Source organism: Eptesicus fuscus, chromosome 3, assembly GCF_027574615.1.
Source record: "Eptesicus fuscus isolate TK198812 chromosome 3, DD_ASM_mEF_20220401, whole genome shotgun sequence".
Classification (NCBI taxonomy): domain Eukaryota; kingdom Metazoa; phylum Chordata; class Mammalia; order Chiroptera; family Vespertilionidae; genus Eptesicus; species Eptesicus fuscus.
The window spans coordinates 78,787,208-78,859,296 of record NC_072475.1 but is presented as its reverse complement, the minus strand read 5'-3'; the positions used below and the strand labels follow the sequence as shown (position 1 = coordinate 78,859,296).

General features: G+C 43.4%; 2 protein-coding genes across 2 annotated transcripts; both read right to left on the bottom strand.

The window, feature by feature from the left end:
* Positions 1–21,413: 21,413 nt before the first annotated feature.
* Positions 21,414–43,704, bottom strand: LOC129147495 (ferritin, heavy subunit-like). Its single transcript, XM_054709933.1, has 5 exons — positions 43,609–43,704; positions 42,567–42,710; positions 41,494–41,619; positions 39,998–40,139; positions 21,414–21,514 (listed from the first exon to the last, which is right to left on the bottom strand). Exons 1-5 carry the CDS (start codon positions 43,702–43,704, stop codon positions 21,414–21,416), a joined length of 609 nt encoding a protein of 202 aa, XP_054565908.1.
* Positions 43,705–65,065: 21,361 nt separating this feature from the next.
* Positions 65,066–68,682, bottom strand: LOC114228512 (ferritin, heavy subunit-like). Its single transcript, XM_028134813.2, has 4 exons — positions 68,587–68,682; positions 67,763–67,906; positions 66,438–66,563; positions 65,066–65,176 (listed from the first exon to the last, which is right to left on the bottom strand). The coding sequence occupies exons 1-4, from the start codon at positions 68,680–68,682 to the stop codon at positions 65,066–65,068; spliced, it is 477 nt and encodes a 158-aa protein (XP_027990614.1).
* Positions 68,683–72,089: the final 3,407 nt, after the last annotated feature.

Genomic DNA, 72,089 nt, shown 5'->3' with positions numbered 1-72,089 from the left:
TCTGCCATTCAGTTGATTTGGATGTTACCCTTTATTATATAGGTTTTATAATGTAACTACTTCTATGTGAAGGTACAACAGTGTGCATTGAAATAAAAATGAAGTCCTAACTGAAAATAAATAAATAAATAAATAAAATAAAACACCTGGGATATGGAGCATAAAGATAATCATTGTTAGGACAACAAAATGATTCTCTTTATGAGACCATTTGGAAAACATTTACACTAAAAAATTGCATCATCTAAGTATTTGGGATACTAGAAAGAAAGATAAAAGGACACTGAGACCCAGAGGAGCTGTGGAGGACAGAGGTGCAGAGACCCACGAGCGCGGAAAGGGCTTTTCCTTATTAGAGCATGGGATTGATCCTGTCATGTGATTTTTAGGGATATTAGCAGAGAGAGAAGGCATTTTGGCTGTCAGGCCGCCTTTTCAGTCACTGGATTTGTATTTTCTCACCTCCTGAAGTTTTTGCATATATTTGTTCCAAATGATTCATGGTTTGCAGGTAGTTTATATCTCATAAGTCTATTTCATAGCCATGGACATATTTCCTCTCCCCTTCAAGGTTACACTGGAACATCTTCTGGACTACGCCTTTGCCAACCCATATGAAATGATAGTCAGGAATGGATATGTATCTTCCTTCATTTTAACTTATAAGAAGTTGCTTATAACCCATTGGTTCTCTTTAGTCCACCATCAGATGGACCTTTCTCCCACAAAGTAGCTTATTCCAAATTGTTTTTCTGAGCCAGTAGTAAACTTTCATGTCAAGTGATCTTTCCCTGTTGTCCTAAATGTTGCATATTTCAGTTATAGGGAAAAGAGTAATGTTTTCTGTAAGATACAAGAAGTTTTCTCAGTATTCCCTATTCATGCTCCCTACCTCTAGGTACATGGACCTCCTTGCCCTAAGCACTATATAATCAGTTTTTAGAACTCTGGGTCCAAAGAACTCCCTTATGACTCTGGGCATCTCAGCCACAGATGTGAGGTAGATGTCAGCTAGTAACTAACCACTCCTACAGCTAGACTCCTGAGTGCCCATATGCATGCATCCCTTAGGGCAGTGGTCGGCAAACTCATTAGTCAACAGAGCCAAATATCAACAGTACAGCGATTGAAATTTCTTTTGAGAGCCAAATTTTTTAAACTTAAACTTCTTCTAACGCCACTTCTTCAAAATAGACTTGCCCAGGCCGTGGTATTTTGTGGAAGAGCCACACTAAAGGGGCCAAAGAACCGCATGTGGCTCTCGAGCTGCAGTTTGCCGACCACGGCCTTAGGGCAATACTAGCATGTCAACTGCAAATTGAGAGTGAAGCTTTCCTGCTTGCAGTGCCTTTCTAGGAGAAATTTCTTCTCAACTTAACAAAATAATAGTTCTAGCCCTTCCTCCCATATTGATGAGTAGAAAATCACCCACCTACTTTGCAGCATAGAAAAAATTGATTATAAAGTTCTTAAATAACCATTTCTATGCTCTGTTTTCCCTTAGATACTCTTGTAATACTTAATGTGAATAGTTTAATATTGTAAAATATATATATTTTAATCTTTATTGTTGATAGTATTACATATGTCCTCTTTGTTCCCCCATGGGCCCCTTCTAGTCTACCCCCACACCCCACCCCAGGCCTTTACCACCCTATTGTCTGTGTCCATGGTTATGCATATAGGCACACAAGTTCTTTGAACTCTTTCCACCCACAGACCTACCCTCTCCTTTCCTCTGAGATTCTCCAGAATTTTCCATGCTTTTATGTCTCTGGATCTACTTTGCTCAACAGTTTATTTTGTTCATTTGATTCCACACACGAGTGAGATAATGTTGTAAAGTATTACAATGTATGATGTGAAGAATATGTCATGTTTTTATACCCTCTTAACTTATAATATATTAGACTGATGGTTTATCTAAAATGTTTTGATTTGTATATCTTGACAAACTTTACTACCAGATGCTATGCAATAAATGTGCATTTTTGTACTTGCAGAAGCTGCTGCTTATTATTAAAGTTGATTGATTTTCAAGACACTGGTAATGGATAAGTTTGAAGTCCATACTGTCTACTATTAGATAAAATAGCATTATCCAGAGTTTAAAAAATAAAAGAAAGAAATCCATACTTATGGACTTGTATGTCATGGAAATCCACCAAATTCAAAACCAGAGTGTCAGTTAAAAAAATTAAGTGCAAGGATCTCCTGTATCTGTTTACTTTGTCATATTACAAAGTATCTTTTTATAGGATCAAAATGATTTTAAAAATAACATCCAAAATTACTTCAGTTAATAAAAAAAATGGTAGCAACACCAAATTGAATTGGATATTTAGTGTAAACTTAGCTTTAAAATCCAACTATTTTAATGATCTATGTAAACATTGCCTCTAAAAACCTACAAGTTTAAAATAAAAGTTCTAGAGAAACCAAGATGGCGGCATAGGTGAAACACCTAACCTGCAGCCGGGCACAACAATTTCAAAGGCACAACTAGAGGTCAGAACGGACATCGTCCAGAACCACAGGAGAGCTGGCGGACTGAAATGCCCACAGATGGGGGGAAGGAGAAGGCCACGGGGACAATCGGGGGAGCCGTAAAAGCCTGAGGTATGGAGAAACTGGCGGAGACACGAGCGCGCGCCTGCAGGGAGGATGGAGCCGGAGAGGAGGGGGCGGCTGACGGCCTGGCCGGCGTTCACTGGCAGGAAGGAGATAAAGGCTCCGGAGTGCGCTAAGCGCCGGCTCCGACTGCACTGAGTGCCAGTTCCGGGCGAAACCCTGGGAAGCCAGGCGCAGGCTGGGGGAATGAATCTGGGCTGTGGGGCGCAGGCACAGAGGAGCGGGGGAAGGCAGAGCTCCAGAGGCGCGCACGGGAAGGGGCGCAAAGGACGGACTGTTGCCTGCGCCACTGAACTGCCCTAGCGGGAAGGAGACATAAGCTCAGGACCGTGCTGAACCCCAGTTCCGACTGCACTGAACCCCAGTTCCGGGCGAATCCCTGGGAAGCCAGGCGCACGCTGGGGAAATGAATTTGGGCTGTGGTGGCGGAGGCACAGAGAAGCGGCGGCTCCAGATGCGCGCACTGGAAGGTGCGCGCACTGGAAGGTGCGCGCAGAGGACGAACTTTTGCCTGCGCCACTGGGTGGCCCTGCTGGGAAGGAGACAGGGACGCCAGACTGCGCTGAGACCCAGTTCCAACTGCACTGAAGCCCAGTTCCAGGCGAGAATCTGGGAGTCCAGATTCATTAGGGGAGGGACTGGACTGTTTGGCAGTGGGCGAAACTCCAGGGCGCGTTTCTCTCAGAGGTGTTTGCAAGGAATACAGAGGGACACAGACACAGGAGCCTCATAGGGCGGGGCTGACAGGAAGCCAAGGTTGTAGGCTCCACCCTGTAGCTCCGCCCCAGCCAAGCTGAGCAGAAGCTTTTTCCTGCTGAGTGCCTCAGGTAGTGGCTGACCCACACTGCATTGGAGACCCAGAAACGAGGGCATCTAGTGGTTGGTGGGAGATGACACCAGATTTCAATCACTGGCATAAGGGAGGCATTCTAGAGGCAGACTCAGTGAGCGCCAAGGCATTGCTGCATCAAGACCCGGCCCACAAACATGTCTCCTGCACAGCAACTCTTCCTATATAGACAAAGAGGGTCCTCACGGCCAATTGGCCTGGAGGACAATTCCTCCCAGTGACACCAACAACAATCAAGACTTAACTGTACAAAGGAGGACCAAGATGGAGACATAGGGCGGCAGCCTGATCGTTGCCTACCACAACAATATTGAGACTACGACGGGAGAGCAGAGCAGACACCAGCCAGAAAGACCGGGGGGCTGGCTGAGCAGATGCTCTACAACTAGAATAAAAGAGAGGGGTACGCAGGATGATGCTGATGCCGGTGACCCAAAGTCCACACTTTAAGAACTATGGCTCAGGCGACACAATGGTGGCCAGGAACGTGCTCGGCGCAGTTCCCCCGGCGGTCTCCGGCTGAGGGGACGGCTCCACTCGCTGCCGAGCACGGACAGACGAGCCCCTGGGAGACATGGGGTGGGAGACTCCATGCTTGCTGACCTCCGAGTCCTTCAAGAATCTCAATGCCCCGAAGTGGCCAGGTGCGCACGCTCAGCGACTGGCCACCGTTGCAGACCCAAGGGCCGACGCAGCGACACCGGACCAGCCCACCGCCGGGTACCGGGCACACCGGAGCCTTGCCGAGCCCGCCGCCCAACGAGTTCTGCGGCAGCCGCCCTGGAGCTCTGAGAAAATGACCGAAGGAATTGCTGAGAGGGAATTGACCAACAGGAATTGGGATCAAGAAGACGAAACCCCGCTGAGACCCGAGTCCAGGCGAGCCTGCGAGCCTCTGGGCTCAGATGTGGTCACACGCCTCTGGGTCTAGGTGAGGCCTCACGCCCCTGGGTTTGGGTGAGGCCACGCGCCCCTGGGGCCAGGTGAAGCTGGATTCCGGGTTCGGGTGAGGCCATGTGCCCCTGGGTCCGGGTGAATCTGAACCCTGGGTCCGGGTGAGGCCGTGGGCCCCTGGATCCGGGTAAGGCTGGGTCCCGAGTACGGGTGAGGCCGTGAGCCCCTGGATCCGGGTGAGACCACGCGACCAGGGGTCCGAGAGAGGTAACGCGCCCCTGGGTCCGGGTGGCTTCGTGCACCTAGGTCCAGGTGAGGCCACGTGCCCCTGGGTCTGAGAGAGGCCACGCACCCCTAGGTCCGGGCGAGACCATGTGTCCCTGGATCCGGGTGGGGCCTCGTGCACCTAGGTCCAGGTGGGGCCGCGTGCCCCTGGGTCTGGGGGAGGCCAGGCGTCCCTGGGTCCGGGTGAGACCGTGTGTCCCTGGATCCGGGTGAGGCCTCGTGCGCCTAGGCCCGGGTGAGGCCACGTGCCCCTGGGTCTGGGGGAGGCCAGGCGTCCCTGGGTCCGGGTGAGACCGTGTGTCCCTGGATCCGGGTGAGACCTCGTGCACCTAGGCATGGGTGAGGTCACGTGCCCCGGGGTCTGAGAGGCCAAGCGTCCCTGGGTCCAGGTGAGACCGTGTGTCCCTGGATCCGGGTGAGGCCGCGTGCACCTAGGCCCGGGTGAGCCCAAGTGGCCCTGGGTCTGGGAGAGGCCAAGCGTCCCTGGGTCCGGGTGAGACCATGTGTCCCAGGATCCGGGTGAGGCCTCGTGCACCTAGGCCCGGGTGAGCCCAAGTGGCCCTGGGTCTGGGAGAGGCCAGGCGTCCCTCGGTCCGGGTGCGACCATGTGTCCCTGGATCCGGGTGAGGCCTCGTGCACCTAGGCCCGGGTGAGCCCAAGTGGCCCTGGGTCTGGGAGAGGCCAAGCGTCCCTGGGTCCGGGTGAGACCATGTGTCCCTGGATCCGGGTGAGGCCGCGTGCACCTAGGCCCGGGTGAGCCCAAGTGGCCCTGGGTCTGGGAGAGGCCAAGCGTCCCTGGGTCCGGGTGCGACCATGTGTCCCTGGATCCGGGTGAGGCCTCGTGCACCTAGGCCCGGGTGAGCCCAAGTGGCCCTGGGTCTGGGAGAGGCCAAGCGTCCCTGGGTCCGGGTGCGACCATGTGTCCCTGGATCCGGATGAGGCCTCGTGCACCTAGGCCCGGGTGAGCCCAAGTGGCCCTGGGTCTGGGAGAGGCCAAGCGTCCCTCGGTCCGGGTGAGACCATGTGTCCCTGGATCCGGGTGAGGCCTCGTGCACCTAGGCCCGGGTGAGCCCAAGTGGCCCTGGGTCTGGGAGAGGCCAAGCATCCCTGGGTCCGGGTGAGACCATGTGTCCCTGGATCCGGGTGAGGCCGCGTGCACCTAGGCCCGGGTGAGCCCAAGTGGCCCTGGGTCTGGGAGAGGCCAAGCGTCCCTGGGTCCGGGTGCGACCATGTGTCCCTGGATCCGGGTGAGGCCTCGTGCACCTAGGCCCGGGTGAGCCCAAGTGGCCCTGGGTCTGGGAGAGGCCAAGCGTCCCTGGGTCCGGGTGAGACCATGTGTCCCTGGATCCGGGTGAGGCCGCGTGCACCTAGGCCCGGGTGAGCCCAAGTGGCCCTGGGTCTGGGAGAGGCCAAGCGTCCCTGGGTCCGGGTGCGACCATGTGTCCCTGGATCCGGATGAGGCCTCGTGCACCTAGGCCCGGGTGAGCCCAAGTGGCCCTGGGTCTGGGAGAGGCCAAGCGTCCCTGGGTCCGGGTGAGACCATGTGTCCCTGGATCCGGGTGAGGCCTCGTGCACCTAGGCCCGGGTGAGCCCAAGTGGCCCTGGGTCTGGGAGAGGCCAAGCATCCCTGGGTCCGGGTGAGACCATGTGTCCCTGGATCCGGGTGAGGCCGCATGCACCTAGGCCCGGGTGAGCCCAAGTGGCCCTGGGTCTGGGAGAGGCCAAGCGTCCCTGGGTCCGGGTGCGACCATGTGTCCCTGGATCCAGATGAGGCCTCGTGCACCTAGGCCCGGGTGAGCCCAAGTGGCCCTGGGTCTGGGAGAGGCCAAGCGTCCCTGGGTCCGGGTGAGACCATGTGTCCCTGGATCCGGGTGAGGCCTCGTACACCTAGGCCCGGGTGAGCCCAAGTGGCCCTGGGTCTGGGAGAGGCCAAGCGTCCCTGGGTCCGGGTGCGACCATGTGTCCCTGGATCCAGATGAGGCCTCGTGCACCTAGGCCCGGGTGAGCCCAAGTGGCCCTGGGTCTGGGAGAGGCCAAGCGTCCCTGGGTCCGGGTGAGACCATGTGTCCCTGGATCCGGGTGAGGCCTCGTACACCTAGGCCCGGGTGAGCCCAAGTGGCCCTGGGTCTGGGAGAGGCCAAGCGTCCCTGGGTCCGGGTGCGACCATGTGTCCCTGGATCCGGATGAGGCCTCGTGCACCTAGGCCCGGGTGAGGCCACGCGCCCCTGGGTCTGGGAGAGGCCAAGCGTCCCTGGGTACGGGTGAAGCCAGATCCTGGGTCCGGGTGAGGCCGTGCGCCCCTGGATCCATCCGGGTGAGGCTGGGTCCCAGGCCCGGGTGTGACCACGCGCCCCTTGGGTAAGGGTGAGGCCACGTGCCCCTTAGTCTGGGTGACGCCGTGCCCCTGGGTTCGGCCGAGACCAAACCAGAGGGAGTCGGACCTCCATTACCACCATTTGTCCACCATCCAGAGCTGAGGGGTCAGTGCTGACATGTACACATAAGGAACTACTGGACATTGAAATTGGGTCTCAAAAGAACTGTTGGTCCAGGGGGAAGCTCGCTACAGATTGATTCATTTGCCTGTCAGCATAACTATTATTGCTCGTCTCACATTGAGTTCTTATTAGTATATATCTAGTGACATATGATCTCGCTCATCTAGGGGAAATGATGAACAACATAGACTGAGGAACAAGAACAGAACCAGAAGCAAGGAGGCATCGATCGGACTATCAGGCCTCAGAGGGAGGATAGGGGAGGGTAGGGGGAGGGTGGGGGGAGGGGGAGAGTTCAACCAAAGGACCTGTATGCATGCATATAAGCCTATCCAACGGTTAAGTTCAACAGGGGATTGGGGCATGCGTGGGGAGAGGGGTGGGATGGGAATGGGGGGATGAGGACAAATATGTGACACCTTAATCAATAAAGAAATTTAAAAAAAAAAAATAAAAAAAAATAAAATAAAATAAAATAAAAGTTCTAGCACAAAAATAGAGTAAACAACTAAAAAAATTCACTTTTTGTTAATCTCATTATCACCTCCCCATCACCACCCTCGTTAGAATTTCTGTTAAATTGGCAGAAGTGTGCCAAGGCAAACATATATGTTTTCCAATACTTTGCTCATAATGAGCCTGAGTTTCTGTATCTAGCCAAAACTAACTGAATAAAGTCACTGTGATAATATATTTCTTAGGTTTGACTTTCACAATTTGAGAATTGGTAAAAAATAGTACAATTTAGTAAAGCTAGTGGGAAGTATGAGTGTGTGTGTGTGTTTGAAAAATGATACTTAAACCTACATCTTCTGAGTTTGTATAAGGCTAGTCAGATTCTCTCTGGCTGGTAGTGTCACATGGAATATAAAGCAGTATAGGAGAATGGTTCTCAAAACAATGAGAATACCTACCTTACACGTTATGTCTTACAATTTATTGTAAACTTTTTATGTGTCCCTGTTACCTTTCAGATGCTTGAAATCGCTTGGATGGGGCATGACTTTTACTTTCTACTGACAAATAAGGCTTGAATACAAGTATTCCTCTTGAGATCATTTGTACCTCCAGGAAGTGTGATTTAAACTCACACTACCAGGCTGTTAAGCTCTTTCTTAAGCATAACATTATAAGGTGAAGGTAGGGAGAGTGGTGGAAGCCATAGGAAGAAATGAGGGAGGCTCCTTGCATAGAGGCTAAGGATGGGGAGGAGGAATGGAAACCTGGAAGCTAGTACCCAACTACCTCAAGATGAGCCTATCTGACTGGATAAGCATTCAACAGGGCCTGTGCCTGCTTACCTTTTAGGACCTTTCTTGGTAGGCTCAGAATCAGAGCAATACTGAAGGGGGTTCTTTAAAATGGGCCAGAGATGCCCCGGCTGGGTAGCTCAGTTGGTTAGAGCATCAAACAGAAACAACAGGTTGCAGATTTGATCCTGGATCAGGGCACGTGCAAGAAGCAAAGAATGAATGCATTAATAAGTTGAACAACATTTCTCTCTCTCTCTCTCTCTCTCTCTCTCTCTCTCTCTCTCTCTCTCTCTCCCCTTCAAAAAAATTTTCCTATGTGCCAGAGAGGTTTCTTCTTAATGACATGCATGTTATCACCAGGCCCAGTCAAACCTCACCACAGGCACCTAGAGCAGGCAAACAACACTCCCTAGAGTGATAGTTCTTATCTTTCCTTCCCCCACCACCCAACTCAGCCTTCCAGCAAGCCACACTACAGCAAAAATACTCCTTCAAAGTAGTGTATTAACTTCTCAATCCAGGCCTTTACCTTTCATTAACCTGCTAAAGAGTCAGATGTGCTCACCCACCTACATTGATCCCCATGTGAGAGCTGCCAGACACAGTTGTAGGTGGATAAACTATGCCACCTTGAACCATTGGTCTGGGCATAGCCATGAAAGTTCCATCACTGCATCTAGCCACTAAGAACAAATTGTAGAAGCCACCACCAGAGGCTTCAATTATCTGCTACTAGAAATTAAAATCATCCTGGGGACGTAAGGGACAAATTAGCCCATGACAATCATTCTTACACTTTTATGTCCAGACAACATGGAACTGTGATATGGCTACAGAAACAAAACAAAACAAAACAAAAACAAAACAAAACAAAACAAAAATGTCATCAGATCTATGTTAGCTGCTTTTCTCTTTTTTAAAAGTGTATGTATGTATGTGTTTGGAGGTGGGGGAGTGGGGTGGGCAGAGTGTGAATGTTTGTCCTGCCTAGTTTAAAGGAGTTGTTGGAAGTACTAAACCTGAAAATAGTTGGCAGCATCCTACAACTATTAAATGATGAAAAAATATTTTAAAGCTCCTATTCCTTGATCACCCTGTGAGAATAAACAAGTCATCTTTTCTGTCAAAGAACAGTTTAGACAGCTGCCATTTTGGACTGCGTGACTTGACAGCCGCCACGTTGGCCGCATGGCTTGCAGCTCCCCTGGGGGCTGCCATCTTGAAACAGCAAAGGCCAACCCCTCCCTTTGAATTAGCCAATCGCGAAAGACTGTGTGCCTGAGCTCCAATCAAGAGCTGTGGTGACGTGCATAAGGGATTATAAACCCAAGCAGCCCTCCTGCTTGGTGTGCACGTGCTTCCAGACCACGTGTGTGCACCCTTCTATGTAGAAGTAAATATGTTTGCCTTGCTGCCTGGCTCCCGAGTATGTTTTGTGTTCTACTAGGACCCCTGACTTGAGGGGCTTGCCTTATTTCTAACAACCCAAACACACCAGGTCATGAATTTTGTTCGGGTCTAGTAAAACAGTTACTTTGCTTTTCCTATCTCTAAAATAATCAAGTGGGCACTATAGGAGCAAGGCCTGGAAAGACTTTAGTTATAGAATTATTAGCCATGTTAGGAAAGGCACCAGGTGTTAGACCCTGAAGAGTCAGACTGGGCCTGGGTTCAGCAAGCTCCCAGCACCTTTGTTAGCTAGGAGATTCCCAGGAGGCTCAGAGGCCCATCCCTGGATGTCGGTACTATCCAGGTTGATAGCGTGGGATCATGGACTTACACCAGGGCCTGCTGAGTGTGGACCCCTGCTGGTGCCTGGTGCAGGGCAGCTGTGGAGAGCTGTGACTTTGGTCTTGGCATGGCAGGGCCAGAGCATCTGCGGGGCCCCAGGACAAGGTCACTACTGAGCAGATTGATTTAGTATGACTGAAGAGATGCAAGATCTAGCAATTTTTTTTTCCTGATGTTTAAGAAGTTATTTCTCTGCAGTATTTTTAAGAAATATATTTTCTGCTGCTAGAACTTCATTGCTAGGAATTAAACAGACAGGAATTATGTACAAGGGCATAATTATTCTAGTATCTTTCATGATTAACGTAAATACAATGATAATGGTGCAATAATATCTGTGAGCTCCAGCAAACCTCAATGCAGTGACTCAGTAGTCATATCTCTAATTCTAAAGGCAGGATCCTGAAGGGTCTTCAGTGTCCGTGTGTTGCCATTCTAATAGAGGGCATTTGTTATATTCCTCTTAATCAGACTCAGTTCTGCCCCCACGCACCAAGGCACACAATAGTTTTTCTGTGATACTCTTTTCTAACCGCTTTATTATTATTATTATTTTTAAATCCTCACTTATGATATATTTTTATTAATAGAGAGGATGGGAGAGAGAGGGGGGAGAGAGAGGGAGAGAGAGAGAGAGAGAGAGAGAGAGAGAGAGAGAGAGAGAGAGAGAAATATGGAGGTAAGGAATAAACATGGTTCTGTTTCCTCCTTTATTCACACCTACTAGGGATCACAACTGCAACCTAGGTCTGTGCCTTACCTAGAATCCAACCTGCAACCTTCCCTGTAAACTAAGAACACTGGCTGCACTGGACAAAGCTCCAACCAACTGAGCCATCTGACCAGAGCTTTTCTTTCAGTTTTAAACATTTGCTTTTGATAGTCATCAGGGAAGTGCAAATCAAAATTATACTAGGATGCACTACACACCCACTAGAATAGCTAAAATTAAAATATTTATTTACACTTTGCAACTGTCCCATGACAACGTATTCTGCATATGTTAATAGTTGTGCTTTATTTCCCCTAAGGGCATCTATACAAGTGCTGTGGCAGTACTCTCCCTTCATCCTCTTTCGTCTATATTTTTCATTGTTGTATGAGTTGGTGATTTCTAGATAATTTATTTGCAAGCATTCCCTGTAGATGAGAAGGGTAACAATCCAGAATAGCTATCCAAGCTAAGTGATTTTGATTTTTACTAAGGCAGTATTTCCCTTTTGTAGTCATGAAATCTACTGACTTCCTCCAATTTAGTTTGTCTTTATGATCGCATATGAAGCCTTGCCTTTTTGCATTTATGTACCAAATGGTTCATTAGGGCCTTGTGCCAGCCCAGTCCTATTCCTGAATCCTCTTTAGCAGACAGAGGATATGTTTTTTGCCATAAATAGATATTTCTCCATTTAGGAAGTAAACATTTTAGTGTGTGTGCTTTATGATATCTATTAGTACCGGGTTATCTTTCCTTCATGCTCTTCCTGTGTGTGCCCAGGATGATAAGTGTTTTTGGCATCTGAAGTCAGCAGTTTTAGCTAAGGAAGCCCTGGAAGTGCTGCAGGTGGCTCTGAGAAGAACAGGATGTGCAAAGAGTCCTAGAAGTGCTGGATATCAGACATCAACAGGTAAAATGATGGGGCCCTTATCAGTAAGAACTGCTGTGATCAAAGAGGACAGGGACAAATGGAAAGTTGCAGAATAGGTTTAGAATGTGTTCTGTTGAGAAGTCACACTGCAATAGTAGACTCAAGAAAAAAGCACTTCTAGAAAAGAGAGAAGTTAGAAAGTGATAATTAGGAGTGTATCCCTTGGTGAAGGTGGTTTCCCCATAAGACTTAGAAAAGATACCATAGAAGTTTGAAATTGATGATAGGAGCATTCATAAACCAAGTTAAGATCCAAACTTTAGGTGAGATATGGTACCAGATGTGGCATTTGTTCTAGCAATAGAAGAGGCACCTCTTGCAGTGAAATACTGGGAAACCTGCCCCTTCCCTTCAAAAAGATCCTCCTTCTGGAACAATTGAAATCTTTTTCTGTGGCATATGTGGTCAGTTTGACTCAAGTAAACTCATAAAAAATAAAATACAAATTCTTCTGCTTGAGAAAAATCCAATTCATTCAAATATGATTTTCAGAGAAATGGTACAACTACAAAGCCAAAGAACGCTACTCTAGGAACACAAAAGTGGAGATAAAAGGAACTGAAAATAGATACAAAACTTCCCTGTAAACTAAGAACACTGGCTAGAAAAATATTGCTCCAAAACAGAGGAAAACTGCAATACAACATTGCAACATGAATTAAGAGGAGTGGGGGGAGAGGGTGGTAAAATGATGATGTAATTGCAGCCATGAAGGAAGACAATAAGAAAATAAACACAAGAACTCAGGGGAGACATGGCCAGCAAAGGAAAGTTAGATGGTCAGTCAATAGGAGGGTGTGAAATAGTGACTGGTAAAATTCAGGAAAAAAATAGAAGGAACCGACAATTATTTTGCAATAAAAAATAAATTGTAAATAAATCCATTTTGTAAATAAAGACTAGCGTTACAAGGAGCAAATTGGAAATAGGTGCTAGACAAGGCAGAGAAAGACATATTGTGTACACACAGGAAAATTGGAGAAAGTGAAAAAGGAATGAGTAAAAATATTTTTTTAAAAGATAGAGAGCATGAAAGACAAAAGAGATAGTAAAAAGTGATCCAAAATATGAATAATTGGAGTTCTTCCAATGGGAGGAAAACTAGAATAATGGAGTAAAGCATACATTGAAAAATGTTCAGAAAGAACACTTTAATGTTCTATTAAAAGAATTCAAGATATGTGAAAACTGTCTCAGAATGATAAATACCAAGATATATCCTATTAATACATATCTTACAAATAACACAAGTAATCTACTAATATTAATAGCAAACTTGAGGCATCTGGGCAAAGATATTGTATGATTCTTAAAGAAGAGAAAGACAGTTGGCACAGCTACAGATAATGATAATAGGAATGGAACAATACCTGTCAGATACATCAGTTTGAGCCATATATTTTAAATTTATATAAGCTGTCCTTCAATTGTCAAGGCTACAGGTAAAACTTTTTGCAAATTCAAGGACTCAGAATACTCTCCACATCAGGCCTTATTGAAGCATCTCCAAGAGAACAAAATTCACTAAACCAAAAGATGAACACTATGTTCCACAGCAGAACTAGGACTAAATCAAGGCCTAATCTAAGGGTTACAAAAGGAAATGTAAATATGAATATTATATTTATATAGATTTTCACTATTGGGGTTATTTTAAAAATCATAGCCATAATTTTACCCAAAGACTTCCTTTATAATTAGACTTTTTAAAAATATTTTTTATTAATTTCAGAGAGGAAGGGAGAGGGATAGAGAGATAGAAACATCAATGATGAGAGAGAATCATTGATTGGCTGCCTCCTGTATGCCCCCAACTGGGGACCAAGCCCATAACCCGGGCATGTGCCCTTGACAGGAATTGAACCTGGGACTTTTGATTCCACAGGCCAATGCTCTACCCACTGAGCCAAACCAGTTGGAACTATAATTAGACTTTTGTATAACACTTAGAACTGTCTTTTTTCAGACAGTATCTATTGGTTCCTATTGAATTAGCTTGAAACTTCTTCCTTCTCTTTTCTCCACCCAATTTTAGTCAACAATAACATTATTTGTGATGGGCTGAACTGTGTCCTCCCAAAATACATGAGGTAGGTATATGCCTAGTTTTTATGAAAAAAAAAAAAAAAAAAAAAAGTCATACCTTTTTCCAAAGTGGTTGTACCCTTTACATTCTCACCCACAAAGTGTGGGAGCTTTTGTTGTTTCACCACCTTGTGAGTATATGGTGCTGACTGTTATTTTAATTTTAGGCTTTCTCCTGAATGTGTGGTAGGTGGTATCTCATGTAGTTTGGGTTTTTCAATGCCTAAGGGTGTTAAATAAGTTTTATGTATGTGCCCATGTTTACCTCGTGATTGAAGCAATTCTTTAGTATGAAGTTGTCCATACCTTCTAAATCCTGTTGTAATTATAACCAAAATTACTTTAGCCCAGTGATGGCGAACCTATGACACGCTTGTCAGCACTGACACGCGTAGCCATTTCTGATGACACGCGGCCGCTGAGGCGGCCGCATGCTGAGGATGAAACATTTGCTGCTCCTGAGGATGAAACATTTGCGAAATAATGTTTTTTCCTCAAAGTGACACACTACCCGAGTTATGCTCAGTTTTTTGGCAAAGTTTGACACACCAAGCTCAAAAGGTTGCCCATCACTGCTTTAGCCCTACACAGTCATTTGAGAGGTGTCATCATTTTCATATTTAGTCTTACTTTCCATTATTCATTATTCAAAGATTTAATCTTATTCAGGAAGAACTTTTATTTTTTTTCACATAGGTCTTAAGCTAGTTTTGTTTGAATTTTCATAGATATTTATGTATTTGTGAATATTATAAACAAGTTATGTTAAAATGTTTTTTATGGGAACGGTCCATTGGTATATACATATTTATCTTATATCCAGCAACAAAATTAAACTTTCTTATATGTTATAACTAGAGGCCCGGTACACAAAATTCGTGCACTGGAGGGCTCCCTCGGGCCAGCCTGTGCCCTCTCCCAGTCCAGGAGCCCTCGTTCCCTACCACCCGCTTGCTCACTTCTCCTTACCACTCAGCTTACTGCTCCTTAGTGCTTCCGCGGAGGTGTGAAAGGTTCTCGCCACCACCTCTGCACTCACCAGGTAAGAGCCAACTTCTGGCTGAGCAGTGCTCCCCCTGTGGCAGTGCACTGACCACTAGGAGGCAGCTCCTGGGTTGAGCGTCTGCCCCCTGGTGGTCAGTGTGCATCTGCGTCATAGTGACCGGTTGTTCTGCCATTTGGTCAATTTGCATATTAGCCTTTTAATATATAGGACAGCTTTTCATTTCTAGTTATAATCATATCACATTAATAAATCCTTTTTAAATAGATACATCTTTTCCTTTAACTTTTCTATTTTATTGTCTAGAATAGTTGTTCTGAAACATGGTGATTTTGCCTCTCAAGAGATGTTTGGCAAGTCTGGAAACAGTTTTGATTGATGGAGGAGGTACTACTTAGTATGTAGACACCAGACATGCTGCTAGACATATTATAATGCATGGAAAACTCCCCATGGCAGAGTCACCTGGCTCAAATTTGGCACTTGTGCAGAGTTTGAGAAACGCGGCTTAAGAACTTTCAGAAAAACACGAAGTAGTGTTGAAGATAAAGTAATCTTGTTTTACACTTGTTTTAATGTGTCTATGATACTCACTAATATGTATAAAATTAAATATAAACTAGTACTACTCATAAAAGGGAATTTATTCAAGAATGCATGGTGAACTAATAATTCTACAGTGGTAACAAGCCACCATGGCAGTGATTTTCAAGAAGGCTGATTTATAGAAAATACGAGGAGGTAAAAATGTTTACTATGTTGTAACTATAGCCTGGGCATACCCTTTCCCACTAAAGTGATTGTCCCACACAAGGCCAGTTCATCTCAGATAGGCTACATTGGACCTGCGTGTAGAAGCCCAGGTCCTTATATTTTACAATTAAAACAATGATTGTTCACAATGGAGGTATTCTTGGATTTAAAGTTTCTGTGAGCTTAATATTTTCATGTTCCAATAGGTCTATTCTGCCCTAACTCTTAATTTTCCCCATTGTTAGGTTGCTGAAGGAGGAATGCACAAGGCTGAAAGTGGTAAAGAATTATAAACTTATTAGAGGCCTGATAAGTGAAATTTGTGCATGGAGGAGAATGTGTGTGTGCATGAAATTTGTGCATAGAGGAGAATGTGTGTGTGTGTCCCTCAGCCCAGCCTGCACCCTCTCCAATAGGGGACCCCTCGAGGGATTGGGCCTAAATGGATAGTCAGACATCCCTCTCACAATCCAGGACTGCTGGCTCCCAACCACTCGCTTGCCTGCCTGCCTGATTGCCCCTAACCACTTCTGTCTGCCAGGCTGATCACCCCCTAACCACTCCCCTGCCAGCCTGATCAACACCTAACTGCTCCCCTGCTGGCCTGATTGCCCCTACCTGCCCTCTACTGCCAGCCTCATCACCCCCAACTGCCCTCCCCTGCTGGCCTGGTCACCCCTAACTTCCCACCCTTGCCAGCCTGGTCGCCCCTAACTGCCCTCCCCTGCTGGCCTTGTCACCCCCAACTGCCCTCCCCTACAGGCCTGGTTGCCTCCAAATACCCTCCCCTGCATGCCTGATTACCCCCAACTGTCCTCCCCTGCAGGCCTGGTCACCCCCAACTGCCCTCTGCCAGCCCAGTCACCCCTAGCTGCCCTCCCTTGCGGGCCTAGTCTCTCCCAACTGCCCTCCCCTGTTGGCCATCTTGTGTACACATGGGGGCCTCCATCTTTGACCACATGGGGGTGGCCATCTTGTGTGTTGGAGTGATGGTCAATTTTCATATTACCTCTTTATTATGTAGCATTAGATTACTTGGAGACCAGATGGGCTGAGCCCCAAAATGCTTCCAGCACCCTGGATTTGGGAGTCAGAAGTTTAAAGGACTTTAGGTGGGCTTTTTTTGGCAAGAAACTCTCTGGGTGGGTCCAGATTCTAGAAAGTCTGGAAGAGAAAGATAATGGTCTTAGCAAGTGGAATCTGGTCTTAGCAAGTGGAATGTGATCTGAGCGAAAGGGAATGTCAGTTGTGAAGTGGTCTAAAGGTCAGTTCCCAGGGAAGAGGGCATTGATTCAATTATTTGATGAGACCTAACATTCCAGCTTTTTTGTTTTATGAAATAGGAATGGAGGTTATATCTTCTATAGTTACTTCCTGCTGATGGGGGACATTGAGATCATAGGCGGGTATACTTTGATTGTAGTCAGCTGGAACACTGTACAGATTCTTCATGGTTGGAGTGAGGGGTGGCAGCAGTATGATTATCCTGAAAGATTGGTTGGGGAAGGTTCAACAGCAATACTGAAGGAAAGATGAAAAATGGCACAGACTACATGGGCCAAAAATGAGAATGAGAAATAGGAATGTTAATGGTCCTATTAAGGGAAGGAGCCTGGTATACCAATTTATATTCTTTAGCCAGTAGTCCCATGAATTTGATTGGCATTCTCTAATCTTTGCTGCCCTTCCTGTTAATTTTTGGGTGGCCTCCCTGACTAGGCCGGACTGATTGACATAACATTCTTCCTCCAGAAAAAGGCATAGACCTCCTTTCTCTGTATTAGAAAGTCTAGGCCTCTCCTATTTGGGAGGGTGACAGCCAATAGTGAGTCTATCTGATCCTGAATTTGAACTAAACTTTGGGAAATGTCATCTAGACTTTCTTGTAGGTCCTGAGATAGAATTTCAAAGTATGATAGAGCAGTGGTTATGCCCCTATGCCAGTTCTGACACTTGCTGAGATACCAGGGTTATGACAAGAGGGATTATCTAGAATTCCATTTTTTGTTGGATATGATGGGTTACAGGGAAATGTAAAGACTAATTATTGGGGGCTACCTGTACATTGGGTGAGAGATAGAAAAGAGTACAGGTTCCTATAGAGTTGGTTGGGTGGCAGATGTATGTTTTCCCCACAGAGGAAAAAATATCCCTGATCATGGAGACAAGCTGAAAAGTGTAAAGAGAAGAGGTATATTCAAGGGTGATGGTCCTTTTCCCAGCTCTCAGCTCCAAACTGAGAGGGTAGTTGCCATGGTGCTACTGATAAGAGGTGACAGATGAGTGACTGAGATTTTATTGCAGTGGATGGGAATGCTAGAATGGACTGTTATCCAAGGGAAAGGAGCAGTTGAAGCCTTGGACCTGAAAGGTTTGATAAGAAGTAAAATGGACCAGCCATAGGAAATAACCATGGGCTTCCAGCAAACCTGGTAGTCAACTTGATGAGACCAATGGCTATTCAGTAGTTCTAGGTTAACTGTAGTGCTGCAAGCTGATAATGGGAGATAGTCTATTGTTATATTGCCCTGTGACCTTGTAAAGTATAGAGGGGCTTGGGTGATTAGTGGAGTGTGTAGAGTGATAGGACCTGTGGCCGGGATGGAGGAAGGACCTACTTAGTGAGAGATTGAATATAAGTATGGAAAAGAAGGGAGGTTTGATTTGCGTGGGCTGTAGGATAATTACCTAGAAGAGTGTCTGTATTTTCCACCTTGCCTGAAGATATCTACTATGGTTAAGACATATTTGGTTCTTTTAATAAGGAGCATATAAGTGAAATCAATTTGCCAGTCTTGTCCAGGGATTTGGTCCCTTGCCTAATGAGTGGGGAAAGAAGGAGGTCAAACTTTTCCTTAGGGAGATACTGAGTAACAAGTAGAACAGGTTTTTTATGATATCAGGTTTTGATGATATCATGTGATGAGGGGTTGTAAGAGTTGTAAAAGCAGGCTGTACCTTATATGTAGGGAATTGTGAATAGCCTATAAGTTATTGTTAGCCTGTCCCTGGGGAAGGATATATTTTGCCTGAAATTTTAACCAGAGATCTTCCTGAGTAGTTCCAAAAGCTAATAAGGACTGAAGTTCCTCTGGAGTATACTAGTATATGGGTGTTACATGAGATATAGCTAAGAGTTGGGGAGACAGAGGGTTCCTCTAAGCCCCTGCCTTGGCCTCTGGGCTGCTTCGTTATTTCCCTGTGTGGACAGAAAAGGGGCCACATGCTCACCTGACTAATTCAGGGAAGGCCTGTGTGGCAGCCTTGCAAACTCAAGAGACCTAGAGTAACCACAAAGGATGGTCTGTAATTAAAAACCTTTAATTAAAAAGCAGTTTATAGTGGGTAGTCATGTCCTAGGCCAGTATCTTCCTTGACAAAGATCAACTTCAATTTTTACTGATCCTGCGCCTATTGTCTTTTGCACCTAAGATAACATATCTGTGAAATGTCAGGGTAACTTGTAACTTCCACTTTCCCAGACCCCTCAGAGCACAACCAAATATGCCTGCGTGCCAGGAGAGAGACCACAAATTCCCTCATTGTTATTTGTATCATGTTCATTTTTTACTGTTAACTATTCTGTACCCACCTAAGTAAAATAAGTATGTGTCTATGATTTTACTTTTTATCCAGTCCCAGAAGTCTCGCCTCTTTGTTTTCTCCCTAATCTATCACCAATGGAGTTCATGTAACCCACTTAAATCTCCTCCTTTGATCGTAATGTATAAAATAAGGGGCAAAACTGCAATTCTGCAGATCATTATCCCAATATGCTGAGATTCTGCTTCCTGACAATTGTTGACATCTTGGCTCAAATAAACTCACAAAAGTTCTTTACACATGTGAATGGTTTTTTTCCATTAATACCTGTATTACAGAATCATTCCCAATTAGTGTCCTTTGCAGTGTATTGTTTTTAAGAAGGCTAAAGGAGGGGAGAAAAGTTCCTAAATACCCTGCAGGAAGACCTGTTGATGCTTTCAATGATTGTGTCCGGGACTTTGAATGAGTGGTGGAAATAAAGAAAGTCTAGGCTCCAATCTAAGTACGTAAGAAACAGGAGACAGCCTAGGTGGGTTTGCTTTAGGATGCTAGGAGGAAATATTTAGATGTTTATGGTTTAACCCAGCAATGCTCCAAAGCTTTTAATTATCCAAGACTTTGGAAAATTATGTATAGACCTATGAGGCTTGAGAAAAAGCTGGAAGAGGAGGGAACAGTCCTGGAAGCTTGTTCTAGGAATGCACTTTCCAGGCCTCTAGCTGCTTGTATTTAAAACTGCCACATTTTTCCTTAGAGGTAACAGGCTAAGGTTAGGGTGCTCATGAGTTCCGCTTCTGATAGTAGCAGAAGCTACTACTTAAGTAAGGGTTTGCAGTTTTGTAGGGATGAATGTTGTTCTTTGGGAAGGGGGAGATTGAGAAGGCACTGAGGTGAGAGCAGTTTTTAGAGCATTAAAGGGGGTGAGAATGATGGCTTTGGGATCTAAAGTCTCAGTGAGGTTCACTGGGTCATAGATGGCCTTTGCGAGAAGACTAAAGTTGGGAACCCAGAGGAAAAAGTACCTAGTGAGCCTGAGAAAGGAGAGTATTTCTTATCTGGAGGAGGGGACAGTTATGGACAAGTTAAGTATTTACAATCTAAGGTAATGGCTCCACTTTATGGGGTGAGAGTAAAACCGAGGTAAGTGACTGTGGTTCGGAACAACTGGGCTTTATGAGGGGATGCTTAATAGGCCCAGGTAAAACAAGAAAAGAGTGGATAAAGGGGGTATGGGTAAGATACAGTGTAGAGGTGAGGTGGATAATGGCTGTGAGACTAATTCATCAACCTCCATAATAGAGACTGAGGAGGGAACAAGGGTCCCAGTGAATTCTGGGAGGGCAGAATAAGTGGCCCCAGTGTCAATTAAAAGGAAGATCAGTTTACTTGCCACCACAATCATTGACTGAGGCTCTGTCCCAGTGATGTAAAACTGTGAGACTTTGTTAGGGCCTGGGCAGCTTCAGGCTTCAGTGGTTACTTCCAGGAGGTCTGGGAGCTCCAAACTGCATCCAGAGAGCAGCCTTGCTGTACTGGCTGAGGTCTGATCTGGAGGGGCCAGACTACAGTGTGATTTCCAATGGGCTTCCCTTCTGCACCTTGGGCAGGGCCCAAGCGTGGGTCTCAGGTTTGGGCAGGACTTATCCCAGTGTCCTTCCTTGTTGCATTTGAAGCATGGGCCTGGAGGAGGCTTATCCCCTGAGTTACCTTTGGTTGGAGGACTGGCACTTCATTTGGGGTTCATGAGTGGGGTGACTAGGAGCTGAAAGGCCACCCTTGGCCTGATCTTGTTTTTGGGGGTATTTGGGTGTCCTCGTCTCTATTATTAAAGACCTTAAAGGCTAGGTTAAGGAGGTCTCTTTTGAGGGGTTTGTGGACCTGTGTCTATTTTTTTTAATTTATGGTGAATGTCAGGAACTGATTGGGATATAAAATGGGTGTTTAGAAGAAGAGTTCCTCTGGGGAGGTGGGATTTAAGGTGGTAATTTCTGTAAGGCCTCCATGAGGCAGGAGATGAAGAGAACTGGATTTCCTCTGGGCCCCGAGTGATTTCATTACTTTATCATAGTTGACTGCTTTATGAGCAGCCTTTTTGAGTCAGGAAATGAGACAGGTGATCATATGGTTATGGAACTGGCATCCTGGAGAATTAACCTAATAGTTCCATTTCAGGTCAGTTCAGAGGACAGTATCAGTGCCAACTGGATTGTCCGCCTCGTCCTTTCTGTGGAGGGCATTGGCATGGTCCTCAGCTGCCAGCCAGATGTGCTCCTTCTCCCCTGGGGTTAGAGAAGAGGACAGAATGACATAGATATCATGCCATGTCAGGTGATAAGTCTGGGTCAGGTACTCAAATTCCTTGATAGAAGTTGTTGGGTTAGTAGAAGAAGACTCTAGTCTTTTTTCAATCTCATAAAGGTCAGACATAGAGAATGGGACATGGACTTGGACAATGTCCTCAGATCCCACGACCTCCCTCAGGGGGAGAATAGGCATGGGAACAGAAGTGGCTGTTGAGAAAGGTGGTCTTTGGGTGGCCTAAGAGCTAGTGTCAGGTGGGGAAAGTCTATATTAGAGATTTCATTCTCTGGATTTGAACTCTCAGGGGCCGGGGTAAAAGGCAGTTGCTGGTTAGGAGGATCTGAGTTTGGGGAATCTACTGCAGGTGAGGAAAGGGGTGTATAAAGGGGTGGAGGTAGGTGGTCTGCTGGGTCAAAAGTAGATTCAGAATCAGAAGTGTTAGGGGTATGATGTTTTGTGTGAAAGAGAAGGATCTGATAGGTAGAGCAGGACTGACAGAGAGAGGATTGAAAACAGAGGGTGAAAAAGGGAATCCCTGACCATTTTCCATTGCACTGACAGCAATTATCTAAATCACACAATATGTTAAAATCAAGAGTATCCTTTTCAGGCCATTGAGAATCATTATTTAGTTTATACTAGTATTGTGGCCAAATCCTATATAATAAAGAGCTAATATGCCCTCACACAGTAATGGCTCAGACACTCAACACTGGGGAGAGAGAAATGGGGACCAACCAGGCACAAATGAGCTCACGAGAGAGGAATGGGGGCCAGCCAGGCACAAATGAGCTCATGAGAGAGGAATGGGGACCAGCCAGGCTGCGGCCCAGGAGAGGGACAAGTCGCATGCCCCATGGTCCCGGGCACCAGAAGCTGGGGCTGCAGCCCAGAAGAGGAACAAGCCACTTGCCCCATGGTCCTGGGTGCCGGCGGCTGTGCCTGCGCCTGCAGCCCAGGAGATGGACACGCCACATGCTCTGCGGTCCCTGCAGTCCTGGTCACCAGCAGCTGTGCCTGCAGATCAGGAGAAGACAAGCCACCCAACCCGCAGTCCCGGGCACCAGTGGCTGCCAGCCCCACGGTCCCAGGCACCAATGCCTGAACCTGTGCCTGTGGCCCAGGAGAGGGACAAGCCACCTGCCCTGTGGTCCCAGGTGCCTGCAGCTGCAGCCTGGGTGAAGCCACCTGCCCATTGTCCCCTGTGCTTGCGGCCGGCCTGGGCAAAGCCGGCCCAGGTCCTGAGTGACTGAGGCCAGCCAGAGGAAGAAATCCTGGGTCCCAGATGTGGGGTGAAGCAGAGGTGGTTAGGGGTGATCAGGCCAGCAGGGAGCAGGCAGTTAGGGGCAATCAGGCCAGTAGGGGAGTAGTTAGGGGTGATCAGGCAGGCAGGCAGAGGTGGTTAGGGGCAATCAGGCAGGCAGGTGAGCGGTTAGTAGCCAGCAGTCCTGGATTGCGAGATGTAGTTGGACATCTCCCGAGGGGTCCCAGATTGGAGAGGGTGCAGGCCGGGCTGAGTGACACGCCCCCCCTCCTATGCATGAATTTCATGCACCGGGCTTCTAGTCTACACTAATAAAAGAGTAAGATGCTAATTGACTGTACCTTCACAACACCCACCAGCCAATCAGGAGTGAGTATGCAAATTAACCCAACAAAAATGGAAGGTTAATTTGCATACACAGGCGCTGAGCAGATGGGAACAGGGTGGGACACTTGTGTCGTTGCCATGGCAATGACACAGGCATTCTGCACCATCCATGCCACTCCGGGCCTCTGGGCATTGTGGGAAGGTGGAAAGGCAGCTCTGGCCAGAAAGAAGGCGGTGTTGGCAGCCAGGGGAAGGAAGGCCCATTCTTGCACGAATCTTCATGCATCTAGTCCTGTCTAATAAAGAGGGAATATGCTAATTGACTGCCCCACCCTCAAAGATGGCGGTGCCCACAGCCATAAGATGGTGTCACCCAGTCCCCTCAGCCCTGCTGGGGCATCTGCGTGCCTGCCTCTGGAGTCCCCCAGTCCCCTCAGCCCCCCAGGGCAAGCCCAAGGCACAGGCAAGCCTCAGATGTGGCTGCCCAGATGCCTAGGGCTCCCCAAAGCTCATGTAACCAAGGCTGGCCGAGGCTTGCATTGCCAGCAGTGGTAGCAGCAGAGGTGTGATGGGGCATCGCCTTCCCCTAATTGCCAGGTTGCCTCCTGCCCCTGAGGGCTCCCGGACTGTGAGAGGGGGCAAGTCGGGCTGAGGGACCCCTGCTCCAGTGCATGAATTTTCATGCACCGGGCCTCTAGTCATGTTATAAAAGGAAATGAGGAGCTTGGGCCTGATCTCTCCTGTGAGTCAAAGGCGATTGAGATTTTGAAGGAGACAGCCAAGAGGGGTTGTTTTAGGCCATGCAAAGGAAATATTCCCCATGATAAGGAGAATAAGCATGGCCCATGAGGGTAAGTGTGAGTGACACACCACAAGTTAAAGATGACTGTTTAGGGCAGGCATCCCACTGCTAAACATATTGCCATGAGAAATGAGGGGAGACCTTCTGGATTGGCTTCCAATTCCAGAAAGACCTGAGGCCAAATGACAGAGGAGTCTTATGGCCTAATGCTAAGACTTTTGAGACCAGAGGACTTTTGAGAAGTCAGTGAGAGTATGTGGGCAAAAGACTCGAGACTAGGAAAATTGTGGAATGTCACTAGCCTAGAGAAGATTGGCCAGTATGGGATAGAGGGTCAGCAATGCAGAAGGAGGAATTCCTGATATGGCATCCTCTTTAGCTGGGTAGGAAGGAAGGCCTAATAGAGGCAGGCAATCATGTCACCAAGTATGATTCAGAAGTAGGCCCAGATTGAATTGATCCTGCCTACTGCTCTCTGAGTAGCAAATTCAGGGTGATCAAAGTTGGGACAATGGCTCCCCTTTCCTGTGGAACCCTCCCGGTTTCAACACCAAATGTTAGGGTTGCCAAAGGAGAAACACATAAGGCCAAAGTGTTAAATAATTATAAATTTATTAGGTCATCAGGAGATCAGATGGGCTGAGCTTCAAAATGGCACCAGCACCCAGAGATGGAGAGTCAGAGGTTTTTAAAGGATTCTAGGTGTTTTTTGTTGTTGTTTGTTTCTCTTTTTGCAGGGAACTCTCTGGGTGGGTCCAGATCCTGGGAAAATCCAGAGGGGAAAGATAATAGTCTTAGCAAGTGGAATATGTTCTAAGCAAAAGGAAATGTTGGTTTTGAAGTGGTCTAAAGGGCAGTATCCAGGGAAGGTGATATCAGTTCAATTATTACACCTCAGCATTTTGAAGATGATTTCCCCATTTTCTCCTTGCATCTAATATTGATGTGAAAGCTGTTAGTAATATGGCAGTTTTCTTTCTTTGTAAGTGATGTATTTTGCAGTGAGCTTTTACATCCTTGATACTATAAAAATTTGCTACAATAGGTATTTTTCTCATTTTCTCTTCTCTCCTGGAGCTAAAAATTAGATCTTTCATTGGGACTCCATGTCTTAATATTTAAAATACCATTTGGCTGAGAATTTCTTAGCTTACTTCAATATCACTTGTTAAATTAGCTGTGTCTATTTCAATATTCAACCCATTTGTTAACTTGAATTTTTCCCAAATCATGTCTAATTGGATCTTTCTATTTCCCCTTCTCATGTCAAAAGATACTTCTAAGATTAAATGTCTGTGTTTTTGTTTCTGTTGTGTTTCATTTTGTTTTGTTTTGTTTTTTACCTTTCAATTTTATTGTAAACTTAAAACTGTATTAGGAAAAATAAAGTCTTTTTTCTTAAAAGTAGATAGTAAAGCCCAGTTAATAAATCAAGTGGAAATATTAAAAATACACTTTTTAAATGAACATAATCTTTTAAGATTAGGTGTCAATTTCAGTTATCTGTTGTCTTTTTAGGTTGAATTTATTGGCGTAACATCCTCTATTTAAAAAAAAAAAAGCCTAATATGCAAATCAACCAAAAGGCAGAATGACCAGCCAAATGACCATTCACTACGATGTGCACTGACCACCAGAGGGCAGATGCTCAATTCAGGAGCTTCCCCCAGTCCACAAGTCCCAGGTTAGCCAAGGCGGGCACCAGTGGGGGCCCCTCAATTGCCCCACCGGTAGCCCCACAGATCGGCCCTGATTGCCAGCCAGGCCTAGGGACCCTACCTGCACATGAATTTCATGCACCGGGCCTCTAGTTGGTTAATAAAACCATAAAGATTTCAAGTATAGAACCTAACAAAACATCTGCATACTGCATCAGGCACTAACCAGTTAAAGTCAAGTCTCTTTCAGTCCCCATTGTCCCTTCCTTGCCCACTTTCACTTTACCCACGCCCCCCCTTTTCCTCTATCATCAACTGCTGTCTATGCCTATGTGTTATATTTTTGCTTAATCCATACACCTTTTTCACCCAATTCCCTCCCATCTGACAGCTATGTATCTATGCTTCTGATTCTACTTTGTTCGTTAAATCATTTTTTGTTGATTATGTTACATGGAGTTGGGCAAGCAGAATCTCCCTCTGTGGGTTCTTGTCTGATGAAGTTTAAAGAATAAATTAGTGGAACTGAAAAAGTGGCAGCGGAATAGACAGACAGGCCCTGAGCCTTGTCGCGGAGCAGAAAGAAAGAACAGCTGAGGGTTGCATGAGGAGTATTTGTTGGTGAGTTAAGGGACAGCTATACTCCAGGAGAAGGTGGGGGACTGCTGGATGGGGTTCCCTGACCGGGCAGCCCCCACTGCTACTGGGTCCCCTCCCAGAGCTACAGGCTCAGATGTGGAGACCACGCCATCTTGAAGGGGAAAGTGGATGTTATAGGAAGCTTGAAAATCTACAACTGCAGCACCCATCGAAAAGCTGCGAACCCCAGAACACCGGTCCCCAATTGGAGCAAACACGTGGATTCAGAGGATCTCTACACTCCACCACGGAAAGGTCAGATTTCACCTGGGATAAGATGAGGTCTCTGGTGCCGGCAGGAGAGAGAATATGCGCGCACTGTGGGAGCTGGAGGACCGGGGGAAGTCTGTGCCTAGAAAAATCCGTGGATGTTGGGACTGGCATGATCCATGAATGTGGAAGGGGGTCCTCAGAGCTGCTAACAGAAGGAATCTATAAAAAGCAACCCATTTTGATCTGACCCAAAAGGACAGCCTAAAAATTTTAAAAGTGTGCTGGCTGCTTAGACCCAAGGGGCAAAGGAAGACTGCGCAGACTTGCCTGCAGCCCCGTTGTTTGCACACTTGGGCTTTTTCCTCTTCAAATCCTTGCTTCAGATTACTAAGCCCAATACATAGGATCATCCAGTTGGGGACACCCTGGGAGACTGCAGGGGAAAGTTGTTTTTCTGGAACCTGGGGATCAGAATGGGGAGTGACCATCGGAGAGCCAGCTCTGGGGCATCCCACTCCCACAAACCAGTATTGAGTGCCACAGGGAAACCAGGATCTAAGCACAAGATAGAGAAGCCATACAGATCTGGAAATCAATCCAGAAACACTGCCACACAGGGGCTGAATCACAAATAGGCTCTGTGTAATCAAAAATAAAGGAATATAAGAAAATAAGACACCACCTGCTTAAAAATCAGGACTGGCTTACAACACTGAGGAGCAGTGGAATGCAGGGAACTGCAATACTGTCCAGACTGGGAAACAGGTGTACCAAATAGAACAATAGAGGAAGTGAATGACCGTCATTACTGCACATCTTTTCTTTTTCTTTCCATCTTTTACTTAAGAAACTAATTATTTTCTTTTTTCCTCACTTGATTTTACCTTTTTAATTATTACATTCTTAGTTTCAAACAGTATTATTACTACTACTATTTTACCTTTTCTTTTCTTTTTTTTTTAAGTGTCATTTTATTTTCTTTTTATTTTACTTTGGGATTAGTGTTCTACATTCCATTTTCATTTTTCCTTTAGCATCATTTTACTCTATCTCAACTCTGCCTTTATGCCATCACTCTCTTCCTAACCTTTCCCCTTTTGGAGTTTTGTTTCTCTTACCCTTTTCCTGTTTTAGATTTTCCCTATTCTTTCTGTTTACCCCCCTGTTAAAATTTCACCCTCCTTATATATCTAATTCCCAATCCCCTGCTCCAAGACCATACACACCTCTCTCTTCTCTATCTTAACTATCCAAAAAATTGTTTTTCTCTCTGTCCTTTTGTTTTGTTTGCTTGAATGTTGACTATATTGGTTTTTTATGCTTTTTTTGTGAGATTGTTTTGCTTATTCTTTTTTTTTGTTTGTTTTCTTTGTTTGCTTTGCTTTTGTTTGCTTTTTGCTTCTGTTTTCCCTCACCTCGCTTGATATTAGTTGTTGTTTGTAGTTTGTATTAATCTCTAGGTACTTGTTGCTGGCATTTGCTGGGATTAGTGGCTGTTCTCTTGAAGTTTTCTCCCCATATATATAGTTTGTTCTCCTTTTCTTTCTTAGTATATTTCTTTTCTCTCTTACTTTTTTATTTCCTTTTCCCAATTTCATTTTGGCACTCCTTTTTTTTCTTTTTCTTTTTCCTCTTCTTTCTCTCCTATTCCCTAATTTGCCTTCCTCTGGTGGTCACCTTTATTGGGGGTTATTAATATCATGAATACATTTCTGTTCAGTGCCTTGTGTGTTGTACCTAGTTGTGTTGTACTTTGTGCCTTTAAATCAATGCAGGAGAGAGAACTACATAACTAGACATCTGGAGAAGAGATACCATGGGGAGACAAAGAAACAGCATGCACATGAAAGAAAAGCAGGCATCACCAGAAAAGGAAATAAATGAAATAGAGGCAAGAAACCTGTCAGAGAAAGAATTCAGAGAAATGGTCATAAGGTGGCTGAAAAGAATGAAAGACAAATTCGACAATATGAGTAAGAACCAAGAGGAAATGAAGAAGAACCAAGAATAAATGAAAAAATGACATCACTGCTGTAAAGAACTCAATAGAAAGCATCAAGAGTAGACTAGAAGAAGCAGAGGGCCACATCAGTGAGCCGGAAGACAAGGTGGGAAAAAATACCCAAGTAGAGCAGCTTCTAGAAAAAAAAAAATTAAAAAGCAGGAGTAGAGTCTAAGGGAACTTTGGGACAACATGAAACAAAATAATATCTGCATAATAGGGGTGCCAGAAGGAGAGGAAAGTGAGCAAGGAATAGAAAACCTGTTTGAAGAAATAATGACAGAAAAATTCCCTGATATAGGGAAGAAAAAACCCCACACAAATCCAAGAAGATCACAGAGTCCCAAGCAAAATGAACCCCAAAAGAACAATGCCAAGACATGTTATAATTAAATTGGCAAACACCAACAACAAAGTAAGAATCTTAAAAGTAGCCAGAGAGAGACATAAAGTTACCTACAAAGGAACCCCCATCAGACTAGCAACTGATTTCTCAACAGAAACTCATCAGGCCAGAAGGGAATGGAATGAAATATACAAAGTCATGCAAAGGAAGGGTCTGAATCCAAGAATACTGTACCTAGCAAGGCTATCGATCAAAATTGAAGGTGAAATCAGGAGCTTCACAGACAAAAAAGGACTAAGGGAATTTGTTACCACCAAACCAGCAATGCAAGAAATGATAAAGGGTCTGCTGTAAAAAAAGAAATAGGAAACAAAAACAGAACACAGGGGTAAAGAATAAAAATGGCGACAAATAAGTACCTATCAATAATAACTTTAAATGTAAATGGATTAAATGCCACAATCAAAAGACATAGGGTAAAGGATTGGATAAGAAAACATGACTCATATATCTGCTGTCTACAAGAAACCCACCTCAGAAAAAAAGACGCACACAGACTGAGGGTGAAGGGATGGAAAAAGGTTTTCCAGGCAAATGGAAATAAAAAAAGAAAGCTGTGGTAGCAACACTTATATCTGACAAATTAGATCTCAAAGTAAAGGACATAACAAGAGATAAGGAAGGCCACTTCATAATACTAAAGGGAGCAATCCAACAAGAAGAAATAACTCTGGTAAACATATACACACCCAATACAGGAGCACCCAAATATATATATATAAATATATATATATATAAACTCCTGGAGGATATCAAGGGAGAGATTGCAAGCAATACAATCATATTTGGAGACTTTAATACCCCACTATCACCATTGGACAAATCCTCTAAACAAAAAATCAGCAAAGAAACATCAATCCCAAATGACTCACTAGATCAGATGGAATTAATTGACATCTTCAGAACATTTCACCCCAAAGCCATAGAATATACATTCTTCTCAAGTGCACATGGGTCATTTTCAAAGATAGACTATTTGCTGGGACATAGGCAAAGGCTCTTCAAATTCAAGAAGATAGAAATCATATCAAGCATTTTCTCAGATCACAGTTGCATAAAACTGGAAATCAACTACATTAAAAACAATCCAAAGAAATCAAACACATGGAGACTAAACAGCATGCTACTAAACAATGACTGGGTTACCAGAGAGATGAAGGAAGAAATAAAAAAACATCATGGCAACAAATGACAATGAAAACATAACAATCCAAAATCTATGGGACATAGCGAAAGCAGTCTTGAGAGGGAAGTTCATAGCTCTACAAGCCTACTGCAAAAAAACAAGAAACAATGGTAATAAATTACCTAACCCTACAACTCAAAGAGTTAGAAAGAGAGCAACAAGAAAAGCCCAGTGTAAGCAGAAGGAAGGAAATAATAAAGATCAGAGTGGAGATAAATGACATAGAGACCAAAGAAACAATGCAAAAGATCAACAAAACCAACGGCTGGTTCTTTGAAAGGATAAACAAGATTGATGAACCTCTAGCCAGGGTCACCAAGAAGCAAAGAGAGAGAACCCAAATAAATAAAATCAGAAATGAAAGAGGTGAAATAACAACAGACCCCACTGAAATACAAGGGATTGTTAAAAAATACTATTAACAACTTTATTCCAACAAACTGGACAACCTGGAGATAATGGACATATTCCTAGAAAAATATAACCTTTCAAAACTCAATCAGGAAGAACCTAAACAGCTCAGTGGGCCAATAACTATGGAAGAAATTGAAGCAGTCATCAAAAAGCTTCTGGCAAACAAAAGCCCGGGGCCAGATGGCTTCACAGGGGAGTTTTACCAAACATTCAAGGAAGAACTAAAACCTAGCCTCCTCAGACTATTCAAAAAAAATTCAAGAGGAAGGAACACTTCCAAGCTCCTTCTATGAAGCCAGCATCACCCTAATACCAAAACCAGATAAAGGCAACACAATGAAAGAGAATTATAGGCCAATATCCCTCATGAACAAAGATGCCAAAATCCTCAACAAAATTCTAGCAAATCAGATCCAGCAGTACATCAGAAAGATCTTACAGCATAACCAAGTAGGATTTATCCCAGGAATGCAAGGATGGTACAATATCCACAAATCAATAAAAGTGATACATCACATAAACAAACTGAGAGATAAAAATCACATAGTCATATCAATTGACGAAGAAAAAGCATTTGACAAAATCCAACACCCTTTCTTTTTTTTTTAAAAATATATATCTTTATAGATTTCAGAGAGGAAGGGAGAGGGATAGAGAGATAGAAACATCAATGATGAGAGAGAATCATTGATCGGCTGCCTCCTGCACGTCCCCTATTGGGGACTGAGCCCACAACCCAGGCATGTGCCCTTGGCCAGAATCGAAACTGTGACCCTTCAGTCCACAGGCTGACGCTCTATCCACTGAGCCAAACCGGCTAGGGCCCAACACCCTTTCTTGATAAAAACTCTCAGCAAGGTGGGAATAGAAGGATCATACCTCAACATAATAAAAGCTATATATGATAAACCCACAGCTAACATCATAATCAATGGGCAAAAACTAAAACCATTTCCCCTAAGAACAGGAACAAGACAGGGATGCCCACTCTCACCACTCCTGTTTGACATAGTACTGGAAGTATTAGCCATTGCAATTAGATAAGAAGAAGAAATAAAAGGCATCTAAATTGGAAAAGAAGAAGTGAAGCTGTCCTTATTTGAAGATGACATGATATTGTACATAAAAAACCCGAAAGACTCCATCAAAAAACTAATAGACTTAATAAATGAATTCGGCAACATAGCAGGATACAAAATTAATGCCAAGAAATCTATGGAATTTCTATACACCAATAGTGAACTTATATAAAGAGAGACTAAAAAAGCAATCCATTTACCATCGCACCAAAAAAATTAAGATACCTAGGAATAAACTTAACTAAGGAGGTAAAAGACCTATATGTGGAAAACTACAGGGCACTGAAAAAAGATATAGAGGAAGACGTAAACAGATGGAAGAATATACCATGTTCATGGACTGGTAGAATCAACATCATTAAAATGTCCATACTACCCAAAGCAATCTATAGATTCAATGCACTCCCCATTAAAATACCAACGGCATATTTCACAGACCTAGAACGAACTCTCCAAAAATTCATCTGGAATAAAAAAAGACCCTGGATAGCCACAGCAATCCTGAGAAAGAAGAATAAAGTAGGAGAGATCTCAATACCAGATTTCAAGCTATATTACAAAGCCACTGTTCTCAAAACTGCCTGGTACTGGCACAAGAACAGACATATAGATCAATGGAATAGAATAGAGAATCCAGATATTGACCCAAACCACTATGCTCAATTAATATTTGACAAAGGAGGCATGAACATACAATGGAGTCAAGACAGTCTCTTCAATAAATGGTGTTGGGACAGATACATGCAAAAAAATTAAACTAGACCACCAACTTACACCATACACAAAAATAAACTCAAAATGGATACAGGACTTAAACATAAGATGGGAAACCATAAACATACCAGAGGAATCCACAGGCAGCTAAATCTCAGACATATGCCGAAAGAACTTCTTCACTGATACTGCTCCTAGGGCAATGGAAGCTAAAGAGAAAATAAACAAATGGGACTGCATCAAAATTAAAGCTTTTTCACAGCAAAAGAAACCATCAACAAAACAACAAGAATGCCCACTGTATGAGAGAACATATTTTCAAATGGCATCACTGATAAAGGTTTAATTTCCAACATCTACAGGCAACTTATACAACTTAATAAAAGGAAGTTAAATGACCCAATAAAAAAATGGGCAACGGACCTAACTGGAATCTTCTCAAAAGAAGACAGAAGGAAGGCCAAGAGGCATATAAAAACATGCTCAAAGTCACTAATTATCTGAGAGATGCAAATCAAAATGACAATTCAGTACCATCTCACACCTGTCAGAATGGCTATTATTAACAAATCAACAAACAAGTGTTGGCGAGGATGCAGAGAAAAAAGAAACCTTGTGCACTGCTGGTGGGAATGCAGACTGGTGCAGCCACTGTGGAGAACAGTATGGATTTTCCTCAAAAAACTAAAAATGGAACTCCCATTTGACCCAGTACTACCACTTCTAGGAATATATCCCAAGAAACTAGAAACACCAGTCAGAAAAGACATATGCACTCCTATGTTCATAGCAGCACAATTTACAATAGGTAAGATTTGGAAACAGCCTAGGTGCCCGTCAGCAATGACTGGATCAGAAAACTATGGTACATCTACAAAATTGAATACTATGCTGCCATAAAAAAGAAGGAATTCTTACCATTTGCAGCTACCTGGATGGAACTGGAGAACATTATGTTAAGTGAAATAAGCCAGTCAATGAAAGAAAAATACCACATGATCTCACTCATTTGTGGATAATAAAGAACATTATAAACTGATGAACAAAAAGATAGATACAGAGGCAGTAAAGTATCAAACAGACTGTCAAATTACAGCGGGAAGGTGAGGGAGAGGTGGAGGAGATAAGAGATCAACCGAAGGACTTGTATGCATGCATATAAGCATAACCAATGGACTCAAAACTGGAGTGGGGTGGGAGGCGTTGGTAAGATATTTACACATATAATACCTTAATTTTAAAAAATGGAAAAAAAATAAAATTGAAATTAGGCCTGGCTTGTGTGGCTCAGTTGGTTAAGCATCATCCCATGCACCAAAGTGTCACCAGTTCGAATCATGATCAGGGCACATGCCCAAGTTGGGAGCTGGATCACCAGTAGGGAACATGCAGGAGACAGCTGATGGATAATTATCTAATTATGAATAAACTTCATTTTGTTAATTCATTCAGTGATTGATGGACAGGTAGGTTGTTTTTACTTTTTGGCTAGCATTATTACTGTACTATTTGTGTAGAAGTTTTTATTTTAACAGTTCTTTAAAATTATGTTGGATATACACTTAGAAGTTAAACTGCTGGACAATATGGTAATTATAGGCATAACTTTTTAAAAATGTTTTTATTAATTTTTAAAAATATATTTTTATTAATTTCAGAGAGGAAGGGAGAGGAGAGAGAGATAGAAGCATTAGTGATGAGAACGAATCCTTGATTGGTTGCCTCATGCATGCCCCCTATTGGGGATTTAGCCTGCAACCCCAGGCATGTGCCCTGAGCAGGAATCAAATTGTGACCTCCTGGTTCATAGGTTGACACTCAACCACTGAGTAATACTGGCTGGGCTTATGCATAACTTTGAGAAATTCCATCTTTTTTTCACAGTGGCTGTATCATTTTATATACCAGGCTTCTACTAACCTCACTAATACTTGTTATTTTCCATTTGAAAAATCATCATATCCATTCTGGTGTGTGAATTGGTCTCTTATTATGGTGTTGATTTGCATTTGCCTAATGATGTTGAGGATCTTTTCCTATGCTTGTTGTTTTTTGTATATCTTCTTTGGAAAATGTCTAATCAATTTTTTGCCAATTAAAATTGATATAAGTCATATTAGGAAAAAAAAGAATAAATTAGTGGACTAAAGATTTTATTTATTTATTTTTAATTTCTTTATTGATTAAGGTGTCACATATTTGTCCTCATCCCCCCCATTCCCATCCCGCACCCCTCCCCACGGATGCCCCAACCCCCTGTTGAACATAACCATTGGATAGGCTCATATGCACGCACACAAGTCCTTTGGTTGATCTCTCCCCCCTCCCCCCAACCTCCCCTATCCTCCCTCTGAGGCCCGATAGTCCGATCGATGCCTCCTTGTTTCTGGTTCCGTTCTTGTTCATCAGTCTATGTTGTTCATCATTTCCCCTAGATAAGCGAGATCATGTGTCACTAGAGATATACTTATAAGAACTGAATGTGAGACGAGCAATAATAGTTATGCTGACAGGCAGATGAATCAGTCTGTAGTGAGTTTCTTTCTGGACCAATAGTTCTTTAGAGACCCAATTTCAATGTCCACCAGTTCCTTATGTGTACATGTCAGCACTGACCCCTCAGCTCTGGATGGTGGACAAATGGTGGTAATGGAGGTCCGACTCCCTCTGGTTTGGTCTCGGCCGGACCCAGGGGCACGGCTTCACCCGGACTCAGGTGCACGTGGCCTCACCCAGACCCAGGGGCGCGTGGCCTCTCCCAGACCCAGGGGTGCGTGGCCTCACCCGGACCTAGGTGCGCGAGACCTCACCCGGAACCAGGGACACATGGCCTCACCTGTACCCGGGGGCGCGTGACCTCTCCCAGACCCAGGGGCGCGTGGCCTCACCCGGAGCTAGGTGTGCGCGGCCTCACCTGGACCCGGGACCCAGCCTCACCCGGATCCAGGGACACATGGCCTCACCTGGACCTGGGGGCGCGTGGCCTCTCCCAGACCCAGGGGCGCGTGGCCTCACCCGGACGTAGGTGTGCGAGGCCTCACCTGGATCCAGGACCCAGGGGCGCGTGGCCTCTCCCAGACCCAGGGGCACGTGGCCTCACCCGGACCCAGGACCCAGCCTCACCCAGACCCAGGGGCGCGTGGCCTCTCCCAGACCCAGGGGCGCGAGGCCTCACCCGGATCCAGGGACACATGGCCTCACCCGGAACCGGGGGCACGTGGCCTCTCCCAGACCCAGGGGCGCGTGGCCTCACCCGGAGCCAGGTGCGCGAGGCCTCACCCGGACCCGGGACCCAGCCTCACCTGGATCCAGGGACACATGGCCTCACCTGGACCCGGGGGCGCGTGGCCTCTCCCAGACCCAGGGGCGTGTGGCCTCACCCGGACCTAGGTGCGTGAGGCCTCACCCGGATCCAGGGACACATGGCCTCACCCGGACCCAGGGGCGCGTGGCCTCTCCCAGACGCAGGGGCGCGTGGCCTCACCCGGACCTAGGTGCGCGAGGCCTCACCAGGATCCAGGGACACATGGCCTCACCCGGACCCAGGGGCGCGTGGCCTCTCCCAGACCCAGGGGCGCACGGCCTCACCCAGACCCGGGACCCAGCCTTACCCGGATCCAGGGGCACACGGCCTCACCCGGACCCAGGATTCAGCTTCACCCGGACCCAGGGGCTCATGGCCTCACCCGAACCCGGAATCCGGCTTCTCCTGGACCCAGATGCGCGTGGCCTCACCCGGACCCAGGGGCGTTAGGCCTCACCTAGACCCAAGGGCGTATGACCACACCTGAGCCCAGAGGCTCGCAGGCTCGCCTGGACCCGGGTCTCAGCGGGGTTTCGTCTTCTTGATCCCAATTCCTGTTGGTCAATTCCCTCTCAGCAATTCCTTCGGTCATTTTCTCAGAGCTCCAGGGCGGCTGCCGCAGAACTCATTGGGCGGCGGGCTCGGCGAAGCTCCGGTGTGCCCGGTGCGCGGCGGTGGGCTGGTCCGGTGTCGCTGCGTCAGCCCTTGGGTCTGCAGCAGTGGCCGGTCGCCGAGCGTGCGCACCTGGCCGCTTCTGGGGCATTGAGATTCTTGAAGGACTTGGAGGTCAGCAAGCGCGGAGTCTCCCACCCCATGTCTCCCAGGGGCTCGTCTGTCCGTGCTCGGCAGCGAGTGGAGTCGTCCCCTCAGCTGGAGACCGCCGGGGGAACTGCGCTGAGCACGTTCCAGGCCGCCATTGTGTCGCCTGAGCCGTAATTCTTAAAGTGTGGACTTTCGGTCACTGGCGTCAGCATCATCCCACATACCCCTCTCTTTTATTCTAGTTGTAGAGCATCTGCTCAGCCAGACCTCCGGTGGTTCTGGATGGTGTCTGCTCTGCTCTCCCATCGTAGTCTCAAAATTGTTGTGGTAGGCAACGATCAGGCTTCTTCCCTATGCCTCCATCTTGGTCCTCCTTTGTATAGTTAAGTCTTGATTGTTGTTGGTGTCACTGGGAGGAATTGTCCTCCAGGCCAATTGGCCGTGAGGACCCTCTTTGTCTATATAGGAAGAGTTGCTGTGCAGGAGACACGTTTATGGGCCGGGTCTTGATGCAGCAATGCTTTGGCGCTCACTGAGTCTGCCTCCTGAATGTGACCCTTTTGCGCGTGGTTGAATTCTGGTGTCATCTCACATCGACCACTAGATGCCCTCGTTTCTGGGTCTCCAATGTAGTGTAGGTCAGCTACTGCCTGAGGCACTCAGCAGGAAAAAGCCTCTGCTCAGCTTGGATGGGGCGGAGTTACAGGGTGGAGCCTACAACCTTGGCTTCCTGTCAGCCCCGCCCTATGAGGTTCCTGTGTCTGTGTCCCTCTGTACTCCTTGCAAACACCTCTGAGAGAAACGCGCCCTGGAGTTTCGCCCGCTGCCAAACAGTCTAGTCTCTCCCCTAATGAATCTGGATTTCCAGATTCTCGCCTGGAACTGGGTTTCAGTGTAGTTGGAACTGAGTCTCAGCGCAGTCTGGCGCTTCAGCGGCACAGGCAACCTTCCCTCTTCTGCGCACCTTCCCGTGCGCACCTCTGGAGCTCTGCCTTCCACCGCTCCTCTGTGCCTGCACCCCACAGCCCAAATTCATTCCCCCAGCGTGCGCCTGGCTTCCCAGGGTTTCGCCCAGAACTGGGGTTCAGTGCAGTCGGAGCTGGTGTTCAGCGCAATCTGGAGCTTTTATCTTCTTCCTGCTAGTGAATACCGGCCAGGCCGTCATCCGCCCCTTCCTCTCCGGCTCCGACCTCCCCGCACGCGCGCTTGCTCGTGTCTCCTCCCGTGTCTCCATACCTCAGGCTTTTACGGCTCCTCTGATTATCCTTGTGGTTTTCTCTTTCCTTCTAGTTGTGGGCATTTCAGTCCGCCAGCTTTCCTGTGGTTCTGGATGATGTCCGTTTTGACTTTTAGTTGTATTTTTGAAATTGTTGTGCCTGGCTGTAGGTTAGGTGTTTAACCTATGCCGCCATCTTGGTTTCTCCCCTGGACTAAAGATTTTAAATAAAAATGTGGAAGTAAGGCTGTCATCAACAAATCAACAAATGACAAGTGCTGGCGAGGATGCGGAGAAAAAGGAACCCTCGTGCACGGCTGGTGGGAATGCAGACTGGTGCAGCCACTGTGGAGAACAGTATGGAGTTTCCTCAAAAAACTAAAAATGGAACTCCCATTTGACCCAGTTATCCCACTTCTAGGAATATATCACAAGAAACTAGAAACATGAATCAGAAAGGATATACACACCCCTATGTTCATAGCAGCACAATTCACCATAGCTAAGATTTGGAAACAGCCTAAGTGCCCATCAGCAGATGAGTGGATTAAAAACTGTGGTACATCTACACAATGGAATACTATGCTGTATTAAAAAAGAAGTTCTTACCATTTGCAACAACATGGATGGAGATGGAGAGCATTATGCTAAGTGAAATAAGCCAGGCAGAGAAAGATGAATATCACATGATATCATTCATTTGTAGAATATATTGAACAACATAAACTGATGAACAAAAACAGATCCAGAGACAGAGAAACATCAATCAGAACGTCAAACCTCAGGGAAGGTAGGGGACAGTGTGTGTAGGGGGAGAGATCAACCAAAGAACTTATATGCATGCATATGAGCCTAATCAACGGACACAGACAACAGGGGGTTGGGGACATAAATGGGGGGTGGGGAGTAATGGGGGAATAAGGACACATATGTAATACCTTAATCAATAAAGAAATTTTTTTTAAAAATGTGGAAGTTTATTGGAAGCATATGACAACTCCCCCTGGGCAGGGGTTCCCAATTGGGAACAGCCTGATTGCTCTCTCTCTAAAATGGGAAACACTCTAAATCCTGTTCTGAATCCCTTTATCTTTGGTTTAAATATGCTGGCAGCTCTTTGTCTGAACATTACCCTTTCTAATTGGACCTTTTATTAATTTATGACCCCTGTGCCTCCCTAATTGGTCATTCTCCTGCATAGTATCAGTTTCAAAGGTCAAAGCCCACCTGATGCCCTCTCTCTCTCTCCCCCTTGCAACATTCCTCTATCCTCTGTAAATATATGACTTCCTCTTGTACTGGTCATATTTCTCTATCCTCTATGAAAGAATATCTTCCTCTTGTAACATTTCTTTATCCTCTGTGAAAGTAAGTTAAGCAGTCTGGTGTCTTGGAGCTGTCTCCTTCCCTTCACATATGCATTCCTCTCCCATGGATCCCCCTTTCCCCTAAAACCACCTGTCCAGTCTCTAAAATTCATTTCAATTAGATTCCACATATAAATGAAATTATATGGTATTTGCCTTTCTCTTTCTGGCTTTTTTCACTAGCATAATAATTCCATTATGGGTTGGCTTTCTTAAAGTGTTCTGGATACTTTTATATATTAATTCACTTAATCCTCTCTTTAACTTTATGAAGTAAATATTATTAATCCTCCTTTAAAAATGTCTAAACTAAGTCAATGACTGAGATAAAAAGTTACTCAAGGCCATGGATCTAGTAAGTTTTGGAGCCAGGACACAATCCTATAGAGCCCCCTTTCTTCCCAATGAATTAGCCAAACAAGTTTCATGCTCATTGCTTGCTCCTGAAAGTAATTATCCCAGTAGCTGCTAGCTTGCCCACAGTGGATGATGTTGGCACATCCACACAGTTGTTTGCAGTCTTAATCGCCTGTGTAACTTCCTGATCCCTATGCATACCCAGGTTATGAAAGGGCACCTGGGTTGCAGCTACCTGTCCTCTGTAAATCTTTCAGGTGAGTCACCATTTCTAGACCAAGATCTCTTGTTTTCAAGGTTATATTTACATTGATTAGAAGAAAATCCTACTATTTTGTAAACTTTAAATATGTAGTATACGTGTTGAAGGGGAGGAAAGCAGTTAGACCTTAGGTTTTACTACTTAATTTATACTATATCTGCTTGGACTGTTTGAAATTCACAAATCTTAATCCTGCATCTGGGAGATGGAGGACGCTTTTTTTTTTTTTTTTATTTTTTTGAATTGTAATGGATGCACTGACCTCAGAAAGCTTTCACCAAACTTACATTGATGGAATTAAACCTTTTTGTGCTTCAATAGCTATCTCTTTATACATAATTATAATGCAAAAACAGATTTATTTCTATACACACCCATGAAGGAAAGCAGTCTTCTGTCAAATGGAGAAGATCAAGATTCTTAAGTAGCTGGTTTTGGGACCTACTATAATAGAAAGACTTGTTGCCTTCAGATATTAGGTCTATTTACCTAACACTTCACCAGGCTTTTTAAATAGGTCTTTCTCCTCCTGGTTCATATTCTCTAATTCCTTATAACATTCTATCCGGAATTGCAGGTAGTTTGTGTTTTTATTCTGTTCATCCAGGAACTTCCCAAAGAAGTTTAAGACCTACAGAAATAAACAGGGGAAGGCCTTTAGAAACCTTGTCTGCAACAGGAGGCAATCAAACATCTTCCTACCCAAATTGTAGCTCATAGACCTGCAGTCTTAGGAGCTTATTAGAAACACAGAATCTCAAGTCACACACCATTCCCACTAAATCAGAAAGCGTATTTTAAGAAAGGACTAGACCAGTGGTCAGCAAACTCATTAGCCAACAGAGCCAAATATCAACAGTACAACGATTGAAATTTCTTTTGAGAGCCAAATTTTTTAAACTTAAACTTCTTCTAACGCCACTTCTTCAAAATAGACTCGCCCAGGCCATGGTATTTTGTGGAAGAGCCACACTCAAGGGGCCGAAGAGCCTCATGTGGCTCGCGAGCCGCAGTTTGCCGACCACTAGGCTAGACAGTTGATATGCACATAGAAGTTCAAAGATCACTGATCTAAGACATTCAAGACCTCCAGGTGAGTACCAATATCCACTTCCAATGAGTATGAGTGTTAGGGCATCTCATTAAAAGTACAGATTAATTTAAACAAGCTACTACTGCAGTGGTTTCCCACCCTGTGTGCTTTTTTTTTTTTATGACATAGAGATTTCAAGTAGGTGCCCAGACCCAATTCCCAAAGACTGAGATGTAAGTGGAATAAGGCTCAGGTGTTTGTATCTCTTCAGAACTCCCAAGTCACTCCAATATGCATCTAGGATTGATAGCTTTTGTATTAAGGCATTTTCCTCACTTTGCTTTCCTGAAATACTAAGGGTTTAGTTAGAAAGGAGTTACCATCTCAAGCTGGAGTGTTTACCATTAACCAGGAAGATTTCAGAGAAGTCTGTAGAATAATAAGTCATCATTAACATCACTTTTGTAGGGACCATGTAGGACAATGGTTCGCAAAGTGTGGCCCCTTGTGAGCAAGCAGCAGCATAATCTGAAAACGGGTTAGAAATGCAAATTCTGGGACACCACATGAAAGCCATTGAATCAGAAATTCTGGGGGGTGGAACCTAGCAGGTTATTTGAGTAAGCACTCCATGTGATTTTGGTAGCCATTAACATTTAAGCAATCCTTGTCTAGATTCAAGAGCCAGCAACAAAAGTCATTTTGCTTAATTATCCAGAGCACATTTTTCCTGGGAAATCTTCCTCATTTTGTGATGAGTTGCATTCCTTCTTACCAAGGCACCTACTTCTCCCACCTCCAATCTACTCCCAGAAATAGGTTCATATAATTCCTTGGGGGAAAGCACACATGTGTTGGATGACCCACTGCATTGGATCCACTTCCCAGAAGCGAGTCATAATTCAGAGGTGAAAGATGACATTGCTTTCAGGACCAGTTACTAACAACTTACACCATATTCGTTTTTGGAAGAAGCTGTGGTCTTCAGGTCTACCAGAAGCTTGGTTAACTGGTTCTCCAATTCCAGACCATGCTCTAGAGCTTTTATGCCGGTTCCCCAGTTATCTATCTCAGGCCTCTGTTAGGGAGAAACAGGGAAGTCACCTGGAGCACAGCTTTCTTACATCCAACTTTTTGGGTCTCATTATGTCTAGGTTTGTATGACCTAACACTTTCTAAATTTTGTGTCACAATGGAATTAACCTAAGATCTTAAATCCTGATGTCTGGATTTCAGCTACAGACATTGTGACTTAATTGGCATGGAGTGCAACCACAGCATCAGGATTTTAAAAGCTCCCCTATGCTTACAAAGCATGAGTACCGCTAGAACAGCTTCATGCACTATTCCATTAACTTTCGAATTCCTTGATGGTGGTTTAATTACATAATAACCAGACATTACTAATTCTCTTCATAAAGCTGGAGTTAAAAGAACCCCTCAGATAAGTAGCCATGTTTCTAGATGTCATACCCCCACTAAGGATTAGATGAGTCCTACTAAGCGTCCATCCTCGTGAAAAAGAATTTATTTCATTACATGGAAGAGATAGCCATTTCTAATACCAGGCTGTGCATCAGACTCAGACTAAAGATATGATAGAGGATGCTAACTTTTCTAGAAGTAATCATTTGAGTTGTGCTTCTCAATCTGCCCCAGAGCATTAGAGTCACCTGGGGAGCTCGTTAAAATAAAGCTCCCCGGGCCCCACCCCCAGAGCATCTGATTCAGTTTGTCCATGAATTTGCATTTCTGATGATTTCCCAGGTGATGCTGATGCTCCTGGTACAGAGATCACACTAGCTGTGGCCCATTGAGAAAACGTAAGCAACTACTTACTATCTGCAATTTACTCAACATGATATGAAGAGGCTACAAAGAAGACAGATGTTTACCCTCAAAGTCAGTTTCTATAATCCTGTGTATAATATGGGTAATCCAACAAGTTAGGTGGCACACAATAATTTAGTTCTCTCAACCCAGCAGAGGCCCCATTAAAAACATTATGACAAATTACGTAGTCACCTTAATCACAGGAAGGCAGATTTTACTCCCACATCCTTGTAGATATTTTAGAAATTGCTTTCCATTTTCCCTCTTCACATCAGCTTGGTCTTCAAGGAAATCAGCCAAAAAAGGTTCTACTGAGTCTTCAGTGGAATTACAGGCCTGGGACAGGGGTGAGAATAGGGAGGAAATGGAGGTGAGACAAGCTGATTTTTAAGGCTGGAAATCTGACACAAACTCACTTTGTTGTCTCTGTGTTTGTCCCAAAGAGACCTTCATTCAGGCTGGGGTCCTTGGTTTGCCCTTTGACTTCCAAAAGGCCCCAGCTGTTGTTCAAACCCAGGCTACCTCAAAGAAAAGCCACCCAGATTTTAACATGCTGGGGCCTAATCTTTGGCTATTATGGCCTTTAATGATCAGATTTGTGAACCCCACATGCTAGCACTTATATTCAGTAACACTGTAAATACAGGAAAACTTCAGTAAAATTTAAATGCCATTTTGCCAGGCTGGCATGACTCAGTGGTTGAGCATCAACTTATGAATAAGGAGGTCACGGTTCAATTCCTGAGCAAGGCACATGCCTGGTTTGTGGGCTCAATTCCCCAGTGTGTGGTGTGCAGGAGGCAGCTGATAAATGATTCTTTCACATCATTGATCTTTCTATCTCTCTCCCCCCCTCTCCCTTCCTCTCTTGAATCAATAAAAATATAAAAAAATAAAATTAATTAATTAAATGACATTTTAAAGTCAATCTTTTTTTCACCAATCCTAACACATCTACATTAACTCTAAAATAGAATATGGGTGAATATTATTCAGTCTGCCACCAGTGTCTGATGCCCATAGTTTTGGCAACCCACTGGAAAGAACTGTGATTCTCCCTATCATAGCCCATAGTTTGCAATTACAGCTCTAAATCATTAGGCCACAAAGCAGCAAAATCCAAACCACTATATTGCTGTTTCATTTATCATCACACCATAACCACCATTCTAAGAAGACCAGGATATATCAGAGCTGAAACCTCACTCCTGTTGACTCAAAAACCCACACTAACCATAGATAAGTAAGCATCACTGACGTGCAGCTCATAAGACGCCAAGTGATTAACAGCTATACTACACTGGTCAGAGAGCAATTGCTTGGCTGCCATCTCAGCTTTAGAGAAAACCAGGCATAAAAAGTACTGTGCTACATAGTAACCTAACAGACTTCTTAAATACTAGTAGGCAAATAGCCACTTTCATACAGCTGAAAACTAGATGAAATTCCATCCAGCTGTGATTAACAGCTACTCATTTGTGGATGAGGACATTGTTTCTGCACCAGAGAACCAATCTCATCAGAGAAAAAGATGTGTGTGCGGAGGGAGGGGGAAATTATTTCTCCTTAATATACCAGCCAGTGCACATTTTCTCTATGATTTTTGATGGCTAATCTACTTCTTGAATAGAGAAGTAGTAACAGAGTAGATATGTTAGCTTTAATATATTCCTTTCTTTAAAAACAATTTATGGCACTTCATGCTAGGTCATATGGGGAATCTAAGAAGACTGACTAAAATGTATATTTGCCAATAAGGGACCTGGGCTTACTCTTTAGGAAGCACTTGTTTGCTTTCTGTATTCCTTCATTTCTTATTCACAACCCAGTATAGCATTGTGCTTATAAAAATAAATCATTAGCCCTAGCTGGTTTGGCTCAGTGGATAGAGTGTCAGCCTGTAGACCGAAGGGTCCTGGGTTTGATTCTGGTCAAGGGCATGTACCTTGGTTGCAGGCTTCTGCCCACCCTGGGTTCTGATCAGGACTCACTCTGGAGGCAACCAATCAATGTGTTTCTCTCACATCGTTTTTCTCTTTGTCTTTCCCTGTCTCATCCACTCTCCCTTAAAAAATTCAATGGAAATATAATCTCAAGCAAGGATTAACCAATAAATAAATAAATAAATAAATAAATATTATTGGTACAAATGAACTAAGCATATTTTACTCTAAATAGAAAAATAATCAACAAATAGATTTCAGGGGGAAAAATATTCTGTTTAATTTCTCTTGCATCTGTCACTGACAATTTTCCTTGTTCTTCCATGCTCCACATTTAAGTGCCTTTGTAATTACTTGGGGTCCATCCTGATAATTCGGGATAATCTGTCTATTGTACAGTCAGCAGATTATTAACCTTTATTCCATCTTCACCTTAACTCCCCTTTTTTCATTTTACCCAATGTATCAGTGATCTGGGGCATGAGATGTGAACATTTTTTTTGCTAACTGTATCTCCTAAAAATGACCCTGGCTCTCTCCTACTTTAGTTTTCACATCAGAGACTCCTTATGTAAAACCTCTTCATTTCAGAAGGGGATTGCTAATCCCTCAATTTTAAGAGGACAAACAAATTTTTAAAAACCACACATTTGGTTATACGTATGGAATATTTTATATTAAAAAATGAAAATACAGTAAATAAAATTTGATGAGTAGCAAATAATCCTGTGTAAAATACAAGATATTTGAAATTTGTCCTCTAGATATGCCTATATTTTCTCCTCAATTGTCTCCTACAGGCTGAAACTTCATTACATACAATTCTAGTAAGAGTATGAAAGATTATAGCTTTCAAAAGGAATACAGTTTTTGTGACTGAATAAAATATCGCTGTATACAAAATTAATGTGTCCTAGGGAAATTATAAATCATCTACTTTCAATAGCCTCTAGAAAATGGCAATAGCAGGTATTGTGATTTGATATGAAAATTGATATATACATAAATATACCTTATAGGAATTCAAATGCAAAAGGCATCAGTATTTTAGACTGCATAGTTTCTCTGCAGACATAATCGTAAGTGCCAAAAAATTGTATCTAAATACTCCATAATAGCCACTTCTATTACTTCAATGGACAAATATTAATTTGTAATCCTTAATTTAAATGCATGTTTCAATGAAAAAATAGAAATAATACTTTTTAATATTCCACTCACCCATGAAAAAAACCTGGCTGTTTTCCAACAAAAGAGCAAGTGTGATTTCCTAAATAAAACTTTAGTGTCTTAATTATATGCAATTATACTATAATAATTTTTCTTAAAATGAGAGCCGACCAGCCCTAGCCTATGTGTCTCAGTGACTAGAGCGTCTGCCTGCTGACTGAAGGGTCCCAGGTTCAATTCAGGTCAAGAGCACATGCCCGGGTTGTGGGCTTGATCCCCACTAGGGGGCGTGGAGGAGGCAGCCAATCAATGATCTCTCTCATCATTGATGTTTATATCTCTTCTGCCCTCTCCCTTCCTCTCTGAAATCAATAAAGAGAGAGAGAGAGAGCAGACCATAGCATAAACTTTTATTGGTTTTAAACACACTCATCATCATCACCATCACCATCATTAATATCATCACCCTCATCCTCCTCCTCATCATCATAATCATCATCATCATCTTCATCTTACCACCACCACTATCACTACCACTCCCAACAACAACAAAGAACTTCTAAATAATACATTTCTTGATCAGCATCCCTGGACTGTTGGTTACACAATGCTGGGTACTGAGTGTGAAAGTGGATTGATTTCAGGGGTTCTCTATGGACTATATGCATTTATTATCTAACGATAAAAGATACTCTTTAACCATCTAGAAATGAATGAGGAATGAGGGTTGAAAAGCCCGTGTGTTCAACTTGTAAAGACCTTTAAAGGATGTCTAAGGGAAAGTAATTGTAAAAATCTCATAATTTAAGGCAAACTATGATATTGAATATTGCTATCTGACTTACTTTCCAGTTTTATTCTTATCTTTATGGGTTAACTTCCATACTAATGAATGTTGATCATACTGATTTCAGAATAAAATGAAAGGAGGGGGAAGGGGAGAAATAAAATGTAATAAAGCCCAGAAATTAGAGAGAATTCTAAAAAAAATAAAAAGAAGAAGAAGAAAAGAAAGTGAATTTAACATCTTTCAAACTCTTATGAACTTGGCATGGTCTTTCAGAGATCCATGCCAGAAGAGAAGCTAACAGTTTTAAAATAATTGCTATGTATCATGCACTGTGCTAAACAGCTGCCATCTTATTTTCTCTTATTCATTAAAAACACTTGAGAAATCTTTCTTCTTATAAGTACTTTACAAGATAAAGTATAAGTGAAGTTCAGGGAGATACCTCAAGAGTAGAAGATGCTAAGCACAATAATAAACTGAATCAGGAGGGTAGACATTTCTTGAAACAGATTCATTTTCAGTTGATTTTAAGCATAGAAAGGAAAGTAAAAAAAGGTTGGAACTGGATAATGTTTCTCCTGTGAATCAGGAATTGCCAAGTTATGGTTTGTCTAAACTATTGATCTGCACAGTTGGTGTCCAGAGGTTGAAAAGCCCCTCTGTGTTTAACTTGTAAAGACCTTTAGTCTAAAGGATGTTTGATTATGCCGAGGATGGTGATTAATAGCTGGGAGGGCTTAAGGCCCCCCCCCTCAATGAGTGCTGTGATTTAAAGCTAACTGTGACCCTCTCAACACAATAGCCACCTTGCTACATTGAACAGTTTCCCAGCCAGAGACTTCAAAATTCCAAAGTCTGCATCCATTTCTATTGAAATCTATCTCTGGGTCTAAGTGAAATCCTCTTCTCACCCTACACATTCCAATTTGTCTTGTTCTTTTCTGACTCGTTGATCCAACTCCAAAGAAACCATTAGGAAAACCCTTTCCCAACTCCATTCTCTACCATGAACTTGAATTGTAGCCTTCAATTTTATTTCTATGAATCCTCCTATTGGATTTACACTCTACTCAAATAATTATTAACTATTGGACACATCTCTGTCACCTGTAAAATGGGATATTTGTTTTAATCCATATCTTTGAGACTTTGCTGGGGGTTCATAGGATTAAGTCACATGATAGGGTGTTGGAGGCGTGACAAACCGCAGAGGCATTGCTCAGCCAGAGACTTCTTGAATGGGGGCAGCTCTGCCTTCTGTTCACATATTAATTGGACTTCTTCATAGGATTTCATTAGAAGTGATCTGAAGCTACAGCAAATTTGAAGACCATTGGATCAGGTTCTTTCTATCTCAAATAGTCTAAGGTAGTAATACACTATGATTCTGTAACCTTAACTACTCTAACAGAAGGAAGGGCTGTTTTACATTTTGCTTGTATTCAGAGACTTAGAAACAGACAGGTTTCTAGGAGACTAATCCGTGGGCAACATACATGCACTCCTAGGAACTGATTCTGGCAGAGGGCCTTCGGGGGATAAATTCCTTTCTCATGAAATCATTCATAGTCACTCCTCAGGAACTAGAAAAGAAAACTCATTAACTACTTTCCCTGGCACTATTGACCCTGCTAATTTGATGTAGCAGAGCAATGCTGGTTAATTCTAGTCAGAGCCAAAGAGTAGGTATCAACTTAGCTCTCCCTTCCTCCCTGACTCTCCCACTCCCGTGGCAGCTCCTCCCATTCTGGCTGAGGACTTGATAGAGCAGAACTGACATTTATAATACCTCTCAGGTCACTCAACGTTGCCATGGTTCCTCGAAATCTACCCCAACATCTAGAGGATGATCACCAGAGGAGAAGTAGAATGTGCCCCTTCTCAGCTTTTGGTGCTGTGAAGAGCAATCCAGTCTTCCCTTGGTGACTGCATAGCTCACTGCAGGACCTGCTGCCTCAAAACCTAGTGAACATGTCTGCTGTGTACTATATACTATGTATTTGTATAAATCAGGGTGGATTGGGTGGCAGCAAAGTGTTTTGTTACAAACTTGACTCTATTTTGAGCTCCTAAGAAGAAAGAATGTTAAAGGTTCAAATTGTTAGTATTAGAGTCACTAATGTGAATAATTGTAATGCTTTCTGGGACAGTTCCTTAGGATGGTACAGGAGTGGCATTGTATTACCTGAGCTCCCCTATCCATCTGCTTTCAGCCTCACCCCTCATATTCCATCCCCTGCTTACAGAGCAATCTATCTCAAATGTAAATGTGAACATGCCATCTTCTGCCTCAATGCCTTCCACAGAGTTCCACTGACTTCTGAATAAAGTACAAGATCTTTGGCAGAACATACAAAGAGCTGCCTAATCTTGCTTGATTCTCTACCCCGTGCCTTTGGTTCCCGCCATTCCATTATCACTTTAGCTGAGGGTGAGAACCTAACATCTTAGCCTAGTTGGATACAGTATCTTGAGAATACCTTCTTTTTTCTTTTAAAAATAATAGACTGTGTTTCTCAAGGCTCCCTGTAACAAAATCAGTGCATTTCTCTATTAAAAATAACACTTGTAATAATAATGGACAGTTATTGCCAGGCACTAGTGAGTTGTTAACTCATGTAATCATACAATAACCCTAAGAGATAGGTACTACTTCTAACGTAATCTGTTGCATGAGGAAACGGAGACACAGAGAGGTTAAATAATTACCCAAGTCTGCAAGGCCAGGTTTCAAACTCTGGCAGTGAGGTTCCAGGAGTCATGCTCTTAGCCATCCTCTCATATAGCCTCTCATCAAAATGCAGCTCACGGGCCCCACCACAGCCTACGGGTACACATTTTTTTTTTAAATATTTTTTATTGATTTTTTACAGAGAGAAAGAGAAAGGGATAGAGAGTTAGAAACATGGATGAGAGAAACATCGATCAGCTGCCTCTTGCACACACCCTACTGGGGATGTGCCCGCAACCAAGGTACATGCCCTTGACCGGAATCGAACCTGGGACCCTAGAGTCCGCAGGCCGACGCTCTATCCACTGAGCCAAACCGGTTTCGGCAGGGTACACATTTTAAACAAGATCCCAAGGCAATTCTTCTACACAGGAGGTTGAAAACTGTTACTGTAAATTGTGTTCAAATAGAAAAAATGTAGTGGAAGGTGAGTGCTCCCTAGTGTATACATCTGATGTCTCCTTTTTTTTTTTTTTTATGTTTAATCAGATCTTTTATCTGTTCTTACAAAAGAGCCAGATTTCATGCTGGACCAATTTTAAGGACTACATCGAGTTAAATTATTTCCACACCAATGACTTAATTAATTAACACTACATTAAACTCATTTTTGCCATGAAATATTATATAAATACTAGAGGCCCAGTGCACGAATTCATGCCTGGGTGGGGTCCCTGGCATGGCCTGGCGGCATTCGGCCGAAACCGGCAGTCCAACGCCGCCTGCCACTCCTGCCTGCCACTCCCACTCATCTTGGCCCTGCTGCACCTGCTGCAGGCTCATGCCCAGTCAATCCCAATTGGGAGAGGCTCGCACCGCCACAGCAGTGCTTGCCAGCTGTGAGCCCTCCTGAGGGGTGTATGGGGGGTGACGGGGGGGGGGACACAATTGGCACCCCTCCTGAAGGATATAGGGGGGGCGGGACACAATTGGCACCCCTCCTGAAGGGCATAGGGGGGCTGGGACACAATTGGCCCTCCAGGTGGGTGGTGGTATGCCCTTGCTGGCCTGGGATCTGGATACATCTTGCTGACATTTACACCAGTTGTCGGCAGCCACCTAGTGGCCACTTTTATATTATTTCTTTCTTGCAGAGTGTCTAGAGAGGGGAAGCAGCCCCAGTGCCTGAGGCCGACTTCTAGGAGGCCAGCAGATCTGTCGGGATTGTGCCACAGGCACTGGTCCATTGGTTCTGGGCCATCCTCCAGAGATTGGACCTGAAGGACTACTGAGGGATGAGTGGTTGCTGCCGGGCTGATGGGCCACCGGGATAGGTCAGTCAGCTGAGCAGTGCTCCCACTGTGGGAGCACACTGACCATCAAAGGGCAGTTCCTGCATTGAGCATCTGCCCCCTGGTGGTCAGTGCACATCATAGCGACCGATCAACCAGTCATTCAGTCATTTGGTCGCTTAGGCTTTTATATATAGAGATTGCCAGAGAACTGTTTCTCTTCCCACCCAGCAGCTCTTGGAAATCCAATGTAAGTATTGGAAGACTAGTGTTGCTCAGTGATTGAGCATCATCCCATGCACTAAGAGGCTGCAGGATCAATTCCTGATCAGGGCACATGCCCTGGTTTCAGCTCGATGCCATGTAGAAGGCATGCAGGAGGCAGCCAATCTATGCTTCTCTTCCATCAATGTTTCTTATCACTCTCTCCCCCTCTCCCTTCATCTCTCTCTCAAAAACAAACAAAAAACAAAACAAATAAAACATATTAAAGTATCCATTGCAACTTGCTAATAAAAACTTATTTTAAAAATAAATAAATAAATATTAGAAGACTCCATCCCAACACGTCTGGTTGTTAGACCTGGAGGCTCATATCTTTAGTTACCATAACTGCTAAATGGGAAACACCAAATGCACTATGTGCAGGAGGCAGGTTTTACTCACCCTACCTGTGGTGGCTGCCTTATGTCCTTCATTGTCTTCAGTAGGTCCTGCACAATTTATTACCTTAGAAGGGAATTAGACTTTGGGCCTTCTGTTCTTCTCTTGTCCTATTAAATTAAAGTTGGAAGAGAGAACAAACCATTTATAATTTGGTGTGATGTGTATAAATTCCTGTATTTCTACATTAGACTAATGTTTATTCTCAAACAGAAAACCACCCATATATTTTTTAGGTTGGAGTTAAGTGTCTGTAGCAAAAGGATCCCAGAATGTAGTGGTTAAAATAAGATTGAAGTGTATTCTCTATGATACAAATGTCCAGAGATAGTAGTCCATTGAGAAGAACTCTCACATCTACACTCAACACACAGATTCCATTTCTGGGTTCAAAGTGGTTGCCTCACTTCCCAGCCAGTGGAGAAAGGCCAGGGAAGAGCACGTCCGTTCCTCTTCAGAACAAACCCAGAAGTGGCAGACAACAGTTCTGCTCACATTCCACTGGCCAGAATTTGGTCACAAGCTTCCAGAGAGGAGGGGTGTGTCTTTAATGAGACAGCTGTATGACCCACTAAAACCTGGAGTACCATCATTAAAGGAAGAAAGGGAAAACACATTTTTAGTGGACAACTGGTCTTTGCCATAACCCACTTCATATATTTGGACATTTCCAACATGATTCTCTAAGCAGCCAGTTATTCACAGAAAATAGGTAAGAAAAGAAGTAACAAGGAAGAAACCAAGATGGCGGCATAAGGTAAACACCTAACTGTTGCCTACCACAACAATTTTGAAACTACAACTGGAAAACAGAGTGCACACCGTCCAGAACCACCAGAAAGCTGGCAGAGTGGAAAACCTACAACTAGAGAAAAAAAGAGAGGGGGACGCTGAGCCTCAGGAGCTGTGGAGGTGCGGAGATCCGTGAGCGCAGAAAGGGTGGGCGGCTGAATACACGGCAGGCTTGCTCGCAGCGCGCGGAGAGGGAGGGCAGCGGACGCTGCGTGGCTAGCTTTCTCATTTGGGAGAAAAACAAAATCTCCCGACTGCACTGAAATACAGCTGCGGTCGGGGAGAAACTGGTCTGTTCGGCAGCGGACGAGGCTTGAAAGCTGCCTTCTCTCAAAGGCGCGCAGCCATTGATTAGGGCATGGAGAAACCTGCCCTCTTAGGGAGGCGTGGATGGAAACCAAGTTTGTCTGCACCATTCTGAGACTCCGCCCCATTCAAGCTGAGCACAGCCCTCCCGTGACTGGATTTCTCGTTCGGGAGAAAAACAAAACCTCTGGTCTGCACTGAAATCCAGCCCCAGATGGGGAGAAACGGGTCTGTTAGGCAGCGGGAGAGGCTCGAAAGCTGCCTTCTCTCAGAGGCACGCAGCCATTAATTCGGGCACAGAGAAACTGCCCCTCTTAGGGCGGAGCAGACGGGAAACCAAAGCTTGTCTGCACCACCCTGAGACTCTGCCCCATCCAAGCTGAGCACAGAAGCTCTCCCAGTGGAGACACTGCTGATCCTCACAGCCAATTGGCTTGGAGATCAATTCCCGCCAGTGATATCAACAATCCCAACCACTCTGAACTCCAGTTTCTGGGGACACGCGGGGGACCCAGACGCCTACGGGACTCTCGGTCATTGGTTGGAGAGTGAGAGTGACTTTTCTGTCAGTGTGGACGACACCAGATTTCAACCACTCTCATAAGGGACACATTCAAGAGGCAAACTCAGTGAGCACCAAAGCCCTACTGTGTCTCCAGCACAACAATTCTTCCGTTATATACACAGCAGGCCCTCACAACCAATTGGACCAGAGGTCAATTCCTTCCAGTGTACCAACAGCAATCAGGGCTTTTAACTACACCAAGACTTTCCACTCAGCCCACAAAGGGGAGTACCAAGAGCGACCACCTAGGGTGATTGGGGAAGCTGAGCTACCGGCCCCTATAGGTCACCGACCACACAAAGCCACTCCATCAACACAGGCAGGCAGCCAAAATGTGGAGACATCGAAGTATGTCACAAGTAGGAGAGATAGATGAAAGCAAACTAATGGACGACACAGTGTTCAGAACCATATTTATAAGGTTACTCAAGAATCTTCTAAAAACTGCTGAGAAACTTGAAGAGACCTTCAAGGACCTAAATGAGTATACCAAAAAAATGGAAAAGGACCAGTCAGAAATTATGCATACACTGTCTGAAATAAAGAATATACAGAGTAGACCACCGCACCCGAAGAGTCAAACCAAAGATCTGGAATATGAGGAAAGAAAAAAACACCCAACCAGAGAGGTGGAAAGAAAGAAGAATCCAAAAGTGTGAGGATAGCATAAGGAGCCTCCAGGATGGCTTTAAGCATACCAATATCCGAATTTTTGGGGTGCCAGAAGAGAGAGAGCAAGATACTGAAAACCTATTTGAAGAAATAATGACAGAAAACTTCCCCCACCTGGTGAAAGAAATAGACTTACAAGTTCAGGAAGCGCACAGAACCCCAAACAAGAGGAATCCAAAGAGGACCACACCAAGACACATCATAATTAAAATGCCAAGGGCCAAAAGACAAAGAGAGAATCTTACAAGCAGAAAGAGAAAAACAGTTAGTTACCTACAAGGAAGCACCCATACGACTGTCAGCTGATTTCTCAACAGAAACTATGCAGGTCAGACAGAATGGCAAGAAATATTCAAAGTGATGAATAGCAAGAACCTACAACCAAGACTACTCTACCCAGCAAAGTTATCATTCAGAATTGAAGGGCAGATAAAGAGCTTCACAGATAAGAAAAAGCTAAAGGAGTTCATCACCACCAAACCAGTATTATATGAAATGCTAAAAGGTATTCTTTAAAAAGAGGAAAAAGAAGAAAAAAGTAAAGATAAAAATTATGAACAACAAATACATATCTATCAACAAGTGATTCTAAAAATCAAGTGAATTCAAAATCTGAGGAACAGAATAAACTGGTGAACATAATAGAATCAGAGACATAGAATGGGAGTGGATTGATAATTCTCAGGGGGAAAGGGTGTCTGTGTGGGGGTATGGGAAGAGACTGGACAAAAATCATACACCTATGGATAAGGACAACAGCGGGGAGGGAACCGGGTGATGGGGAGATATGGGGAAAAAAGGAGAAACAATTGTAATAATCTGAACAATAAAGATTTATTTAAAAAATAAAAATAAAATAAAATAAATTACCAGGTATTTGAAAAATACCAGTTTATGAAGTAGATGTCAACTTGTAACTGACCACATCTATGGTTAGACTCCTGAGTGTTCATATGCATCTTTTGTGGTATAGGAAGACAACAGGGATTTCCCATACCGTTAGGGCAATATTGGTGCCTCAACTCCAAGTTGTGAATGAAGCTTTCCAGCTTGAAGTGCCTTTCTAGAAGAAATTTCTTCTCTACTTAACAAAATAATAGTTCTATCCTCCCACCCCGCCCTAATAAATGTGTAAAAAATCACCATCCAATTTGAAGCATAGAAGAAAACAGATGTTGAGGTTCTTAAATAGCCATTTCTATGCTCTGTTTCCCCTTACATGCTCCTGTAATACTTAATGTGAGTACTTTGTTAGTGTTTCTGTAACATATGACATTGTAGAATGTGAAGAACAGAGTCACTGTGTGATAATCTATTTCTTAAGTTTGACTTTCAAAATTTGAGAATTGGATAAAATAGTACAATTTAGTAAAGAGACAGTGGGAAGTATGAGTGTAAGTGTGTTTAGAAGGCAGTAACACTGTCTGTCATAGGGATGCCAGAGTCCTTCTCAATACTCTCTGAAAAAGGGCAGATTCATATACCCAAGGGCAGTCCCAAATCATTTATGTTCAACAGAGCTTTGGAGAATAGAGGAGGGGTAGAGTTCATAAGGATTCTGAGAAGCACGTGTAGCTTGAATAGTGATACTTAATATATCTATACCTCCTGAGTTTGTATAAGACTAAGCAGATTATTTCTGGCTGGCAGGGTCACATGGAACACAGAGCAGTGTAGGAAACTAGGTTAAATAATGATAAGAACACCTACCTTACAATTTATATGTTACAATTTATTGTAAACTTTTTATTTGTCCCTGTTAGCTTTTGAATGCTTGAAATTACTAGAATGGGGGATGACTTTTACTCTCTACTGACAAATCAGGCTTGAATACAGGTATCCTTCTTGAGACCATTTAAATCCCCAGGAAGTGTGATTTAAAATCATACTAATCAGGCTGTTAAGATCTTTTTTAGCCATCTAATCTAATAATAGACAAATATGCAAATTGACCGCACCTTCGCTACATCTAAGCCACGCCCACAAGCCAATCAGGACGAGTATGCAAATTACCCCAACAAAGATGGTGGCTAATTTGCATATCAAGACAGTGTTGAAAGAAGCCAAGAGCTGCAGAAGGGAGTAAAGCTTCGAAGAAGCAAGCAAGCCGGTGGAGGTGGGGAGAAGGGAGGAGCGAAGTCAGGGCCGGGAGCGAAGGGAAAAGCAGGTGGGCTGGAGGAGAAGGCGGGGCGGGCAACAAGGAAGGAGCGGAGGCGGGGCCGGGGGTGAAGGGAAAAGCAGGCAGGCTGGAGGAGAAGGCGGGGCGGGCGACAAGGGCAGAGCGGAGGCGGGGTAGAGTGCAGCAGGAAATCCTATTGCAGGATTTTTCCTGCAATGGGAACGCTAGTAATATTATAAGGTGAAAGCAGGGAGAGTGGTGGAAGCTGGGGGAGGAAATGAGGGAAGCTCAGAGGCTAAGGATGGGGAGTGATGGAAACCTAGAAACTAGCTCCCAGCTGGCTCAAGGTGAGCCTATCTGACTGGACAAATGTTCAATATGGCCTGTGCCTAATTATCTTTTAGTATCTTTCTGGGTACTCTCAGAATCAGAGCAATAATGAAGGGGGTTCTTTAAACTGTGCCAGAGATGCCCTGGCTGGGTAGCTCAATTGGTTAGAGCTTCAAACTAATACAACAAGGTTGCAGGTTTGATCCCAGGTCATTGCACATACAAAAAGCAACCAATGACTGCATAAATAAGTGGGAAAATAAATCGATGTTGTTCCTTCTCTCTCTCTAAAACCAATGAGAGGAAACGCCATACTGTCTTCCACAGTGGCTGCACCAGTCTGCATTCCCACCAGCAGTGAATGAGGGCTCCTTTTTCTCTGCAACCTCTCCAGCACTTGTCATTTGTTGATGATAGCCATTCTGGCAGGTGTGAGATGGTACCACATTGTTGTTTTGATTTGCATCTCTCAGATGATTAATGACTTTGAGCATGTTTTCATATGTTTCTTGGCCTTCTGTATGTCCTCTTTCGAAAAGTATCTATTTAGGTCCTTTGCCCATTTTCTTAATTGGATCGCTTATCTTCCTTTTGTTAAGTTGTATGAGTTCCCTGTAAATGTTGGAGATTAAACCCTTATCGGAGATAACTTTGGCAAATATGTTCTCCCAAGCGGTGGGCTTTCTTGTTGTTTTGTTGATGGTTTCTTTTGCTGTGCAGAAGCTTTTTATTTTGATGTAGTCCCATTTGTTTATTTTCTCCTTAAGTTTCCATTGCCTTAGGAGCAGTATCAGTAAAGATATTGCTACAACAAATGTCTGCTATTTTGCTGCTTATGGCTTCTAAGATTTTTATGGTTTCCCATCTTACATTTAAGTCCTTTATCCATTTTGAGTTTGTTTTTGTGTATGGTGTAAGTTCTTTGAGAAGACAAACAAGATTGATGAACCTCTAGCCAGACCCATCAAGAAATAGAGAGAGAGGATCCAAATAAACAAAATAAAAAATGAAAGAGGTGAAGTAACAACTGACCCCACAGAAATACAAAAGAACATAAAAAAAAAAATACTCTGAGCAACCACATTCCAACAAGCTGAACAACCTGAACAAAATGGACATAGTTCTAGAAAAATACAATCTTTCAAAACTCAGTCAGGAAGAATCAAAAACTTTGAATAGGTCTATAACTACTGATGAAATTGAAGAATTAATAAAAAAAATTTTTTCAGCAAACAAAAGCCTTGGTCTGGATGGCTTCACAGGGTTGTTTTACCAAACATTCAAAGAAGAGCTAACACCTATTCTCCTCAAACTATTCCAAAAATTCCATGAGGAAGGAACACTTCAAACCTCTTTCTGAGGCTAATTTAGCCTAATTTCAAAACGAGATACAGACACTACAAAGAAACAGAAATACAGGCTAAAATCCCTAATGAGCTAAAATTCTCAAAACAATATTACCAAACGCAATCCTGCAATGTATTTAAAAGATCATACTCAAAGACAAAGTGGGATTTATTCCAGGGATGCAAGGCTGGTTCAATATTTACAAGTCAACAAAAGTGATACATCACATCAACAAAGTAGAAGACAAGCATCCCATGATCATACCAATTGACACAGAAAGAAAATTCAACAAAATCCAACAATGTTTTTTGATAAAATTCTCAGCAAAGTGGGAATAATAAAATCATATATGACAACCCTACAGCCAAAATCATACTCAATGGGCAAAAAGTAAAACCATTTCCCCTAAGAACAGTAACTACACAGGGATGTCCACTTTCACAATCCTTATTCAACATAGTACTTGAAGTCCTAACCACAGTGATCACACAAGAAGAAAAAAATAAAAAGCATCCAAATTAGAAAGGAGGAAGTAAAACTCTCATTATTCACAAATGGCATGATATTGTACATAGAAAATCCTAAAGAATTCATAAAAAATTACTAGATTTAATAAATGAATTCAACATTGTAGCAGGATACAAAATTAACACCCAAAATGGATAGCATTTTTATATATCAATAATGAATTCTCAGAAAGAGAAACTAAACAAACAGTCCCATTTACCATTGCAACAAAAAAATTAAGGTAATTAGGAATAAACTTAACCAAGGAGGTAAAAGACCTGTACTCGGAAAACTACAGAACATTGAAAAGAGAGATAGATATAAACAAAAGGAAGGAAATACCATGTTCATGGATTGGTAGAATCAACATCATTATAATGTCCATACTACCCAAAGAAATCTATAAACTCAATACAATCCTTATTAAAATACCAGCAGCATATTTCACAGTCCTAGAACAAACACTCCAAAAATATATATGGAACCAAAAAAGATGCCGAATAGCCACAGCAATCTTGAGAAAGAAAAGCAAAGTAGAGGGATCACAATACCAGATATCATGTTATACTACAAAGCCACCATAATCAAAACAGCCTGGTAATGGCACAAGAACAAGCATATAGATCAATGGAACAGAACAGAGACCCCAGAAATTGACTCATGCCGTTATGCTTAATTAATATTTGACAAAGGAGGCAAGAGCATACAATGGAGTAAAAACAATCTCTTCAATAAATGGTGTTGGGAAAACTGGATAGGGACATACAAAAAATATGAAACTAGACCACCAACTTACACTATACACAAGAATAAACTCAAAATGGATAGAAGACCTAAATGTAAGTTGTGAAACCCTAAAATTCTTAGAAGAAACCATAGGCAGAAAAAGCTCAAATATCTCTCATAGCAATATGTTTACTGACACATCTCCTAGGGCAAAGGAAACTAAGGAGAAAATAAACAAATGGGACTACATCAAAATAAAAAGCTTCTGCACAGCAAAAGAAACCATCAACAACGTGAAAAGGAGTCCACTTCATGGGAGACCATATTTGCCAACAATACAACTGATAAAGGCTTAATTTCCAAAATATATAAGAAACTCATACAACTTTACATTCCAATTTTTAAAATAGGCAAAGAACCTAAATAGAAACTTCTCCAAAGTGGACATATGGAAGGCCAAGAGACATATGAAAAAATGCTCAAAATCACTAATCATATTCATATATGCATGGCCCATGAACACAGACAATGGGGTGGTGAGGGCCTGGGGTAGGGGGTGAGAGTGAGCTGGAGGAGGTTAATAGGGGGAAGAAGGGGGACTATGTAATACTTTCAACAATAAAGAATTATTTTTTAAAACATAAGATGGCAGAAAAGGGAATCCTAGTATGCTGCTGGTGGGAATGCAGACTAGTGCAGCCACTGTGGAAAGCAGTATGGAGTTTCCTCAAAAAATTAAAAATGGAAATACCATTTGACCCAGTGATCCCATTTCTAGGTCTATATCCTAATAAACCTGAAACACCAATCAGAAAGAATTATGGACCCCTATGTCTGTAGCAGCACAATTTACCATAGCTAAGATTTGGAAGCAGCCTAAGTGCTCATCAGCAGATGAGTGGATAAAAATCTGTGGTACATTTACACACTGGAATTCTATGCAGCTGTAACAAAGAAGAAACTCTTATAATTTGTGGCAGCATGGATGGACCTGGATAGTATTACACTAAGAGAAATGTCAGTCAGGAAAGAGGAGGGAGTCAATGGGAAACAAAATACAACAACAACAAAAACAGAGGGGACATATGTAATACTTTCGACAATAAAGATAAATTTTAAAAAATAAAATAAAGAGGAAAAATTTTTCTCCAAATTCAAGGACTCAGAATACTATCTATGTCAGGCCTTACTGAAGCATCCCCCAGAGAACAAAATTCACTCAACCAAAAGATAAGGGAAACTTCAGCAAAAAGACCGGGGTGAACACTGTTTAACAGCTGAACTAGGACTAAATCAAAGCCTAACTTAAGGGTTACAAAATAAAATGTAAATATGAGCATTATATTTATTTATACTTTCACTATTGAGGTTATTTTAAAATCATAGTAATAAATTTACTCTAATGACTGCCTTTATAATTAGACTTTTATACAATTCTTAGAACTCTCTTTTTTCAGACAATACCTATTGGTTCCTACTGAATTAGCTTGAAACTTCTTCCTCCTCTTTTCTCCACCCAATTTTAGTCAACATCTGTGGTGGGCTGAACTGTGTTCTCCCAAAATTCATGAGGTAGGTATATGCCTAGTTTTATGAGAAAAAAAATGCCATACCTTTATCCGAAGTGGTTGAACCAATTTACATTCTCATCCCCAGTGTGTGGGAGCTTTTGTTGTTTTACCACCTTATGAGCATATGGTGCTGACAGTTATTTTAATTTCAGTCATTTTCCTGAATGTGTAGTGGGTGGTACCGCATGTGGTTTGTGTTTGTGTTTCTCAATGACTAATAGTGTTAAGTAAGTTTTATGTATGTTCCCATGTTTACCCCATGATTAGAGCAATTCTTTAATATAAAGTTGTCCACGCCTTCAAAATCCTGTTGGTATTATAACCAAATTACTTTAGTCCTAAACATTCATTCGAGAGGTGTCACAATTTTCATATTTAGTCTTACTTTCCTTTAGTCATTATTTAAAGATCTTTATCTCTTTCAGGAGGCACTTTATTTTATTTCATACTAGAGGCCTAGTGCACAAAATTCACGTAGAGGGCCGGGGGGGGGGGGTGTCCCTCAGCCCTGCCTGCACCCTCTCCAATTTGAGACCTCTCAAGGGATGTCCAACTGCCCATTTAGGCCCGATCCCAGTGGGTCACCCCTAACTGCCCTCCCCTGCTGGCCCAATTGCCCCTAACTGCCCTCCCCTGCCAGCCTGGTCAGCCCTAACTGCCCTCCCATGCTGACCTGGTTGCCCCCAACTGTCCTCCCCTGCCATCCTGGTCACCCCCAACTGCCCTCCCCTGCAGGCCTGTTACCCCCCAACTGCTCTCCCCTGCCAGCTGGGTTGCCCCTAACTGCCCTCCCCTGCTGGCCTGGTCAACCCTAACTGCTCTCCCCTGCAGGCCTGGTCTCTCCCAACTGCCCTTCCCTGCAGGCCTGGTCCTCCCCAACTGCCCTCCTCTGCAGGCCTGGGTCTGCCCCAACTGTCCTTCCCTGCAGGCCTGGTTGCCCCCAACTGCCCTCCTCTGCTGGTCTGGTCACCCTTAACTGCCCTCCCCTGCCAGCCATCTTGTGGCGACCATCTTGTGTCCACATGGAGGTGGCCATCTTGTGTGTTGGAGAGAGGGTCAATTTGCATATTACCTCTTTATCATATAGGATAGGTCCTAAGTTAGTTTTGTTAGAATTTTTCCTAGCTATTTTATTTATGTGTAAATATTATGAACAAGTTATGTTTTTTAAAATGTTTTTGTTTATGAGAAAGTTCCATTGGTAGATATTTATTCTGTATCTAGCAACAAAATTAAAGTTTCTTGTAAGTTATATAGCTTTTCAGTTCTAATCATATCACATTAATAAGTCTTTTTCAAATAGGTATATCTTCTTTTCCTTTAACTTTTCTATTGCATTGTCTAGAATAGTTGTTCTGAAGCATGGTGATTTTGTCTCTCAACAGACATATGGCATGTCTGGAAACAGTTTTGATTGTTGCAACAGAAGGAGGTACTATGTAGTAGGTAGACACTGCTGCTAGACATCTTACAATGCATGGACAACTTCCCATGACAGACCCATCTGGCTCAAAAATGTCAATTGTGCTGAGTCTCAAATACTCTGCTTAAAAACTGTCAGAAAAACATGAAGTAGTATTGAGGATAAAGCAATCTTGTTTTACTCATGATTTCAATGTCTATGATAGTGACCAATATATTAACAGTAACAACCGAACAGCAGGCTGCATGGGGCAACAAGGCCAGCAAGGGGGTTAGTGAGGGACGACCAAATGACTGAACAGCAGGCTGCATGGGGCAACCAGGCTGGGGGGGGGGGAGGCAGTTGAAGGTGACCAGGCCAGCGGGGGAGGGGCAGTTAGGGGAAACCAGGCTGGCAGGGGGAGCAGTTGGGGGCAACCAGGCTGGCAGCAGGGGCAGTTATGGGCCATGAGGCTGGCAGGCAGAGGCAGTTAGGGGTGATCAGGCTGGCAGGCAGGTGAGCAGTTAGGAGCCAGCGGTCCCAGATTGTGAGAGGGATGTCCCAGATTGGAGAGGGTGCAGGCTGGGCTAAGGGGATCCCCGCCCCCTGCACAAATTTCATAAACTAATCCTACCTAATAAAAAGGTAATATGCAAATTGACCGTACCATTGACACACCTGCAAGCCACGCCCACCAGCCATGCCCACCATCCAATCAGAGCGAATATGCAAATTAACCCAACCAAGATGGCTACAGCCACAGAGAGCAAGGTTTCCTAGGTAACAGAGGAAGCCAAGCTTTCCGCCTGCCCTTGCCAGGCCTAAGCCTCCACTCAAGCTACAAAGTTTCAATTATAGAAGGTAAACAAATTCAAACAGAAATGGCAGCAGAACAGAGCTTGAGAGAGCAAGCCAGGGTTGCCGGTGGCAACAGGGAAAGCAAAGTTTTCTGCACACCCTGTCTGGGCCCACCCACTTAAGGCAACAAAGTTTCAATTATAACCCCAACACAAATGGCTGCCAGCTGCAGAGGGAGCCCCAGGCTTGGCTCTGCTCCAGGCTACAAAGTTTCAATTGTAGAAGGAAAATAAATTCCAGATACCAGGGCCTCCACTTAAGTTGCCAGAGGGCGTGGCTGGCCTGCAAACCACCACATGCCCCTCACTCAGGCCACCCCACACCCCAAGGGAACCCCCACCCTGATCTGGGACACCCTTCAGGGCAAACCAGCTGGCCCCCACTCCTGCACCAGGCCTCTATCCTATCTAATAAAAGAGTAATATGCAGATTGACTATCACTCCAACACACAAGATGGCTGCCCCCATGTGGTCAAAGATCCCACCCCATGTGGACACAAGATGGCCACCACAAGATGGCCAGCAGGAGAGGGCAGTTGGGAGGCACCCGCCCTGCAAGGGAGGGCAGTTGAGAAGGACCAGGCCTGCAAGGGAGGGCAGTTGGAGGTGATCAACCCTGCAGGAGAGGGCAGTTAGGGGTGACCAGGCCGGCAGAGGAGGGAAGTTGGGGGCAAACAGGCCAGCAGGGGAGCAGTTAGACATCTATCAGGCTGGCAGCGGAGTGGTTAGGGGGTGATCAGGCTGGCAGGCAGAAGCAGTTAGGGGCAATCAGGAAGGCAGGCAGGCAAGCAGTTTGAAGCCAGCAGTCCTGGATTCCCAGATTGGAGAGGGTATAGGCTGGGCTGAGGGACAACCCCCCCTCTGTGCACGAATTTCGTGCACTGGGCTTCTAGTTATAATCATAAAAGGGAATTTATTCAAGAATGCTTGGTGAACTGGTAATTCTCCGGTGGTAACAAGCTCACCATGGCGGTCATTTTCAGAAGGTTGAGTTGTGGTAAAGGCGTGGCGGTAAAGAAGTTCACTGTGTTGTAACTGTAGCCTGGGGCATGCCCTTCCCCACTAGAGTGACTGTATTACACAAGGCTTGTTCATATCAGGTAGGCTACTTTGGGCCTGCACGTAGAAGCCCAGGCCCTTGTATTTTATTAAAATAAACAATGATTCTTCACAGTGAAGGTCTTCTTTGGGTTAAAGCTTTTGTGAGCTTAATATTTGCATGTTCAAATAGGTCTATTCTGTCCTAACTTAATTTTTCCCCTCAGAATTTTGAAGACGTTTTTCCCATTTTGTCTTTGCATCTAATATTGATGAGAAAGCTGTTAGTAATATGACAGTTTTCTTTCTTTGTAAGTGGTGTCTTTTACAGTGAGCTTTCAACCTTGATACTCTAAAATTTTGCTACAATGGATCTTTTTCTCAACTTCTCTGCTCTCCTGGAGCTATAAATTAGATCTTTCATTGGAACTTCGTATCTTAAAATTTAAAATACCATTTTCTATTCCTTTGGCTGAGAATTTCTTAGCTTACCTAAATATCACTTGTTTAATCAGCTGTGTCTATTTCAATATTCAACCCATTTGTTAACTTGAATTTTCCCCAAGGTATATCTAATTGGATCTTTGTATGACCCCTTCTCATTTCAAAAGAGATACTTTTAAGATTAAATGTTTTAAGATTCTGTCTAAATTTCAGTTATGTGTCTTTTTAAATTGGACAACTCCCAATTGGGGTGACATTGGTTAATAAAACCATTCGGCACTATTATCTAAATTAATATATAATCTGAAATACTTAATATATAATCTGAAAAGGTACTGTTCTAGATACTTTCACATACTAATTTACTTAATTCTCTCATTAACTTTATGAACTAAGTACTATTAATCCTACTTTAAAGATGAATAAACTGAGTCAATGAGTAAGGTAAAAACTTACTCAAAGCCATGGAAATAGTAAGTTTTGTGGCCATGACACAATCCTATAGAGCCCCGTTTCTTCCCATGTGGTACTAACCACCCCAGCTTGCATGCTCATTGCTTGCTCCTGAAAGCAACTACCCCAATGGTTGCAAGCTTGCCCACAGTGGATAGGGTAGGCCAGTGGTCGGCAAACTGCGGCTCGTGAGCCACATGCGGCTCTTTGGCCCCTTGAGTTTTTAGCAAAGGCCAGCTTAGGAGTACCCTAATTAAGTTAATAACAATGTACCTACCTATATAGTTTAAGTTTAGAAAATTTGGCTCTCAAAAGAAATTTCATTCGTTGTACTGTTGATTTTTGGCTCTGTTGACTAATGAGTTTGCCGACCACTGGGGTAGGCACATCCACACAGTTGTTTCTTGTCTTCATTGCCCGTGTACCTTCCTGGTCCCTATGCATACCTCAGGTTATGAAAGGGCACCTGGGTTTCAGCTGCTTGTTCCCTTAAATATTTCCAGTGAGTAAACATTTCTAGACCAAGAACTCTTGTTTTCAAGGCTAACTTTACACTGATTTGAAGAAACTCCTACTATTTTTGTAAAATTTAAATATGTGGTATACAAGTTGAAGGGGAGAAAAACATTAGTGAAACTTAAGGTTTTCCTACTTAATGTATAATATATCTACTTGGTCTGTTTGAAATTCCCAAATCTTGACCCTGTATCTGAGTGTTGGGATCATGGGAGAAGAAGGAGGCTTTTTTTTTTTTTTAAAGTCTAATGCACCTATTGTCTTTAGGAAGCTTTCACCAAACTTAAACACTGATGGAATTAACCCATTTTTGTGCTTCAATAACAATCTCTGTACACATAATTATAATGCAAAAAACCACAGATTTAATTGTACACACACCAGTGAAGGAAAGCAGTGGAGAAGATTAAGATCCTTAAATAGCTGATTTTGGGAACAAATACAATAGGAAGACTTGCTTTGTTGCCCTCAGATATTGGGTCTATTTACTGGCAGGCTTTTTCTCATCAGGCTTTTTCAGTGTTCCTCCTCCTGCTTTTCTTCATTTCTATAATATGCAAGCTGGCGTTGCAGGTAGGTTGTGTTCCTCTTCTGTTTATCCAGGTACTTTCCCATGAAGCGTAAAAACTACAGAAATAAATGGGGAAACCCTTTACAACCTTGTCTGCAACAGGAGGAAATAAAAAATCTTGCTACCCAAATGTAGCTCATGGACCTGCAGTCCTGGAAGACTGTCAGAAAAAGAGAATATCAAGTTCCACTCCAAACCTATAAAATCAGAAAGTGCATTTTAAGAAAGGACTCGACAGTTGATATGCACACAGAAGTTCAATGCACAATAAACTAAGATATTCAAAACCTCCAGGTGAGTACAAATACCCACTTTCAATGAGTATGAGTGTTAGGGCATCTCATCAAAAGTACAGATAACTTAACCAAACTAGTACTGCAGTGGTTTTCCCACCCTGTTTTTTTGAATCACATGGAGATTTAAGTAGATGCCCAGACCCAGTTTCCAAAGATTTAGAAGTAAGTGGCCATAAGGCTCAGGCATTTGTATCTATCTCTTCCGAGCAACTAAGCCAGTCCAATATGCATCTAGGGTTAATAACTTTTGTACAAGGGAATTTTCCTCACTTTGATTTCCTGATATGCTATGGGGTTAGTGAGAAAGAAGTTACCACCACAAGGTGGAGTGTACACCATTAACCAGGAAGACTGCAGGATAATAAGTCACCATTAACCTTCACTTTTGCAGGGGCCATCAGGGACAGAGGTTCTCAAAGTGAGGCCCCTAGCCAGCAGGCAGCAGAATAACCTGAAAACTTGTTAGAAATGCAAATTCTCAGACACCACATGAAAGCCATTGAATCAGAAACTCTGGGGAGTAGGGCCTAGCAGGTTGCTTGAGTAACCCCTCCAGGTGATTCTGGTACCTATTAACATTTAAGGACTTTTCTAGAGTTAAAGGGCAGCAGCAAAACTAATTTTGTTTAATAATCCAGAGCACACTTTTCCTGGGAAGCCCTCTTCCTCTTGTGTTGAGTTGCATTCCCTCTTACCAGGGCTCCTACTCCTCCCACCTCCAATCTACTCCCAGAAGTAAATTCACATACTTCTTTGGGGGGAAAACAAATTTAGCAAGTGTTGGGTTATACTACAAACCTAGACATAATTCGACCCAGGAAGTCTAATGTAAGAAAGCTGCGCCCCGGGTGACTTCCCTGTTTCTCTCCTACAGAGGCCTGAGGTAGATAACTGGCAAATCAGCATAAAAGCTCTAGAGTATGTTCTGGAATTGGAGTTAAGCCTTGAGCCCTCTTCCAATAAGCAAGTCATAATTCAGACGTGAACTACGATAGTACTTTCAGAACCAGTTACTACTTACGTGACTGTCATTGTCAGCAGAAGCTGTGGTCTTCAGGTCTATCAGGAGCTGGCTTAACTGGTTCTCCAATTCCAGAGCATACTCTACAGCTTTTACGCCGGTTTGCCAGTTATCTACCTCAGGCCTCTGTAGGAGAGAAACAGGGAAGTCACCTGGGGCAGTGGTCGGCAAACTCATTAGTCAACAGAGCCAAATATCAACAGTACAACGAGTGAAATTTCTTTTGAGAGCCAAATTTTTTAAACTTAAACTTCTTCTAATGCCACTTCTTCAAAATAGATTTGCCCAGGCCGTGGTATTTTGTGGAAGAGCCACAGTCAAGGAGCCAAAGAGCCGCATGTGGCTCGCGAGCCGCAGTTTGCCGACCATGGACCTGGGGCACAGCATTCTTACATTAGACTTCCTGGGTCGAATTATGTCTAGGTTCGTAGTATAACCCAATACTTTCTAAACTTTGTGGCACAATGGAATCAGCCTAGCATCTTAAATCCTGATGTTTGTATTTCAGCTTCAGACATTGTGACTTAAATGGTAGGAGTGCAACCTCAGCATCAGGATTTTAAAAACTCCCCCGGTAATTTTAATGTGCTTACATACAAAGTATGGGTGCCACTAGCACAGCTACATGCACGATTCCCTTAGCTTTCAAATTCCATGATGGTGGTTTAATCCCATAACTACCAGACATTAACTAGTTCTCTTTGTAAAACTGGAGTTAAAAGAACCCCTCAGATAAGTAGGCATGTTTCTACTAGTAGATATAATACCCCCACTAATGTTTAGATGATTTCTTTTAAATGTCCATCCCAATGAAAAAAAAAAGCTTATTTCATTACACTGAAGAGGTAGTCATTTCAAATACCTGGTTGTGCATCTAAATTAAGCTTGGCTAATGATCTGATAGAGGATGCTAACTGTTCTAGGAAGTGGCCATTCAAGTTGTGCTTACCAATCTGCCTGAGTATTAGAGTCACCTGAGGAGCTCGTTAAAATACAGCTCATTGGGCTCCACCGGTAGAGAATCTGATTCAGGCTGTCAATGAATTTGCACTTCTAATGATTTCCCAGGTGATGCTGATGGCTCTGGTCCAGAGACCACGCTAGCTGTGGCTTCACTGGGAAAACCTAAGCAACCATTTAGTAGCTGCAATTTACTCAAAATGATATGAAGAGGCTACAAAGAACACAGTTGCTTGCACTCAAAGTTGGTTACTATAATCCCGTGTGTAATATGGGTAACCCAACAAGTTAGGTGGCAACAAATAACAGTTCTCTAGACGCAGAGAAGGCCCCATTAAAATCATTATGACAAATTATATAGTCACCTTAATCACAGGAAGACAGACGGTATTCTCACGTCCTATTAGATATCTTAGGAATTGCTTTCCATGTTCCCTTTTCAACTCAGCTTGGTCTTCAAAGAATCCAGAAAAAATAGGTTCTTCTGAGTCAGGAGGATAACAATAGGCCTGGGACAGAGGTGAGGATGAGGACAAACTGGAGGTGAGACAAGCTAATTTTTAAAGTTGAAAATCTTACACACACTCTCTTTGTTGTCTCTGTAGTTGTCCCCAAAAAAGCTCTCTTTGTTCAGTCTAGGGTCCTTGGTTTGTCCTTTGACTTCCCGAAGACCCCAGCTATCTTTCAAACCCAAATTACCTTTAAAAAAAAGGAATCCAGATTTTAATATGCTTAGGTGTAATCTTTGGCTATTATGGACTCTTTAATGACCAGATTTGTAAACCCCACATGCTAGCACTTATATAAAATAATTGTTTAAACACAGCAAAAGTACAGAATAAAGTAAATGTCATTTTAAAGTCAATCTATTTCACCAATCCTAACACATCTACATTACCTCTAAAATTGAATATGGATGAAAAATTACTTATTCGATCTACCACCAGTGTCTGATGCCGATATGGTTTGGATAACCCACTGAAAAGAACTGTGATTCTCCCCATCATAGCCCATAGTTTGCAGTCACAGCTCTAAATCATTAGCCACAAAGCAGCAAAATCATAGGCACTAAGTTGCTGTTTCAGCTATCATCACAACACAAACATGGCCATAACCACCATTACTGAAGAGACATAGGATATATCCAAGCTGAAACCTCCCTCCCGGTGGCTCATAAAACCATACTAACCATAGATAAATAAGCATCACTGATGTGCAGCTCAAAAGAAGCCACATAATTAATAGCAACCCTACACTCTTCAGAGACAGGTTGCGTGGCTGCCATCACAGCTTAGAGAAAACCAGGCATAAACAGTGCTACTCAGCAAGCTATGGACTTCCTAAATACTAGTAGGCAGATAGTCACTTTCATTCAGCTGAAAACTAGATGAAATTCCACCCAGGTGTGATTAACAGCTACTCATCTGGGAATGAGGACATTGTTTCTGCATGAAAGAACCATTCTCACCTAAAAAAAGGTGTGGGAGAAAAGTTAATTCTCTTAAATATCCCAGCCAGTGTAGAGTACTTTCTCCCACGTTTTCTCTATGATTTGAGAAGGCTGATCTACTTCCTGAATAGAGAAGTAGTAACAGAGAAGATGTGTTAGCTTTAATATAGTCTTTTATTTAAAAACAATTTATGGCACATTATGCTAGGGGAATCCAAGAAGACTCACTAAAATGCATTCTTTGCCCACAAGGCTACAACGCACATAATTGATCTGAAGACAGGTCATGATGGGGTTTCTGAAGTGGCAAAGCACATGTAGCTGCGGGAATTCTGGCATATTTCACTGATAAATTGGCATTTGAAACTGGCCTTGGAAAGTGGGTAAGAATGTGGGGAAACAGAAATGGAAGAAGGGCGTTCCACCTGGAGAACTGGCACACACAGGCTGCAGGGATCGGACATAGTAATGGTTTCTCGTCACTGCAGTAAGACTGCTGCATTTGGGAAGCTTTTGCCCCCTTCCTCAAATGGTCTCCCAGAAGGTCTGACCTGCCTCAACATTTACCACTTTATTAACCTCCTTTTAGAGTAGAGATTGTTTTACTAGTACTTATCTTGGTAATCTCACTGCCCAAATTGAAGAGACTTGTAAATAATAGGTGTGAACTCAAAACTTACTACATAGAAGTGTAGATTACATGTGCAACAGTGTGATTTCCCATGGTCTGGTGGGTCCTTGAGTCTAGCCTAAGCCATGTCTGGTGGAACTGACATAGAAGTGGCAGGTCACCAAGTCTCTCTAGGAGGCAGTGAGGAGCCTGGGAGTTTCCTGTTGGACAGCTATCCTGAGAGAAGGAGCCAAGCATTCTAACTTTGGCCCAGTCACAAGGATAAATGACATCATGAAAGGGAAGAGGTTATTACAAAAAGTCCTACTAGCTCTAGCCGATTTTGCTCAGTGGATAGAGCATTGGCCTGTGAACCAAAGGGTCCCAGGTTTGATTCTGATCAATGGCACTTACCTTGGTTGCAGGCTTCTCCCTGGCCTGGGCCCTGGTCAGGGTGCATGATGGAAGCAAGCAATCAATGTGTTTCTTTCACATTGATGTTTCTCTCTGTCTTTCCCTCTCTTCCACTCTCTCTAAAAATCAATGGAAAAAATTATCCTCGAATGAGGATTAAAAAAGAAAAGTCTTACTATTTGTCAGTTTTGCTTCTTGACCCAACCCTGCCCTTGTCCCTAATTGAATTCATGCCTTGGTCCCGGAAGGCACTTTAAGCAGATGCTTTTCAAACTGAAATTTGAATATAAATCACCCAGTGCTTTTGTTAAGCAGAAGATTCTGATTCATGGGCCCTGAGATTCCACATTTCTAACAATTCTGCCAAGTGTTGGTGGTCCAGGGACCACTTTTTGAGTAGTAAGTGTTTACATATAGTCCTAAAAAGCTATTTTAATAACAATTTGGTAAGATGTGGAAACAAATGGCACTACTGAGGACCCCCTCATAGGAGAGGAGAAGAGGCCCATCCCTGCTGCTTCTCCACAGACCACTGCAGTGCTTGGTATGCCAGCTCTCCCAGGCCCTCCATGGCAGCACTCTGGTGGAGGCAGCAGTGCCAGGGCGCTCAGCAATATCTAGCCTATGAAGGTTACAGAGGGGAATAGGAAAGGGGATGGTAGCTGACTAATAGTTGACTGGTTTTGTTCATAGTAAGTGTAAAACCTCACCTGAACTACCAATAGAATTTGGGGAAACCTTTCAGGAGATTAGGGTCCTATGTGAACAGGTAGAGACAAATACCAATGAAATCTGAATTTTTACTGACTGTTAATGTGACCCCGTCTACAGAAGAGTAAATCTAGAACATAAAGATTTTACTTACTGGAAGATAAAAAGTTTGGATATTTCTGGATAGATCAATTTAAGGTCTTAGGAAAAGATATTATCTTTTCATGTAAACATTCCATGTTACTGCCATTCCATCTGGGCCAAAACACAGAACTGGATACATATGAAGAAAATGTACTTCTTCTTGAGAGTTAAATATTATTGAGGAATATTGCTATCTAATCATTTAAAAATAACCTCACAATATACAGAAAAAAGGAGAGAAAAGAAACACATTAGTAACATCAGTAACAGTTGTATTAGTATGAGAGCTTTACAGGTGATTTTTTTTCTTCTATTTTTCATATTTTTTGAACTTTTATAATTATAGTATGTCTTCATTTTGATAAAGAAGCCTGACAGCTACCTTTCTAGAGAATTAGCACAATGTAATCTCCACATGTATTATGAACATGTTTTTTTTTTTTCTTATTACAAATGCAATGCTTGGTTATTATAAACTATTACAAAATTACAGAAATATATAATGTAGAAGGTAACAGCCCATGGGTAGTTCCAATATATATTTTAAATTTAATTTGATTCATAATACCACTATTAACTTTTGATAACCTGATGAATTGACTTTTAAATTATGGGACATTCTCTGACTAATTTATACACCTCCTCCCCTGGAATGTGCAGGAAATACAAAGACAGCTTTTTAAAAAATATTTATATAATTGCTTAAAATTTTATTTAAATATAATACAAACTTAATGTCCTTACAGTGTTACTTCACCTTGTCATCTCCCTAATGATTAAGAAAGAGAGAAGGGGCTCTCTTCTGGACTTAATTCTAAACAAGAAATTTTTATCTTTAAAATAAAATACCTTTAGGAGAGTATTTTTCTTCCCTTTATAGTGTTCTCTGTGCACATACATTCCACATTAGTTTATAGCTTCATGGGAAATGGGCCTAAGTCTTAGTCATCTTTGTATGACCCTGAGCATTTAGTAGAGTGTCTGGCCTAAAGAAAGCACCCAATAAATTATATTGACTGAACAATTTAAAAGGAAAAGAAACTTAAATGTTGAAAGTTGTTGATTGTCAGGGAAGAAACAATAGGCAGAGCCAGATGACTACTTTGCACGTTAGAAAAGCAGATTTTAAGTTTCCAAAAATCATGGAGAGGGAGAAAGCCAGGAATTCCATGTCATGAGTCTTTAAAAGAAAAGATAGAATTTAACACAATCGGGGGCACTGAGTGCATTCTTAAATGTTTACAGATGAAAGAATGAATAAATGAAGTAATTGATCAAAATAGCAAACTAGTAGGCTTTAAAAGCTAAGGTCACAAGTAATTCTGGTGACAAAAAGAGAGATGGCATCTACAGAAATCCCTGT

Excerpts from the sequence above, each read along its gene's own strand:
- LOC129147495 (XM_054709933.1), bottom strand. The coding sequence starts at position 43,704 with ATGGCAGCCAAGCAATTGCTCTCTGACCAGTGTAGTATAGCTGTTAAT. Across the intron at positions 42,711-43,608 it reads GTGATGCTTACTTATCTATG|GCCTGTAATTCCACTGAAGA; the intron begins GTTAGTGTGGGT and ends CCCCTGTCCCAG. Across the intron at positions 41,620-42,566 it reads TCTGCCTTCCTGTGATTAAG|AGGCCTGAGATAGATAACTG; the intron begins GTGACTACGTAA and ends TCTCCCTAACAG.
- LOC114228512 (XM_028134813.2), bottom strand. The coding sequence starts at position 68,682 with ATGGCAGCCACGCAACCTGTCTCTGAAGAGTGTAGGGTTGCTATTAAT. Across the intron at positions 67,907-68,586 it reads GTGATGCTTATTTATCTATG|GCCTATTGTTATCCTCCTGA; the intron begins GTTAGTATGGTT and ends CCTCTGTCCCAG. Across the intron at positions 65,177-66,437 it reads CTGCTGACAATGACAGTCAC|TTTTTACGCTTCATGGGAAA; the intron begins GTAAGTAGTAAC and ends TTATTTCTGTAG.